The 72,089-nt window shown below is 37.7% G+C and overlaps 1 pseudogene; it reads right to left on the reverse strand.

Moving 5' to 3' along the window:
- Positions 1 to 11,389: 11,389 nt before the first annotated feature.
- LOC101435263 (importin-5-like) lies at positions 11,390 to 51,115 on the reverse strand (annotated as a pseudogene).
- Between the last annotated feature and the right edge of the window lie 20,974 nt (positions 51,116 to 72,089).

Consider the following 72,089-nt stretch of genomic DNA (forward strand, 5'->3'; position numbering starts at 1 on the left):
TTATACTGCCCTCTGTGTAGATATTAAATTTAGGGCAAAGCAATAAGTATGTTACCCAAAATTAACTTCTGAAGAATTTCATACATTATGACCTTGATTATTTTGCTTTCTCAATTTTTGACATCACAGTCATTTTCAAAAAACTCTTCATTTGTTACTGAGGTAGTTAGCTGAGAAAATAAAAGCAGATAATTCATTAGATTGTGGTAAAAATAAATTGATCTGTAAAATTTCATCCTAGACCTATTATATAAAATAAATATAACAGTTCTAGTTTGAGTTATTCTTAAATGCACCCATGTTGAGAATTTCTTTTCATATTGCAAAATGCCTCAGTCTAGTTGGGCTTTATTTTCAACTTAAGGGGGTGAAGATGGTCAACCACCACAACAGGGAACCGAGAGTGCCTACAACTCCAAGCAGGAGAATCGCATCCATCAACGATGTGGGACTAAGCCCCCTCTCTATATAGAGGTGGAGTAGAGGTGGCGTGGACATCACCAACCCAGGGTCCACAGGATGGAGAAATAAAATATGGATTAGAGTGGACTTACCGGTATTCTACTATAGAACTATTGTGACTAGTAATGGAGGAAACTGTAGCATTGATGTGGAGAAAGTGGCCCTGGTAGTTGCTGAGGGCAGGGAGAGGGAAGAAGAGATGGGATGTGGAAGCATTTTCGAGACTTGGATTTGTCCTAAATGATATTGCAGGTACAGATGCTGGACATTATATATCCTGCCATAACCCACTGAATGGACTGGGGGAGAGTGTAAACTACAATGTGAACTATAATCCATGCAGTGCAGCAGTGCTCCAAGATGTTTTCACCAAATGCAATGGATGTGCCACAATGATGAAAGAGGGTGTTGATGGGGGAGGAGTGGTTGGGGTGGGGTGTGGTATACGTGAGAACCTCTTATATTTTTTAATGTAACATTTTTTGTGATCTATGTATCTTCAAAAAAAAATACAATAAAAAATATAGCTTAAAAAAAATCACATGGAAGTTCATAAGCTATGCTGAGACAGTTTCAAAAGTTTTAGGCTCTACATTGTGCTTTCTCATTATAAACATTTACCAGTATTCCAAAACCAGAGAACATTACATCTCCAGGACAGAGTAAAAGAATTTCTGGATCCAGAGTGTCTGCTAAGTGCATATGGAAGTCATGCATTAAATTACAATAATTTTCTTTCAGTTAAAATAACATTTATACTCAAGCTGATTCTGAACATCTTCCTTCAGTAATAGTGACCTCATATCACTTATAAGATACCTGCATACCTCAGAAGGATGAGAGGAATGTAACAAAATTATAGAGCTTGGAGACCCAGCTATTTCATTTTGCAAGTGAGAAAACTTTAGCTCACTCAAGATTTCAACTGAATTTGAATTTTCAAGAACTTAAATAGGTCAGTGGCTCTCAGGGTGTGGCCCCTGGCCCAGCAATGTTAGTATCACCTGGGAATTTGTAGGCACATCAAATTCTCAGACTCACCCCAGAAATTGTGGGATTGTACCTGGCAATATGCACAAGTTCTCCAGGTGATTATAATGCATGGTAAGGGTTCAGAACTACTGAAACAAATCATACATACTCTGTGAAAATATTAATATTTAAAAATATACAGTGCTAGCCAGAGTAAAAATATTGATTTTACTTGTTCATGTTAGAATTATATTGGTATTATTATCATTTTCTTAGCAAGTAGGGGAAAACATACCAAGTTAAGGTCATTTAAAATTAATTAGGTAGCAATGGGACTAGATCACATGGTACCTCAAAATTTATGCTTGATAAATATATATTCCTTCTTCTGTATAGACAATGATAATAGGGATGAAATAGTGAGTGGTTTTAAGGAATACCTAGAAATTAAAATCAGCAGCAATAAGCAATTGATGCAAGAGGAGTGAGGAGAAGGATGCCAATGACTAGGTGAATGAAGAGTTTAGGGAAGGAAGTGAAGGGACATTTTGTGTTCTGGGCTTTGCTTATGGGGAGTGGAGTTTGAGAGATGCCTGGCAGGCATCACAGTGGAGAGCTCTAATAGGTGATCTCCTTTCCACTGCCCTAGTTCAAGCTCATGTGGACTCTCATCTGGACCAGTGAGTTGTCTCTTCCTGCTGCCCACCTTTGTCCCATCTGATAAAGTGTGTTACCTGTGCATGCTCTCAGATTGATTTCTCTAAAGCACAAACCTAAAGATGTCATCACCTCCTGCTCAAAGTCCCTCCCAACCTGCAAGTACTTCAGGCCCACATCTAAGACCCTCTACAGAGTTGGCCTTTTCCATCTCCTAGCCATAGCCCCTGCAATGCTGTCATGTGAGCACATCCACGCTAAGGAAGTGATGATAACTCAAATACATTTCCCTCTTATATGCATGCTGCAGAAGATAATCACTGGGAACAGCAATCACTGTTGAAAATTCAAAGCCCTAGAGCCAGCAAGGATGAGGAAAGAAAGCGACAGTCAATCCCTGGCTGAGCGAGCTGCTCAAAACAAGCCTTCTTGGAAGGTGCTGGTGCTCTGCTGATATTCGGTGGTGCTGTGCAAGCCTGGCTGGAGGATGGACTGCTGTTGGCAACCTCAGTTGTGCTGCAGTCCCTGGAGGGCTTACACCCTGGTGTAAGCTGAAAAGTTGTCCTGAGTCCTATGCCAACGGTCTGGACCATTTGTTTTAAAACTCACAGGCAGTAATCTGTGCTGTTCTGCCCCCTACCATGCAGTGCTTTTATGAGGAATCATGACCAGGACATTATTTTGACAAAACAGTTCTTTTGAGCAGATGCGTATAAATGGACGGTGTGCAGAGACGGCGACTTCCTGGGTCAGAGGGGGCTGTAGTGGTTGCAGAGGAAGTTAAAAGGAAAGAAAATAGTCAGTTGGGCCTGTTAGTGTTGAGTTCAGATAACATATTAGAATTGAATTTTCTCTATCCATAGTACATGCACACCGGGCAGTAGCTAGTGGATAGTTTTGACCAAAGAATCAATCAATTTAGGATTACCACTCATTTATTTTTCAGGTAAAACTTGTTGAGTACCTCTCTGTGTCAGAGGCAGCTAGCCACTAAGATGCAAAGGTGATTAAGACATGGCCCTTTTCTCCAGGAGAGAAAATAGATAAGTAGATCATAATTTGGTGTAATAAATGTGAAAGTAGTTTCTGTAGAGAATGTCATAAAAGCATGGGACCAAAAGGAAATTAACTGCATGGGGAAATTAGAAAAGGGTTCACAGGAAGCCAGAATTTTATCCTGGTGCTATGCTTCAGTATAATGAAAGATAATAGGAGGTGGGTTGGGATAAGTGAAGGGTAGGAAAAAACATAAAGTTGTTCCAGTTTTAGAGAACAGCATGAAGAAAGGAAGGGGGGTAAGAGCGCACATAAGATTTTAGGGACAGAAATTAGTTTTCAGATTCAAATAGAACCTGCTCTGTCTTTGTTGGAGTGGGGATTCTGGTTGGCTTTTTTGTCTTTTTCTTTAATATCAGCGTGAAATACCTGCATGGTGTGAAAAATCTTCCAAATCAGGCTCTCATCTTATCTAGTCTTATTTCTCTCCTCATTCAGTTCTGCAAATGCCGAATGGAGACCCGAGCTGCCCTTCCCACGCAAAGGCCTGCGTCTCGCTCCTTCTGCGTCTCACTCCTTCTTTCACACCTCAGGGCCCTTGCTCTGCTGCTCTGGGTGCCCCTCCTTGCCCCAAGTTTTGAACTCTTGTCTCTCCAAAAAGCACATTCCTATCATTCAGCCAGTGATTGCTTCCTTTAAATACAGGCTTATTGTAGAATTGGTGACATGTTGGGGATTGTTTTCATTTGGGAGCCACTTTAGACTGTGGGTTTCTGAATGGCCTAGAGGAGTGCCTAGAGGAGACTGTTATTGCATTATAAATACCAGGCATAGTGAGGCCCGGTGGGACTCTTGAGTAGATCCAACTCCTTTAACAACCATTATGAAACATTGTTTTAAAAGCATAAATAATAAAACGTACACATGCAGGGATTCACAGAACAGGCAGAGCGTCAAACCAAACCAAGTACACATGTAATTAATATGATAAAGACAAATTTAATTTTTATTCAAATTTATTTTTGAATAAGTATACATTCACAAGGTTAAAAAATATATTAAAAGCTATGCAGCAAAAAAGCCTTACTCCCTTTCCTGTTCTTTCCATTCTGTTTTCTCTTTGATGCCTATGGTGACCATTTTTTATTGTTTTATATATGTATTTGTCCAGTACATCTTTATGTCCATACAGGAAAATATAAAAACCTGCATATGTATTTTAGATTTCCCCCTTTCTTACATAAAATATAGCATAATATACACAGTGATCTGAGCTTCATTATTTTATTGGTAATATAGCCAATGATTTGTTTTCTATATCAATTTATAAGGAGGGTGTCATTCTTTTCTCTTTTTAAAATAAACATAATCTAGTGTTTGGATGTATCCAATTTTTAAACTACTCTGTTATCTATAGATATTTGGGTAATTTTAAATCTCTTGCTCTAAAAACCACAACACTGAGTAATCATGTACATATTTCATATCATGTGTGTCCTGATACATTTATAGGATAAATTTTCTGGGGTGGGATTGCTGGGTCAAAGGGTAAATGCAGTTGAAATTTCCATGGACCATGCTTAGCTACCAACCTCAGGGGTTGTGCAAATTGATATGATGGTAGGCTCATAATTACCCCCAAAGATGCCCATGTCCTAATCCAAGGAATCCATGAATATGTTACATTATATGTCAAAAAAGAGTTTACAGCTTTGATTAAATTAAAGATCTTGAGATGGAGAGATTATCCTGTAGTATCCATGTAAATCCATTGTGGTCCCAAGGGTCCATATAAGAAGGATAGGAAGAGGAGAAAAGGGGGGAGGAGAGAGAGAGAGAGAATTGATTGTAACATTCTTTGTAACATGCTGTTCTGCATTGCTGAAGACAAAGGTAGGACCAAGAGTCAGGGAGGCAGGTAGTCTCCAGAACCAGGAAAACACACGGAAGCAGATTCTTCCTAGAGCTCCCAGGAGGGATGCAGCCCTATCGCGACCTTGAGTTTAGCCACCCATACTGATTCGGGACTTCTGACCTCCAGAGCGATGAGATAATAAACTGTGTTGTTTTAAGTCTCAAAGTTTGTGTTAATTTGTTTCAGTAGCCAAAGGAAACTGATACAGGTACATTTACCTATTTCACCATAGCCTCACCAGTTGGGTATACAGTCAAATTCTGGAGTTCTGCTAATTTTTATGAGAAAGCAATATCAGTAGGTTTTTCATTTCCGTTATTACGAATGCATTTGACAATCATTTTATATGTTTAACATTCATTTGCATGTTTTTCTTGTAAACTGTCTGTGTCCTTTTTCATTTTTATTGGGCTATTATTGATCTTCTATTTCTTGAATTCTAGAAGACCTTTATTATATTAATCTTTTGTGATATTAAGTGTTCCCAGTTTATAATCGGTCTTTTGTTTTGCTGATGGTATTTTATAATATAATTTTTAAAAGTTTACATTGTCAATATTTTTATTAAGATGTAATTCATACAGCATGAAATGTACCCTTTTAATGTATATGATTCAGTGGTTTATAATATATTAACAAGGTTATGCAGCCATCACCATTATCTAGTTCCACAACACTTTCATCACCACCAAAAGAAACTATTAGCAGTTGCTTCACACCCTGCCCTCTCTCCAGCACCTGGCAAACACTAATCTATTTTCTGTCTCTATGGATTTGCCTATTCTGGACATTTTATATAAATAGAATCATGCCATATGCAGATTTTTGAGCCTGATTTCTTTTGCCTACCATGACGTTTTCAAGTTTCACTAATGAAGTTGCAAGTATCAATGATTTTTCCCCTTTCTAAGCATTATGGAAAATGTGGAAACACTATACAAAAGGTGCTTTGTCCATAAATGGCAATATGGACAAAGCACATTTTGTTTAGGTATTCATCGGTTGATAGACGTTTGAGCTATTTCTGGGTTTTTGCTATTAGGAACAATGCTGCAGTAAACGTTGTGTATAGTATTTTGTGCATATGAACATATATATTTTCAGTGTCTTGGTCACATACCTAGGAGTAAAACTGAAGGGTTGTATGATAATTCTATGTTTAAATTTTTAAGGAACTTCCAAATCATTTTCAAAAATAACTGAATCATTTTACATTCCCATTAGCAGTGTATTAGGATTCCAATTTCTCCTCATCCTGGCCAGCACTAATTATTTTCCTTTTTTAAGAACTTAGCCATTGTCCCGGCCAGCGGGACGATCAACGGGAGCTCCGGATCCTAGGAGGGAAAGAATGGTATGGGACAAGAGAGACACAAGGAATGACAGCAAGACAGTATTCTGATCAAGCTGCAAAACTTTATTGAGGGGACTGAGCATATATCTCTAGGGAGGAGTGGGGGTGGTGGGTAAGGATAGGTGGCGGTCTGGGATTGGCCGCTGCTGTTGCTAGGGCAGGAGGCAGATTTGAGGTAAGAACTTTTGGCGGGAACTGGTTCTGTAAAGAAGGGGGGAGGGTGACCTAAGCTATTGTTGTATCAGCTTGGGCGGCCATGTTACCGGCATTGCTGAAAGGTAGATTCTATGCATGCTGCCTTAATCGCCCGCAACAAGCCACCTTGATGGGGATGAAGAGGATATCTCTTTATGGTTTTGATTTGCATTTCCCTAACAACAAATGATTATGAACATCTTCTCATGTTATTGGTAATTTGTATATCTTTTTTGAAGAAATGCCTATTCAAATACTTTGCCCATTTTTATTTGGATTATTTGTCACTTAATTGTTGATTTGAAAGTGTTCTTTATATATTCTGCATATAGACTTTTTATCAGATATATGATTTGCAATTATTTTCTTCCATTAAGTTGTACTTTCACTTTGTTTCTGTATTTGAAGCACAAGTGTCTTATATTTTATGAAATTTAATTTCTCTATTTTTTTCTTTGACTGATTATGCCTTTGACATCAAGACTAAGAAACCATTGACTAATCAAGGTCATAAGCACTTATGCCTATATTTCTTCTAAGAGTTTTGTAGTTTTAGTTCTTACATTTAGAACTTAGATCCATTTTGAGTTAATTTTTGTATATAGTATAGGAGGTAGGGGTCCAAATTCAAGTTTTTGCATGTGGATATGACTTGTCCAAGAACCACTTATTGAAAAGACTATTGTTAAGCCATTGAATCATCTTGGCATTCTTGCAGAAAAGCAATTGATTGTAAGTGTACTTTTCTGGACGCTTATTTCTATTCCATTGATCATAATGTCTACTGTTATGTGAGTGCCACAGTTTTGATTAATCTAGTTTTGAAATCAGGAAGTGTGTGCCCTCCAACTTTGTTCTTCTTTATAAGATTGTTAGTGCTACTTTGTGTATTTTGCATTTGACATGAATTTTAGAATCAATATCAATTTCTGTAAAAAAACGTACATATGGAATTTTCATAGGATTACACTGAATCTGAAAGATAATTTCATGATTATTTCCATTTTAATAGTATGTTTCAATCTTGAGCATGGTGTTTATTTCCATTTATTTAAGGTTAATTTCTTTCCAAGGTGTTTTGTAGTCTTCAGTGTACAAGACTTGCACTTCTTTTGCTAAAGTCATTACCAAGTATTTTATTTTTATGCTATTGTAAATAGAAATGTTCCATTATTTGCATTTTTTAATTTTGCATTACTAGTGTATAGAAATGCAATTGATTGTTGTATATTGATCAAGATATAGCAATCCTGATGAACTTATTTTGTCAAGTTGTGTTTATGTGTGTATGTGTGTATGTCTTAGAATTTTATATATACAAGAGCATATCATCCACAAATAGAATTTTACTTCTTCCTTTGCCAACTCAATGCCTTTTGTTTCATTTTCTGGCCTAACTTCCCTGGCTGGAACCTCTAATAAAATATTGACAAGAAATTGTGAAAGAGGAAATCCTTATCTTTTTGCTGATTAAAAGGGGAAAGCTTTCAGTTTGTACCATTAGATAGTATGATGTTATGGGTTTCTCATAGGTTCCTTTACCTTCCTAGTATATTGAGTGTTTTTTAACATGAAAGTATATTGGCTATTTTCAGAGGCTTTGTCTTCATCTATGTGGATGATCATAAGATGTTTTTCTGTATTCTATTAATATGGTACATATTACAATTTATTTCTGTATATTGAACCAATGTTACATTCCTTGGATATATCACACTTACTCATAGGATATAATCCTTTTAATATACTGCTGTGTTTGGTTTGTGGTATCTTGTTGGAGAAATTTATGTCTGTGTTCACAAGGGATATTAGTCCATAGTTTATTTCCTTGTGATTTCTTTCTCTGATTGCATTATTAGGATAATTCTGGACTCAGAATTGAGAAGTATTCCTTCCTTCTCTATTTTCGAAAGGGTACATTAAATATTATTCTCCAGGACAGAATCAGTCTAGAATCACTATTGAATTTAGTTATTACATTTTTTATAGTTACCTTAATCTGAAACATTTTCTAAGCCTTTGTCTTTTAAGACAGACCTATAACCCTCTCCTTTAAAGGAAAATCACTTACTATTGTAGTGCCTCACTCCTTTATAATTAGTGAAGAGGTTTTCCCCTTGATAAATGCTACCCTAAAAGTGTGCTTAGTCATACTAATGAAAAAGAACAGATCAACAGATCTTTCAACATATTTTCATTGGCTTGCAAGTGTTCACTCTGAAGTATTCATAATCTGTCAGTGAAGCCATTTCATCCTGACCCTTTTTTCTAGCATGTGTTGTTTTTTATTTTAATTACTAAAAAATTGCTTTATTTCTTATAAATTGATTCAGATTTTCTATTTCTTCTTGAGTCAGTTTCTTTAGTTTGTATCTTTTAGGAATTTGTCCATTTCATTAAGGCATCTACTTTGTTAACATGCAATTGTAAATATTATGCCCTCTAATACTTTTAATTTCTAGAAGATCAGTAGTAATTTTACCCTTTCATTCATGATTTAGTGATTAGAGTCTTTTCTCATGTTTTCCTGATTGGTCTACCTAAAGTCTGATAATTTTGGTTTCTTTTCAAAGAAACTGAAATCACTTATGAGATCAATTTAAAAATATTGTTATAATATGCACTATGAGAAAAAATTATCATGAGTAAAGTGAGAATACAAAGACTATTGAGGATCAATTTTTCATTTATTTGTTTATTCAGTGTCATGAGGGACTGGGAAAGAAACTAATTTTTATATTCTGAGTGTGTCCATGGATGGTGAACATATTAGTTCTGTAATGTAGAAATACTTACAGGGACATGGAAATGGTTATCTAAAACACGCCTCTCTTTTACACTTGAGGTAGATATATGACTTCCCTTCCTGTCATTGATACATTTATATTTCCTTTCATTTGTAGTGTCCTGGGATGGAAGTGCATTGGGAGTTATTGCTGAAGGCACATGCACCCTTAGGTGTTGTAAAGAGAGGCAAAGCAGGCACCAGATTGCAAATGCAGTACAAAGCTATATAAAAGACCAAATCGAGTGATTATGGCATGCTGCGTAAAGGATTGAAGAGAAAATCCCATCTGAAGGTTAGTGACCTGAAGACTGTATAGAAAGGGCGCAATTTAAGGCTTTTGAAAGGAAGGTTAAACATGAGCTTAACCAATTTAACTTCAGAACCAAAGAAAATGAGGGTAATGTTGCTACATTTTCTAAAGGGTTTGATGAATACTATTTTTCTCTTTTTTATGTGAAAGAAAATTTCAAACCGTAAAGAGCAGCTTCAATATCTCTACAGGATACTGTTGTACTTAGAAGCAGAGCTAAAAATGACTGTTGGAAAAACAGTAAAGTTATTGCAAAAGCTCAAAAGTGGGAAATAAATAGACCAAAAACTATTCTTCTGAAAATATCTTTAGGTGTTTTTGAAGGAATTAGGATCTGGGTGGAAATTTCTCAGCACAGATACTGAGAAGTTTTTTAATGACAGTTATGCTATTCAACAGTGATCCTAGACATGCTGTGAAGATAAACTCCCTGGCCCATAAAAGATGCAACCCTCCTTGTGCTATAAGCTTTTTTGATGATATTACACTATAGGCCAACTGCTATGTTCAGAGCTTAGTAGCTCAAATATGAATGCTATTTAAATTACATATTAAAAAGCAATCATTACAATAAAGGAAGATGTTATAAACAATTCTTTGGATGTTGCTTATGTTGTATTCAACTCAATTTCCTGCTGGTTTCTGGTTTCAGGACAATTTCCTAGAGGCTACAAGTTTTTAGCACTTTGCAGATACCATTTTTTTGGATAAGGGGAGAAATGGAGGAGAAAAATCGTACTTATTACAAGAGCAATCATGAGTGCTTAGCTGTAATTGAAAACCCTAGCATGAAACAAGACTCTATGATTGCATCAAAGTATGGTAAGATTTATGTGTTGTTGAGGCTATTGGTTAAGTCCTGGATGCAACATCATGACATATTTCACTGTCTTATAAATTATATGATATACCACATGAGATTTTTGTCAGCACAATTTTTAAAAAAATCTATTGACCATAATGCCAGAAATGTCACATGAGGCAAAAAGTCATCCACAAAAAAATAATGATTACGTATTTCTAAAATGATCCAGTAGTTTTTGGTTGAACAGAAATGCTGTGTTGCTTCCCATCCATTCCTGTCTTCACTTTTAAAACAGATAAATATGTCAATTTCATTCTTTCTCCCCTCTGCTGCAGCAACTAGAATAATTGCTTATTTTATGCATTCCACTTCCTGTGTTCCCCAAAATAAAAGTCCTTATCTTCTTTCAATGCATAATAATAGATTAGAGTATTTTATATCTGTCACATACTGTAAATATTATTTACAAGTCAGAATAAGCAGTATGCTGGTCCCTTACCTTTGTAACACCGAGATATGGCAGTACTTTATAAAACAGAACACTGTTTTTTTTATTATCTAGCCACTTTTGTCCATCATATACTGTGTGATCTTGACAAGTCTTTTAACATCATTATGCCTGAATTTTCTTATCTGTAAAGGGAGACTGTTTAACCATCTGTAAGCATCCTTGAAGTCCTAATTTTTTAATTTCAATTTTAATTTGTTTTATTCAATTGCTTATCAAAGGAGTCGCAATTGAATATTAGGTTTCTGATTTTTTTGTATTATAATAATATTTTAATTGCCATCAGTGAAATATTACAAAACAGTTCTTAGCAAAATCAATAAGTACCATAAATCTATTGGTTAGTTGTCATGTTTTTGTTCTGTTTTAAACAAAACGGTAAAGGTTTATTTGGAGTTAGTTTTCTAGTGGGTGATATTAATGCCCCTCAAACAGAATTCAGGAGCTCCTCTACAGATGCCTGTCACTTGGGACTGAGCTGTGTTATCCACTCAGTCCACAACCCTCCAGAAGTCTGTACTTGGTGAGCAACATTGGCCAGACATTTGGCACAAGTACCTTCATGTTTAATCCCCTGATGCATTTCTCCTTCTGCAATTATACGGAATATTTTGAGCAGATTGGTATTGTTTGGACCTTTCAATTAGGTCATACAGATCAGTGAAAGTCTGAACAGCTGCTTCTTTGTCTTCATAAAGAGGATGCCAAGATAACCAGTGTGGTAGGACTTCTTCAACATTTACAAAGCCAGGTTTGAAATTCATAAACTTCCCTACTGCTGAAATGCAGTTCTCTGTGGTACTGACATATTTTGGTTATCTGTGGGCTGAATAACTCTTACCAACAGTGGAAGTGGTTCTGTACAAAAAGGATGATATTATCTCCACCATACTGTGCATTGACACTTAGGCCATAGGCAGCGGCTTGTCTGACTTCTGGGCTATTGTCACATGCATACTGGAGCATTGGCCTTAAGAAATATTATGCATATTTAAATGAGGCTGGACTACAGTGTCCTCTAACATCATCAAAAACACACAGTCCCCAGTGTCTGTCTGGCCATGGTCTATGTGGACAAATTAGGTTGACAATTAATGGAAGAAACTGTTCCAATCACAGTAACACTTCTTCCTTCTAGCTACTGAATATTGAATGGTAAACTGTCTGACACTTTGGCCAGAAAATGCACATCATTATCATCTTCATCTTGTAGTGACGCTTCAACCTGTTCATCATAGTCTTCACCTTGTCTTTGAACTTGTAGCAATTCTTGATTTTTAAAATGTCCTTGAAATTTTGCTTTCAATATACCTCCCAGCTCTTCAAAATGCTCATTAATGAAGTACCCATTCCCCATTACTTCAATGCACTTTGTAAAAGAATGCAATATTTCAGAGTGAACATCTGAATCTGTTTCTGTGCCAATGGCCTTGATTAAAGTGTCACACATAAAATATCACATCTGTGTGCGATACTCAGGACCATGAACTCTCACACATTCCATGAGAAGAGGCATAGATTCTGTTGCTGCCACTAGAACACCATCATGGAAATCAAATTTCAATAAAGAGACCATCAGTTTGACAACTTAGTCAGTGTATTCCACAAAGCCTTCCTTTACCACCTTAGCATAGCAAAACATCTGGTAAGCAGTTGACTTTTCTCCCAGGTCTGAATTTTTTAAAATTCTCACTCCCCTCTTGCAGCTTGCTTGTTGTCTGCTCTCTGTGGCCATTTACTGTATGCTCTTCTGTGTTTCTACGTGTCTCCCTTTTTGTTGCGTCACCTTGTTGAGTGAGCTCTCTGCAGGGCTTGTGGGCTGGTGGCTCTCCGTGGCATGCGGGTGAGCCTGCCTTCAAAAGGAGGTCCTGGAACATGAACTCAGGACCTCCCATATGGCAGATGGGAGTGCAACAGATTGAGCCACAGCCACTTCCCAGGCCTGCATTTTTAATACCAAAACTTTGCTGATTTCCGTGATTCACAAATTCCCAACAATCATTATCACTCATGCTCTCCATGTCTTGGGAAAGAACCACTTCAAGTTTAATGGAAGCTGTCTTCATTAAAGGCCCCATCACTACTGGAAAAATATTCCTGGAATTCTTTTCCAAGGATTTCGTACATTCTGGCCCATGCTAAGATCATGAAAGAGATCTGAGAACCATCATCTTCCATATCACTGAAGTATGTCTGAGTCTTCAGTAATAGCTGCATCACCTCTGATGCATCTTGCATTAATCTTTCTTTCCCAACAGCCAGACCAATGAGTCTGACGCATTCAATAGTTTTTCCTCTCAGAAATTTGAGTTCCTTTTGACCTGCATTCTCAAATATGTGCTTTAGTAATATCATAAATAAATCATAACAGGGCACAAATTTTTCTTCTGCAGTATCTGCAACCAATGCAATGGATGTCACAACTTGTTCCAAAAATTAATTTGATGCCTTTCTGAATCAACTCTTGCGGTTTCAGTACCATGATGGAATTCAAATGTTTCACCAAATTATCTAAATATGGAACTAGTAGCAACTTGGCACAGTCTTCTGTAAAATTAACGAGCACAGCAGCTGCATGGATCTGTACCTGTTGATTGCCTTGTTCTTCCAGTGTCTGCAACAGAGTTGCTATCACCATCTTATGGAATTTCTTTTGGAAAACAGATGGAAAATCTGTAGCCATCTGTCCCATGACATTACAGGCTGCATACTAACTTACTCTTGGATGAAGATCCTGAGGAAAAAGCAAAACAAAATTTACTACCTCATGTAGAATCCTTACCATTTGCTGGTGGCATCCTTCATCAATGGCAGATAAAACAATCAATCCTGCATACTGATATTTCCAGTCATGATTCTGAAGCATTTGCATAATGTGTTCCTTGATCATTGGTAGGCTGAGCTTTCCAACAAGTCCACAAGCCATGCGGTCTAAAGTACTTTCACCAGCAAATACATTGCTGTCAAAATCATTATCTAGTTCCATCAGCATTTGCCCAATCTTCATCCTCTTCCAGATCAACCATCATTGCTAACATCTGAGGAATAGACTGCACAATAATATTGGTATGTTTTCTTAACATAGAGGCTGCTATCTCAGAAAGATGAGATTACTTTGTCACAAGGTGGTGTTGCATATAATTGAGGCTAGCGTCTCCACATAACTTTAGACTTTGCTGCAAGATAGCTTCTAAATGAAAATGCAAATACTTTGGAACAGTATCTGCAATCTTGACCAGAGACTTTAGGACTGAATCATCGTTCTTTTCACACAAATCATTTGCAGCCTGTAAAAATCTGGGTAATAAGTCTGAAAAATGTTTGAACAGAGCAATATTATATTCATTTGCAAGTATGAATGCAGCTGTATCCCTAGCAGATAATGTCCTGATTGATGGATGTTGCTGGTCTTGCATATACTGAACTTACATCTGTTTGATGAGTTGTCCTGGGTGGTACTGCAGGGACAGTTACTGGACATTGTATGGCCTCCCATGGCCCACTGGGTGGACTGGGAGAGAGCATAAACTATAACGTGGACCATTGACCCTGTGGTGCAGCAGTGCTCAGAGATGCATTCACTAAGTGCAATGAATGTTCCATGAGGATGGAGGAGGTTGTGGTTATGGGAGGAGTGGGGTGAGGGAGGTGGGGGGGTCTATGGGGGTCTCATATTTTTTTAATGTACCATTAAAAAAATAAAGAAAAATAAATAGTGCTGCTGATTCCCAAAAATTCCAGGAAAGTTCCAGAAAATGTGAAGGTAAGCTTCCTGCAGTCCTACGTTTTGAGAACTGACTAAATCAAAAAGGACCTTCGAAGCTTCAGGCCACTGATGGTTGCCATCCTTAACTATTAATATTAAATTCCTGGCCAGCTCTGCAGCAATATCACAAATTTTTTCCCCCATGTTACATTGTGTTTCCATTTGAATAATCTTTAGTAGTTCACTCTTGATGGCAGTCTGAACATCAGAAGGAAGAGTTACTTGATATAGATGTGGAGTGGACACGGCCATTCTAGGGTCCACGGGATGGAGGAATAGAGAATGGATTAGAGTGGACTTACTGATATGCTATTCATGAACTATTGTGATTAGTAATCGAAGAAAATGTGACATTGGTGTGGAGAAAGTGACCATGGTGGCTGCTGGGGGTAGGGAGTGGGAGGGCATTTTTGGGGGTTGGAGTTGTCCTGGGTGGTGCTGCTGGGACAGTTACCGGACATTGTGTGTCCTCCCATGGCCCACTGGGTGGACTGTGGGAGAGTGTGGGCGACGGTGTGGACCATTGACCATGAGGTGCAGCAGTGCTCAGAGATGTATTCACCAAGTGCAATAAATGTCTCATGATGATGGAGGAGGTTGTTGTTGTGGGGGGAGGAGTGGGGTGAGGGGGTGGGGGGTATATGGAGACCTCATATTTTTTTAATGTAACATCAAAAAAATAGAGGAAAAAAGGAAGAGAGATAGACTTCATCAAATGTAGAGGACAAAAGACATCTTAGAAGAACTACAGCCATTTGTCTAACCTCCTCAGTGGTCATTATTTCTGATGGCTTGTAAGAGGAATGTGATCTTTGACTGGCCTGGGATATTCCCATAGGTTTCCTCTCCCTGTTTCCAGACCACATTGCCTGGGCTGAGTGGGTTTCCCAGGAGCAGGTAGAACTGTTGCTGCTCCCCTGTGGTCCCGCCAATGAACGAGGGGTGAGGAAGAGAAGGAGGCAGAGAAAATGGAAGCCTTGAGTGCCCTGGGGGCGCGCTGACGGGAGGGGGCGGGCCAAGGGCTGAGGGGTGGGGCGAGGGGGCGGGGCGAGGGGCGGGGCGAGGGGCAGTGAGATGGTTAGTTTTTATTTTGGAGAGATAATAAGTAGTAAAGAGGAAAGAAAGATGAGTAATTTTGATATGCAGATATAGTTTTGGAATACAGTTGCCATTTTTGTCTGTTGACATTACAAATAAGGAGGAAGTGAGGAAATTAAGAAACCTCTTTCACCACGCTGAATGACTGAGTTCTTTTTATGGGAGACGTGACATTATAATGGTTCAAAGCACATCTTTCATTTGACTAGATGAAATTCCTCTGTTCCTTTATCCTCTTTTTTTTAAAAGATGTTTCTCTATAAGAGATGATAGAGAATAGGAGAGTGAACTCTAATGCTAAGTTGCAAAGAGTCCTTCGACCACAACAGTAAGAGCACTTGCAAGTCTATCAGCTAGGGTCCCGTAATCCATGCTTAGTGCACCACTTTTGGATTTAGGTTAATTGCATTGGCTCGGAGACTTAAGTGACTTAGGAAGTAAAAATTCACAGAATGGGAAATTCACCTTCTTCCCTAAGACATGCCTCAGCAGCACTGACTGATGAATTGCAACATATCACAGTATTTTTTAAAAACATATTTAAGAATTGATGCTAATAGACTTTAAAATGTAGCTGACAGAAATTTATTGTAAAATGAGCCTTCATTTATGTAACCCACATTCCACCTCTTTTTGCAAATCGACTTATTGGCAGTCCTTGTCCATTAGAAAGAAATGGGTCATTTGTTGGGGAAAACAAAAGCAAGCAAACAAAAAATATCAAATTCACATTCACAAATATATGCCAGGGGAAGACACGTGGAAACGCGAACAACTTCAGTTTTCAGAAGTTTGACTTGCCCATTCCACTGCAGAACTCAACATGCCTAACTGACTCTCCTCGCTTACAGCAAAGCTTAAAAAGTTATTGGTATTCCCTGCTTCCAATTCCCCTCCTCTTCTTCTATCTAAAATTCAGTCAAATAAAGCTTTAACTCCACCAAAATTACTCCTATCAACCTACATACTTTTTTAGCATAATGACTAATTCTCTGTTCTTATCTTATTTAGACTGAACCATATGAAACTGAGGATATTTTACTATCTAAGAACTATAGTAGTGACAATTCCACATAGTTTAATTTTGCTTAATGAATAAGAAACATCTGATTTAGTTGTGTGTCTCTCTTCCTTAAACTTTTTCACTACTTGGCTGCCAAAGCACCACATTCTCCTGATTTTTTTCTTACCTCACAGACTTTCTTCTCAGTCTTTCTTTGTCAATTTCTCTTACTCTTTCAAAATTCTAATCACTGTTCACTAAGACTCAAATGTTGGATGTCTTCTGTACTCTATTTGTACAGGATCCCTCAGTGATTTCATCCAACCTAATGACTTTTTTTTTCCAAAAGACTTTCAGTGTCTCTATACTGATGACTTCCATAAAGTTGAGGTCTGAACATTCAACTGCATACTTAATGGATCTATTTGGATTTTAATACATAATTCAATTAAATATGTCAGAAACTATACTTCTGACATTGTCTTCCTGCCAAGATGCTAAACCTGTTATTTTTTCCTACCAGGTTTTTTCCGCCTGTTAATAACAATTCCATCTTTCCTGTTTTTCAAGTCAAAATGCTTGAAATCAGAGAACCAGCAAAATGGTGGCAGAGTAAGGAGCTCCTAGAGCCAGCTCCTGCTACAGGGCAGTTAGCAAACACCCAGAGCTCTCTGGAGCTAGCTGAAGCACCCGTTTGGGGACTCCAGGGGACCAGAAGAACATCCTACCACATTCTTGAAGGAGTCAAAGGAGGAGACTGTCCATCTGCAAGAAGACTCCTGAGTAGAGGCTCCACGCCCTGGAGGACTGTGCCCATCCTCCACTGGAGGCACAAGCCACCTCGGGAGCTGTTCCATGGTTGAAATTGAAAACACTTCCCCAAAACAGGGAGGAAGAGATGGTTGGGCACCAACTTCAGCTACTGAGGAATAAATTCAGCAGGCTACAGTGTAATCCTGAGAACAGCTAAAGTTTGAACCTGTCCAAGTCAGAAAGAGACCAGGTACCACCATCTTAACTCCACGTCTGGCACGAGGGGAAGCGGGGTGGACTGAACATCCCAGTGCTGGTAGGAACTAGCTTCTTTCCATCCAGACCAGATTGCAGCTCTAGCCTAGGCCCCAGTGCCACTTCCAGCAGGAAGGAAACTGCGGGGACCTGGGTCAGCCTCTCTGGGAAATTACCAGCCAAGCTGCGGAGGCTGGTAATTGTCCTACTCTTGCTGCATGAGCTGTCCCAGGAGCACTTCTGTGGCTGGAATTGGAAGCTCCATTTCCCAGAAACAGGGGAGGAAGAGATGGTTGGCTGCTGATTTAGGCTACTAATTGGTATACTTGGCTGGCTAAGATATATCTCTGGGAACAGATGGGGTATGAACCAGCCCAAGTCAGAAAGAGGCCACCATTTTGACTCCACCACCAGCCTGAGGGAAGCCAGCCTGACTGAAACTCTCAGTGTCAGCAGGAACCAATTTCTTTCACTCAGATCAGCCTGGAGTCTAGCCTAGGCTTCAGCCCCACCTCCGGCAGGGAGGAGGCTGAGGAGCCCTGCACCAGCCTATAGAGGTAACTTCAGGGAACTTTGGGTGGCATAGACTGAAAATCAGAAGTCTGCAAGGGCAACTGTGGTCATCTTGGACCTGAACTACATAGATTGCTGCCCATACCTGCAGCTCTATCCCCGCCCCAGGCAGGGGAGAAGGGATGTGACCCTTCATCAGTCTATCTGGGAAATCACAGTTTAGGCCAGCACTTGGATTATTCCACACAGTTGTGACTCTGTCCCTACACCTGGCAAAGGAGAATGCTGGAAGAAGCTTCATTGGTCCCTGGCGCAATGAAGGCAACTTGAACCTCCACAGCTTATAGCACCAACTACAAACTTGGCTTCTACTGCACAACCAGCAAAGGAGAAAGGATAGGGAATGCTAAACAAAAGAAAAGTCTGCACCCAGAATAAATACTCTAGTAACCCAGAAGCAAAGACATCAACAAAAAATTACAATCCACACCAAGAAACAGGAAGGTATGGCCCAGTTAAAGGAACAAGATAAGCCTCCAGATGACATAAAGGAGTTGAAACAACTGATCATAAATGTTCAAACAAATCTCCTTAATAAATTCAATGAGATGGCTAAATAGATTAAAGATATTAAGAAGACATTGAATGAGCACAAAGAAGAATTTGAAAGCATACATAGATAAATAGCAGATCTTATGGGAATGAAAGGTGCAATCAATGAAATTAAAAAACACTGGAATCATAATAGCAGATTTGAGGAGGCAGAAGAAAGGATTGGTGAGATTGAAGAAATGACCTCTGAAAGTGAACATACAAAAAAAAGAGATGATAAACAGAATGGAAAAAAATTGAACAAGATCTCAGGGAATTAAATGAGAGCAAAAGGCATGCAAACATACAAGTCATGGGTGTCCCAGAAGGAGAAGAGAAGGGAAAAGAGGCAGAAGGAATATCTGAAGAAATAAGGTAGAAAATGTCCCAAATCTATTTAAGGACATAGATATCCCTCTCCAAGAAGCGCAATGTACTCCCATCTGAAAAAATCCAAATAGACAAACTCCAAAACATACTCCTCAGAATGTCAAATACCAAAGACAAAGAGAGAATTCTGAGAGCAGCAAGAGAAAAACAATGTATAACATATAAGGGATATCCAATATGATTAAGTGCTGATTTATCACCAGAAACCATCGAGGCAAGAAGACAGTGGTCTAATATATTTAATATACAACTAGAGAAAAACTTCCTGCTAAGAATCTTATATCCAGTGAGACTGTCTTTAAAAAATGAGTGTGAAATTAGAGTATTCACAGATAAACAGAAACGAGAGAATTTCTAAACAAGAGACCAGATTTTCAGGAAATACTAAAGGATGTGCTAGAGTCTGAAGAGAAAAGACAGGAGAGAGGGACCTGTAAAAGAGTCTAGAAATGAAGATTATATCAATAAAAGTAACTAAAAGTGTCAAAAGAGTGGTGAAAATAAAATATGACAAACAAAATTCAAATAGGAATAAACTTAACCAATGATGTAAAGCACTTGTATTCAGAAAACTGCAACTCAATGATAAAAAAAATTTTTAAAAAAGCCCTAAATAACTGGAAGAACATTCCATGCTCATGGATTGAAAGACTAAGTGTCATTAAGATGTCAATTCTACTCAAATTGAAATACAGATTTAATGCAATCCCGATAACAATTCTACCAGCATTAAGGAAAAAATTGAAAACAAATTCATTAAATTCATTTGGAAGGGTAAGGAGTCCTGAATAGCCAGAAACATCATTAAAAGGAAAAATGAACCCTCATCTCCAGAATTTAAATAATAATACCTATCTATAGTGGTGAAAACAGCATGGCATTGGCCTAAAGACAGACACAATAGACCAATGGAACTGAAATGATGGTTCAGAAACAGACCCTCACAGGTATGGTCAAGTGATTTTTGACTAGCCTCTCAAACCACACAGCTCAGGCAGAACAAACCATTCAACAAATGGTACTGAAGGAATTGGATATCCATAGCTGAAAGAATGAAAGAGGACCCCTATCTCACATCTTATCCAAAAATTAACTCAAAATGGAACAAAAGAACTAAAAATAAAAGCAAGAACCATAGAATTTCTAGAAGAAATTATTGGACAATATCTTCAAGACCTTGTGGTAGGTGGTGAATTCTTAAAGGATAAAAGAAGAGGACTGAGTGGACTACTGATGTAGAAGTAGAAGTTTTAATTAGCTTTACTGTAAAAGTGTGGAAATGTATAGAGTGGATGGTAACACACAGTGAGAACAGCTTGTTTATAAATGGGGATGTGACTGAAAATGTTGTCTATTCATGCACATGCCAATTGACAGAATGCTAGGCAATAATCAAGGAACTGGATAGCACAGTAAACCAAGAGGTGAATTGGAATTGTGGTTAATAGTACATATGCAAGAGTGTCCTTTTTAGCCAGAGCAAATGTATATCACTACTGCAGGGTGTTGGAAATATGGAGAAGCATGAGAAAAATACAGCTGGAGTCACCTATGGATAGTGGTTAGTAGTAATATAATATTCTTGCATCTATGTGAAAGATGTATGTGCTGATACTGAGTCAGTATGGAAAACATGAGCCAAATGTACAGTATGGACATAGTAGCAATCATATGATATTATTTTTTCTGTAGTGAATGACACACCACATTTTTGTGCGTTGATGGAGTATTGTTTGGGAATTCTGCACATGTGCATGATTGTTCTGTAAGTTTACAACTTCTAACATAAAAAATATATATTTAAAAAATAATAACAGGGTGAGTTGGAAAACCACACCAAATGTATGATAAGGTCTATGATTAGTAGTAAGATTTTGACAATATTCCTTCGTAAATTGTAACAAATGTGTCACGACAATGCAAGGTGTTGGTGGAGGGTTCATGTATGGAACCCCTATATGATGTTATGCATGTTTGTTTTGTAAACTCACAATTTTACTGTACACTTAATTGTTTATTCATATTCATATGTAAATGATATAAAGATAATAAAAGGATTGGTTGGAGGAAAAGTTTTTTTTAGTAATAATATTTTGACAGTGCTTTTTAATCATTAGTTAAAAAAGGTTTAACAACAATGCAAGTTCTTGGTGGTAGGGTGAGTTATGAGAGACCTGTATGGCGTTATATATGTTTGTCTTGTAAGTTCACAACTATTATGGTTTATGTATGCTTATGTATGAGTGATATACTTCAATAGATTTAAAAAACAAATTAAATTTAACTTTTAAAAATTTATATCTATATAGATATATGTTTAATTAGTTTCCAGCTCTACAAAATGGTGCTAATGGAAATACCACATGCTGACAGGGCTGTTTTATTAGCAAATGGGAAATAAATGCTTTTTTATTTAAAAAAAAATGCTTGAAATCATACATCACCTCCATGACTCCTCTCTTCTCTTATAGTTCACATTTATTTCATCATCAAATACCATAGACTATACCTTGAAATTATATGCAAAATATGATTACTCTTTATCACCTCCCCTGCTTCTACCCTTGCCCTAGTTACTATTATATATCTCCTGGATTATTATAGTCACCCTAATTGTTATCCTTTTTTTAAAAAGATTTATTTATTTTATTTTTCTCCCCTATCCCCCCCTCCCACCCTGGTTGTCTGTTCTGTGTCCATTTGCTGCATCTTCTTTGTCTGCTTCTGTTGTTGTCAGCGGCACGGGAATCTGTGTTTCTTTTTGTTGCGTCATCTTGTTGTGTCAGCTCTCCGTGTGTGCAGCGCCATTCCTGGGCAGGCTGCACTTTGTTTGGTGCTGGGCGGCTCTCCTTACGGGGCGCACTCCTTGTGTGTGGGGCTCCCCTACGTACGCAGGGACACCACAGCGTGGCAGGGCACTCCTTACGCGCATCAGCACTGCGCATGGGCCAGCTCCACACGAGTCAAGGAGACCCGGGGTTTGAACTGTGGACCTCCCATGTGGTTCCTAACCACTGGGCCAAGTCCGCTGCCCCTAACTGTTATCCTTTATCCACCTTTTCTCCCTTTATTTTCTCTCTACACGGTGGGCAAAGTGACCATATTTCATCATAAATCAGATCATCTCTGTTCAGAGTCCTTTAAGGGCTCTTTGTCTCCATTCTTTAAAAGCCTTAAATTTCTGTGAAGCAGTCATGACTCAAATGGTTAAGCAGTCCAAACTACCAAATACTCAGCTCTTATTTTTTTCTGTATGCCACTACAAGAGTTGTGGTAGTTTGAAGCTGTATGGACCCCACAAAAATATGTTTTCAAACCTAATCCGTTCCTGTGTGCGCAAACCCATTGTAAGTAGAAACTTTTGATGAGGTTATTTCAGCTAGGGTGTGGCCCAGTGCAATCAGGATGGATCTTACTCTTATTACTGGAGTTCTTTATAAATGGAATGAATCCAGACAGGAGAGAGAGGAAGCCAGAGGGAGCGGCCAGAAGCTGAACTTCAGTGGAACCTGGAAGAGAATGGAGAAACCAGGAGATGCCAATGTGTGCCTTGGCCATGTGACTAACTAAGGACCAAGAATTGCCAGCAGCCAGCCTTGGGAAACTACTGTCTTAGGGAAGAAAGTCTTTATTTTGACTTTTTCCCAGCCTTAAACAGTGAGGGAATAAACGCCCATTGTTTAATGCAGCTCATTCCATGGTCTTTGCTTGAGCAGCCTAGGAAACTGAAACGAGGAGATGTTGTTACAGCCCTACCTCACTCCTTCAGCATTCCTGTTGCAGTCCATGCCTCCATCCTGCTATGAGCTCCTGCAGCTCTCTGCCTAAAGACTCATTTCAGTCCCCACTTGACCAGAAGTGGTGTGTAGTCAGTGCTCCCATGAGCACCCAGTCCAGGACAGGTGGAGTTAGAGAATAAATATTCCTGCTTTCTCCCCTTCATGGTGAATAACTCTGTGATGGTTAAGTTCTTGAGTCAACTTAGCCAGGTTATGGTGTGCAGTTGTTTGATCAAGCAAGCACCGGCATGACTGTTACTCTGAGGGTATTTCATGGATTTAAACCATCAGTAAATTGACTGCTGAGGAGATTGTCTTCAGCAATGAGAGAAATCTCATCCAATCAGTTGAAGGCCTCAAAGGGAGAACTGATGATTTCAGCAGTCAGAAGGGAGAATTTCCTCCTCTTCTCCAGCCAGCCAGCTTCTCCTAGGGAATTCATGGAAACCTTCATCAGAGTTCTCAGCTTGCAACCTGTCCTACAGAATTCTGATTTGTCCCCACAGCCATGTGAGCCAATTCTTGTAATAAATCTCATAATATTTGTTCTGATTCTCTGGAGAATCCTGACTAATACACACTCCAATTTATCTTCTATAGTATCTCCTAGCAGTCCCCAGTGGAACACAGTCTCATATTTCCACAGCAGAAACCTGCTTGATAGACTCATTACTGACCTCTGGCACTCCATCTTACTCCTCCACTTTTCTATGGGTATTTCCTGAGAATATCTCCCAAATAAGCTACTTCACTAAAACTCTTTTCTCAGGATCTTCTTCTTGGGAACTCCAGTCTAGGACATAGCCAAGAGCTCCTGGTTCTTTAAGGGAGAGGTGATTTTTTCTTTTATTTGTTAAGTTTTATTGTACAGATATATCTCTAATGACTAAAACAGAGTGTGGCTTATAGTAGAGATGCCATAAATATTTATTGAATCAATAAAACTGTGTTGTAGAGCTTGCCTGGATTCTACTCTGTGTACAGGCAGTCATCTAATTTACAAATAACCTCTTCAAACTAAAAGACATTTTCTCCCTGCCTCAAAAGCTAGTCATGCTGATATGTAAGTTGTGAAAAATGGGGAGATTTTGTAGAATCAGTACATAAAGAAATTGATTTAAAAAAAGAAAGAAAGTTATTTTTCAAACAGGGATTACTACTACAGTGATTTTCAAACTTAGTTGTATATTAGAATCAACTTACAGTACTTTACAAAATTCTGATTTTTGCACCCAAGTGTCCCTGAGTTCTAATTCAGTATTTCTAGAATAAGGCCCATAAATATGCATTTTAGTTGCTTTCTTGATGATTGTGATAATCAGTCAAGTTAGGAACCACTTTCTTAGTTAAGGAATGCAACTCTAAGCAATCAAGTATTTATGCAAAAATATGATATTTCAGAATAGAAACTTCTCAAGTATTCCCAGTTGTATTTAAACAAGAGACAAAAACAGCATTTTAAAAAACACTGGCACTTAAAATGTCTATGGAAGTAATTGTTTCATTATATGAAATATTTATTATCCTTCTATCAAGTTGTAATCATTTATATTTACTTTGACATAGGAAAGAGAAAGAAGAACTAATAAACATATGTATGAAGGAAAACTGTTAACATGCATATGCTTTAAGACATTGATTATCCATACAAATGCTGAAGAGGAAAACCTTCATTAAAATCATTTTTGAAGAGTCTACAGGCTGTATTTTTTAATATCTTGGATTATGGAGAATTCCTATAACCTACCTTCCAAGTAAAAATGAAAGGATAAAACAATCATCAAATGCACATTTATACATATTACATATGAACCACATGTTTTCTGCACTAGTTAAATTGTTTTTAAACCATATGGTTTTAATACTAGTATAACTGATAATTTACTTGTCTCTTGTTGGTCTGGAATAAGAAAAGGAAGATGAGAGAGTTAACTTCTTCTTCTCTTGAATTCTCCAGTGTAATTATCCAAGACACAAAACAAGGGAAGTGGATTAGACCTATCTGTCATTGGACTCAATTTAATGGACTTACAGAGGCACAAAGACTTTACTCCTTTTTTGGGTCACCTGCTTGTCACATTAAAGAAAACAAACAAACAAGAATCCTAAGAAAAGCAAGTCCCAGGCAGCCCCTGTACTGACATGTGGATAAAGCTGTGGTTTGAATCCTAATTATAAAAAGATAATCAGTAAATTGATTCTAAGGAGTTTCTCTAATGAGGCATATGGGTCATTCTCTAGTATCAAATACCAGTTGTTGCCCAGTACAAGAAACTTTTCAGGTCTTTCTAAGACTACATATTCTTATGCAATAGAGTGTCCACAAGATTACACAAGTTAAAGAAGGATGCTTCTGTCCTATTTATATATATGTATATAAATAAAAGTACAGTTTGACAGGTCTTTTGAGAAATCATAAGGAATTTTCATTCATTTTATGTATTTCACATAGTGAAGTTTTGCAAGGAGAGCAGATAGCATTGTCACAGATAATAACGTGAACAAGGAAGTGAAAAGGGTCCACTTTGAGGTTCTGCAGAAAATAACACACTTCTGGAAATTTTACTCTCTTTCCAACTGCTGGGATCAGGTATAATGGAAAGAATACTGGACAGTGCCTAACTCAGCTAGCCTGGGTTAGGCTCTCTACTTTTGCTATAAACTACATGTCTGTAGTTAGTTTACTTATCTATCTTACATTCATTCATACATTTATTCATCAAATATGTCACAAATACTAGGTGCTGTTTTAGCTGTTGTATTTATAAATGGGGAAGACGTGTTCTAGATTTTAGTCTTTTTTTTAAAAGTCTACAAATAAAAACACTATAATAGCGTATGTCTACTACCACAATACAATGCACCATTAGGATTCTTTCAGTAGGGAAAAACAGAAGTCCAGCTTAAAGTGGGTTAAGTAATAAAGAGAATTTATTGTTTCTCATAAATTGTGATGATAAAACCATGACTGCATTCAGATGAATAAATATCATTAAAACTCAGTGGTTTTTTCTCTTCACTTTGCAGTTTTGGTTTTCCCTCTGATGGATACAAGCTCAGTTAAGATTGCTGTCATCAGCAACACGTCTGTATCATATGCCATAAAAATATGTAGAAAGATTCTCTCCTCAGCAGCTCTAAAAAATCTCCATAATCTGGTTTGATTTGCTATACTTTAGTAGTGCATCCCCTACGAAGCAATCACGGAGGCTAGAGAGATACAATATTCTGATTGCCCAGTCCAGGGTCTCATTTCCACTCTTGAGAGTAGAGAATGACAAATACTGTATGATATCACCGATATGAAGTTATTAGAATAAACGAATTCTCAGATTCAGAAACAAGAATAAGGTTACCAGGTGTCAGGGTGGATAGGAAATCAGAAGGTGAGGCTTAATTGGTGCAGAGTTTCTGTTTGGGGGGATGGAAAATTTTGGTAATGGATGGTGGTGATAGCACATTATGAACATAATTAACACCAGTGATTATATATGTGAAGGCGATTAAATGGAGAAATTTTAAGTTGTATATATTACTAGAATAAAAATTTTTATAAACCATAGGACGGAACAAAACAAAGAGTGAATCCTAATGTAAACTATGGACTATAGTTAATATAATTATCATAATATTATTTCATCAATTATAAGAAAGGTATCATACTAATGGAAAGGGTTAATAGGGAAACTGTACATGAGTGTGTGTGCAGGAATTCTGTATTTTCTATGTGATGTTTCTGTAAATGAACAAGTTCTTTAATAAAAAATGTTTTTAAAAACCCCTCTAATGTCTCAGCAAAAAGGAGCCCATAGATATATGACTACTAAATGCAATCACATATTCTAGATAGGATTCTGGAGTAAAAAAAGCATATTATGTAAAACCTAAGGACTTCAGTTAATAATAATATATATTTTATCAATATTGGTTCATTATTTTTAACAAATGAATCTTTTTAAACAAGATTTTATAGTGGACACCGTGCAAGGAATATAGATACTCCATATGATCCTCAAAATTTTCTGTAAATCTTAAACATGAAAAAATTAAAGTTCATTTGAAAACATTGTCTAGATTAGTCCTCTAAAACTCCTCCAATTAGTATAAAATAAAAGTTTTAGTGGATTACAGAATGACTGTATTACTGCCTGTCATTTGAAGTGAAGTTCACATTCAATACTTGGTTTCGCAGGAAGCAAGTTACAGAGAACAGTATAAAGAAAATGAAGAATACTAGGAATATAAAATGAACTTGATAACTCTATTTTAGAGAATTTAAAGAAAGAGAAATGAAATGTAGGAAAGCCCTAATTTTATGGCTTAAGTAGCAACAGAGAAGCAGAAAAAAATTATGATTGTGATAAAAACAAAACAAAACACTTTTTTACCTGGAAACCATGTAACTTTTGTAGCCTAATATAAAAATTTGAATTTGTTAATTGGCAAGTCACAATGTCAGCTGAATTTGTAGGCTCACCAAAAGTTTATTTGAAAAGTTTATAAGGTACTTTTCAGAAAAGAATGGAGTACATGGACTGGAATTCAGACGTGGAAAGAATCAGGGAAGTTAAAATGGGGATTTTGACTTATGGAAGTGGATTAGGAAGTTATTAAATCAAGGAGGAAGAAATATAGTTATGCATTGATGTTAATTTGTAAATGTAGGGTTTTATATCATTATGCTAGTTGAAGAGGCTGGAGTGATTTTTTTTTTGGTTGTTTGTATATTTGTTTCTGTTGTGTTGTTTATTTATTGATTGACTTATTACATTCAGTTGAGCTAAAATGTACATATAAGTACAAACCTTGAGTTTACATCCTGATCAATTTTGCACCTATATTCACTTGTATAACCCAGATCAATATATATTAACAGCCCCCTAGAAATCTCCCTTAAACATTTCCCAGTCACCCATTATTATGACTTCATTGCCAGAGAGAAGATTTACCTGCTTTTGAATTTAATCTGTAGGCATAAAATCAGATCAGTGAGGGCACAGAAGACCTGAATAACACTAACAACCAAATTGAGCCAATTGGTATTTGTAGAACATTCCACCAAATAATATTAAAATATTCATTCTTTTCAAGGACATCTGAAGCATTCATCAAGATAGACCATATCCTATGTGATAAAACAACTACGAATATGTTTAAAATATTTGAAATCACATATAACATATTTTCTGACCATAATTGTATTACACTGGAAACCAATAACAAAAAGATATCTGGAAACTCCTCATCCACTAGGAAATTTTTTAAAAAATGCTTAAAATAACACTTTATTCAAAGAGAAATCACAAGGGAAATTAGCACGTATTGTATATTGGATGATAATAAATAAATTTAAAATAAATCATTAAAATTTGTGTGATGTAGAAAAAAGAGTGCTTAGAAAGAAATTTATAACATCAAAAGCTTATATTGGAAAAGAGTATAAAAATAAAGATCTAAACTTCCTCCTTGTGAAACTTTAAAGTAAATGCTGGTAGTTTTTAAAAAATTGTGAAATTGGGCATTCATATGCAAAAGAAAAGAATGACCTTGGATTCTGTGGTAGGCAGGATTCTGGTCTGTGATCTTTGCCCCCTGCTGCTATTCTGATCAGTAGGCTTTGTTATATGGCAAAAGATAATTAACACTGTAGCCATCTACAATGATTGCTAATCACCTGAATTTAAGAAAGGGGAATTACATGAATTACCTGAGTGGGCCCAGTGTGATCACAGGGGTTATCCTTAATAGAGGGAGAGAAAGTCAAGAGAGCCAGAGAGATGGCTTGAAGAAATGCGCAGGAACCATTCGAAGCAGGGGACAGATGCGGCTGAAGATGATGACTTGGAAGATGAGGGGAGGTCCCCATGAGGCAAGAAAGGCAGGCGGCCTTACGATGTGGAACAGCCTTCCAGTGACAGCAAGGAAAGAGTCCTCCAACTACAAGAGACAAAATTCTGCCAAGAACCTGAATGAGCAAGGACATTGATTCACCCCAATTTCTGGTAATTTTTGCATTGGCAAACAAAAACAGCCACATACTTCAAAGAAAACATTTCAAATCATATCTGATAAAACATTTTCTGGATTATGTGAAGAACTCTCGAAACTCAATGAGAAACAATGTAATAAACAAATGCAAAATGAACAGAAACCTTATGAAAGGAGAGAAATGAATGGCACATAAGCACATGAAAAAATGTACATTATCATTAGTCATTAAAGAAATGCAAATTAGAACCACAATGTGATGGAACCTATGTATCTATTAGAATGGTCAAAATATGTATTTTTAAAATCTCTGTACATATTTTGTTAGACTTAAAAATAAGTATTTTGGTTTTATGTTAATGCTACTATAAATGGTATTTTTATATTTCAAAGCCAAATTGTTATTGTTCACTGCTGATTTATAGGAAAGAAATTGAGTTTTTATATTATCCGTGCATCTTTCAACCTTACTATATGAGCTTATTATTTCTAGAGGTTTTGTTGTTGTTCATTCTTTGCAATTTTCTTCCTGAATAATCATACAAAGACAGTTTTACTTCTTCCTTCAAAATCTTTACATCTTCCATTGCCTCATTTTGTGTTACTGCTCTAGCTACAGTAGAATGTCTAGTTACAGTAGAATGTTGATTAGAAATTGTGAGAGAAGACATCCTTGCCTTGTTTACGAACTTAGGAAAGCACATTATTTCTCATTCTCTGAAACTGACTTTTTATATAATCTAAAAATTACTCTCTGGCATTCAAAAACATTGATTAAGTCTCTTATAGCATGAGCATGATCTTTTCTAGTAATTGCATGTGCCACAGAATATTCCCAATCTACTGCATAACAGCTTCACTATGTTAGACAATACATTTCACTGTCATTGTACATTTAATTCTTTGAGCTTATAAAGAACTTGTGATTTATTTTAATTAAAGATTGAGCACAAGTAAACTAATCACCCACCAAAGAAATAATTTCTTATATTGCAGCCCCCAAAAACACAATAAACTTGCCTCTCATTCTAGAGAATGAGAGCTAATTTTTCTGAAGGTAACTACTGTAAATGACAGTGGTTTTAATTATTAAAATTTTTCATTGATTTTAAAACTTGTTCTTTTCAATTGCTGTTCATTTTTTGTGTTTTTCTTATAGCGTTTACAATGCAACTTGCTTCCCATCATTTATATTTATGAAAACATGAAAAAATATATATGAACTATGACATGTAGTACATTTAAACTGAACTAACATTTTACAACTTTATGTAAGGGATGTGCTCACCAGGTTTGCCTATCCTATGCACCCACTACTTACTGCTAAGAAAGGGCTTCTCATGCCAGTTTTATTCCATTTAAACTCTTGGCTTTATATTTGTGTTCATTCCGTTACATGTGTGTTCTGCCTGTGCTTTGGGGTTATCATCCTTCCATTTTGTGGGATACATAATCTTCAGATCGTCTCAACGCTAAATAGATATCCCATTGTGAAGGCACATCCAACTCTTAGAGCTCCTGCAGAACAGTATCAAATACCTTTCTTGATTGCAGCTTAATTATTTTATTTTTATGCCACTAGATCGACAAAAATCACATACCTCCACATAATCTGAAAAGTGGAACTTGGCTCTTTTCTTCTCAGAGCTAAATATCTTCATAGGTTTTACATACCATTATTATTAGGACTTTCAATATCTTCACCTACTTCGGGAAGATTGTATATATATGGAATTATCAATGCAGTTTTCAAACCCAGTTTCTCTTTTTCAAACCCAGTGATGTGATTTACATCAATCCCTCATCTGAACTGTAAAAACTTCATATGAGAATTTCCAACAATCGACTCTTCCCCACTTTCTTTTATCCTCCTTCCCACCATCCCCATTTTCCTCCATCAGCGCTGCCAAATTTATTTTTAAAATAAATGTGTGTCCATTTTATGCTCCTGTATTAAAACATTGTTAGATCCGCATTTGAATGAAATCCAAGTCTGGATGGAATGTATTAATAACATCTTCCTATCTGGCCCAAATTTCTTCTCTGTGTCCACCTTTTTAAGCATCTCTCCTTCACTTACTTGCAGTCACATTGAAAACTTTTCTGGTTTCCATAACACGATATGGCTTTTAAAACGATCTACTTACTGGGAAAAATAAACAAACAAACAAAGCACTTAACTGAAATAAACCACTATTGATCTTTTTGGGAAATCCACAGCTATCCTTCAAGACCCAAACCAAATATCACCTTATTATACAAACTCATCATGATCCTCCATGGAAATTTAACTTCTATTTCCTCTGTGCTTCCACAATATTTTCACCCTTTATTTATCAGATTTATTGTGTCATATCTCAATTAGATGTGTTTATATCTCTTTTCCCTTATTCATTATATGTGCTTCCAAGGCAAAGACTCTGCTTTATTTACAGGGCTATTTATATAGTACATCCTCACTAAGGGTTGAATGAATAAATATTTTCCAACTTGTTTAAAATACAGCCAAACTTCTTTTACCTTGTAATAGAGATTTACATGGTGCATGCCTTTCCAATTATATCATTTTGTAGCTTTCCTCCTCTATGAGTTTAGAAATCTGACTCCTAATTTATCATAAATCTTCATGAGCATATTTCCCTTTGCCAATAATTAAATAAAAACATAAAGATATCTATTAGAACAACACTTTACATCCTCTGTGAGTGGCTTAGTGGAAAGGCTTTAATGGTGGAATATTTTTTTGAAATACTCGCTTAAGCAAGTTCAAAAATTATTTTTCCTAATAAACATACATTTGTACAGATAGTTTCATGACAGTATTTATGAGAAACATATAATATACAAAATTCTCAAAATATCTATTTCTATAACATAGTATTCAAAAATTAAAATTTGATCTTAAAATAGTACTTGCATCTTGGGAAAAAGAAATGCAGTTTGCAACTGAATTGTAAAGAATTGGACAGAATATCAAATAAAGTTTCAATGAAGAAATTTGGGAATGTGTGTCACTACATTAAGGCATAAAAACTAATAGAGTTTATGAACAATAAAAAGTGGAGAAGTATCATTGACTTCTAAGCAAAGAGCTTAATGATGCCATGAATGCAAGGCTTTGGTTCTAAGATTCCTAAAAAATAGCCACCTAAGCACTGGGATTTATTACTCTCCATGGCTAACTAGCTTGTTTCTGAGCAAATGTTTTTTTTTTTTTCCTTTCTGCCAATGCAATCCTGTTTATTAGCCACTAAGTTACAATTTTACAAAACTGGAATTTTATTAGTGCAATTTGGCAAAGCTGGAATTACCTATGACAGATAATTCATTTGAGGCATATAATTGCATTATCTAGCATTTGGAAATCACAAAGTTATGGAAATTGCACACCATCTTTCTGATAAGTAGGAAGCTAAGTGAACTGAACTCCTGAAAGGAGCCTTAGACATTTACGACTCAGTTCAAGGCAGTGGTTTCTAGACTTTTATATTCCATCAATTACTTAGACATTTCACGGTATCAACTGAAAAATAGGTGCAGGAGCCTGACGAATGGAGACACAAATAGTCACTTTCATTACTGATAAAACGGTAACACTGGAGAATGTGGCTTTACTTTTACTGACTCAAGTGGTTTGATAACCCTTTATCCTTAAATTAGAGAGACTGACGTGTTCAACCAGGGGCAGTATTAGCCACAGGCTTTGAGAACCACAGTTCTTTGAAAAGCTGTCCTTACAGAATTGCAACAAGGAGGAATTATGTGCAGCGTGTGTTTCTTGAGATAAGTGGATCCACAAAGACAGAGCTAAAGAGGCATGCCCAGTTTCTTCTCCCAATCTCAAAACTAAGGCAGTGTTCCCCTGTGGTGGAAAGAGTGAAGAGGTCGAGAAAGGCCAGAAGGGCTGCTCTGCGGAAGTTCTTTCTACATGGAAGCCAGAGGCGTGAAAGAATGATTACTGCAGGCTAGCCCTACTTTCTTGTTCCAAAATAAAGATCCTGGAAAGAACACAACAATCTACTATTGACATGGCCTCATGATGTTTGTGGGAGGGGACCTTATTTTGATTGCTACCTTGCTCTGAGTCCTCTCCAGATTCTGCATATCTGTCCCTTTTTAGACCTAGTCATGGATGCCATGCTGTCATCTACCGCTCACATCTGAGCCACTCTCAGCCCACTCTCTGGCTTTCCCTGGAGTTATAGGTTAAATTTAATCCAATACTTCTCAAACCATCTATGAGGAAGGATGAGATTTTTTTTCATCCCCATTTATGGCCGATGATTAGTTGTGTGAAATGCACATGAAATGAATTACCAGATAAAAAAGATGGTGGCTGTCATGATCAATTTCAGTTTGCTCTAAAAGTTTCTAAACACTCTCAATTTCTTTCTTTTCTGGTTTCATGTTCCATTTTTAGATCTCAGACCTCATTTTAAGTACCACTGGCCTAAGCCATGCATCGTTACCTAGCATTTGGTCCGCTTGCTCATTTACGGCTTCTGTCATTGCTCATTGTCACAGCAGTCCCATGGCAGGTACTTCTCTCCATGACAGTCAACCACCTTCCATTAATATAGCCTGTGCATAAATTCAAACTTATTTTATAGCCAAATGTGCCTAGAAAGCCAATTGGGAAGTATAAACTCTGTAGGCTCTGGATATTCAGGGAGGATGCAAGCCAAATGTGTCAAGATTACCTGGAATGTAGGGAGCTCATGCTGAAAGCTTACCTGGAATGTGGGGGATATGTGTTAACTCAAGCTCACCTGGAGGGCATACTACCTAATACTCCATAAAACACTTGAAGAAACTAACAAAAAGTCCTTTTACATACAAGCACCGTTTGACTCCCCGCTCTTATTTCCTCTGTATAAAAGGGACCCAAAAATTCTATTCGGGGCTCAGTTTTTATCAGGACAAGAGTCCGCTGAGTCTGGCCAGCAGAAATCATCTTCCTTCTCAGAATTCTCTCATCCTGGCCCTCGATACTACGTACACGCGACTTCGCCCTGCTGCTACACCATGACCCTCCCCGACAGCACGTGGACATGACGGCATTTCACCTGCACAGAAGCTGAGATGACTCAGCAGCCCTTCTCGCCCTTTCTCTCCCCCTATTTTGACAGCTTCCTCAAATATTCCTAAAGGCTGCCATAGCTGCCTGCAAGTCTTCTTCAAGGAGTCTTGAATTTTTCCCTCTCCATCACTAGATGGGCAAGGAGTTAACTTCATTGCTCAGAATTTCCTCAAGTTTAGTGAGGTTATTTTTCACTCATTCCACATAAGGAATTTCAGACTGTTGGATACGTTCATTCTTTGCCTTCCTGCTCCATTATTTTTTTCTGATTTCTTCTCTGTCGAAGCCCTGATGGATTTCTTCTTCTCTTCCGACATGAAGCCAACCTTCTCCGCTGCCCAGTCTGCTTCTTTCTTCCGTGGGTGCCATTGTCATGGGCAGGGAACACCCTCACACTCCCTGTGGCACCACTCTTTAGGGAAGAGCACTATGGAGGTCCTCGTGCTAAGGAAACACAAATCAAATGACGTTCAAGAAAGGTGTAGCATGGATTGAAGCATATCTGTAGTGATGTCAACATTCATATTAAAAAGATAATAAAAGTCAAGCATGCCTTGGAGTTTCTTTATGCAAAAATCAAGCAAATACAAATGCACTTTAAAAATTTTTTTCCACCTTTTTCTACTACCTGTGAGGTATGTCAGCAGGGAAAAGGAAGAAAGCAGAAAAAGACAGAAGGAAAAGCAGGTGGGCACAGAGATACCAAGGAGGAAAGTGGAGCTGGATAGATAAATGGATGTCCCAGGAGATGGTGGCAGAAACTGAAGGGACAGAGAGGGTGGTTGAAATTAAGAACTCTTAATTTTAGGAGGAGAGAACAATTCTCTGTTACATGAGCCACAGATATTTGTTTCCCAGGTTGACATTATCTTTTAATTTTGCTTACAGTGTTTTGTTGCATTCAAAAGTTGTGTGTATTAATGAGATAAAAGCTAGACAAAATTTCCTTTTGTGGTTTTCAGGTTTTGATTCATTTAGAAAAGTTTTCTCATTCTCCCAAATTAAAGTAATGTGCCCACATTGTTTTGGTGCTTTCTAGTACTTAAATAATCTAGTTTTTAGTTTTATACTCCAATGTATGATCCGTGTAGGATTTATTCTGGGGTATCTGCTAACTTACTGATCTGGATCACACAGGTTCCAGTCAGAGGACAAAGAAGAAAAAAATCACTTGGCTTTTTATTATTTAAAGCTTAATTAGAAAATTGGTTACACAGGGTTGACAAACTATAACAATAAAAGGAACATTGAGGTTGCAGACAATTATTGCAGAAGCCGCTACAATCATGAGCCTACAATACTAAGAGAAGATTCTGGGTGTGGTATCAGGCCCTAGGACAGGGTTCCAACCCTTTTGGTTCCATGGACTCCTTTGGTGAAATGAATACTACTGCAATTTATTTATTGCATACATTCATAAATGATAGAAATGCTGGATTTCAGTTAGAAGTCAGAGAAAATAAAGATAAGTTGATTTTTTTCCATTCAAACTCACAGACCCCCTGAAATCTTTCCCTGGAGCCCACTGGAGTCCGGGGACCCCTGGTTAAGAGCCCCTGCCCTAGGACTTGGAGGACAGGCTCTGAACATCTGGAATCCAGACCAGCTGTGGCTGGTCCCCCTGAGAGGGCTCCGCGAGGCTGCCTCTGAGAACGTGAAGAGCCGTGGGAGGCTGGTCCCCGTTGCCAGGGAAAGAGCGGTGCTAGCAGGAACAGCCAGAAAAACACACGAAAGAAAGGGAGCCCCTTTCCCTTGCTCCTGCCTGCCAGGCTCTGTCTCGCATCCTCAACGATAGGACCTAACATGACGTCAGCAATTGTGCATAGATGCTGTTTAGGGTCCCAGGCCCAGCATTTCAGAGCAGAGCGTACAAGAGAGAAACTGAGGCCGAGAGACAATTGGAACAGAGGATCCAGCTCTCTTTGGTCAAGAGATCTACCACATGGTCCAATCCAATTTACTGGGAAGGCCATCTGCCTTCACATATTTCTGAGATGCTACCTTCATCATATACTAAAATCTTATGAATATTTAATTATATTTCTGGACTATTTATATTGTTCTGCTAGATATTTTTAATGTGTTACTATCAAACTGTTTTTATTATGGAGACTGTATAAAGATCAAAATCTCTGTGCTTATTAGCATCCTTTTCTTATTTTATATATTTAATCTATTAAATTGCCTACTAAATATTTCAACCTAGATGTCTCACAAAGATCCTCAATCTTTAGAAGTTCAAAGGTAAATCTAAATAAAATGTGATCATCTTTAACTCAACCCCTTTTAATCCTAGACATTCTTCCTCTGATTTATTATCTTAGTGAAAGATACAACCTTCTTTAGTGGAACAAAATGCGAAAGTGGGATCATCCTACTCTCCTCCGTTGTTCTCAGTTAGGCTCAATCATGCGCCATATCCTGTAGATCTCTCTCTTAAATAGCTTCTAAATACCTTCCCAGTGCCACTGCTGTTCAGGTACTGCATGAACTACAAAAATTTTCTATCTGGCCTTCATACCACCCCTGCTGCTTTCTCAAATTCAGTCCTCTACAAAATCTCCAGACTGACCATTAGAAACTAGAAATCTGATCATGTCTGCTTTGCATACAATCCATCAGTGTCCTACAACTGCCTTCAGGATAAGGTTTTATACCCTTGGTATAATTTATAGTTTTTCATTCCTGGTCCCTGATCACATTTGTAGACTGATTACTCATCATTTATCATACATGTCCATGATTCCCATGAACTGGTTTTCTTCTTCCATTTATGATTATCTTCTTTATGGTATCATTTTTGTACCTCTCATCTCAAACAGGTTAATGCCATCTTCTCTTTAAGACTAGGTTGAGTTAACACAACCATCTGTATATACCCACAGTTTCCAACACTGTACTGAGCAAATGAAAAACATTTTTGATAAAATGGTCAGATATTTGGGACTGTGTAGGACAACAGCTAGAGTAACTGATAGGTTAAAAATTTGTTTCCTAGATTATTTCCTAGATATTGTGATCATGTTTAATTTGAGTTATCATTATTTTACTAAGAATGCAATTCAAATGATTCCAATCAACATTAAATTTCCAAGGACTTCAGTGGACAATGAAGAAACTAAATTTTTAAAGGTCCTGTTTGGGGATAATAACAGATCCTTGAGGTGTCAATGACCAAATGGAGAGGAGTACAGGTAAGTTCAGCCCCCCTCAAAACAAATATAGACACCTATTTATTTAACTTATGGTCAACATGTTTTTGGAAAGTGGAGACAACTAGATGCAGATAGTCATTCAGGTTATAAATGTAAATGAAAGTCTCAGGACAAGTAAGGACTCTTGGTTCTGTGTTTCCTTCCCATAACATTGTGGTGGGTTAATTAGTGATGCTGCCTGTAACGGGTTGAGTTGTGCCCTGTAAAATTCATGTCCACCCAGATTCTCAGGAATTGACCTTCTCTCGAAATAGGGTATTTGCAGATACGATTAGATAAGGAGCCTAAAATTTAGGTAGGCCCTACGTTCAATACTGGTGTCATCATAAGAGAAGACAGGGAGAAACACAGGAAAAGACCACGTGAAGATGGCAGCGGAGATTGGAGGTATGCTACCACAATCCAAGGAATGACTCTTGCCCAGAGCTCCCAGAATGAGTAAGGCTCTCCTGGCATCTCCCTTTTGGGCTTTTAGCCTGTAGAAGGATGAGAAAATACATTTATATATTTTAAAACCACCCAGTTTGTGGTAATTTGTTATGAGAGCCCTAGAAAACAAAATTATACCACAGAACAGTGAAGTTGTGGTCCTGAATACCACATGTCCATTAACCTGGTATGATTAATTTAAGAAAATCAATCTGAAAAGAAAAGGGTTTAAGTCTGCATTGATAGGATATTGTTCAAGGACAACAACTATTTGTAACAGAATCTTAAAATTTTCCCATAGGGCTCGTAGATGAATGGTAATTTTATCCCAGCAGACTAGAGCCAAGAGCCAATTAGATTACTAATTGGATCAATGTAAATAGTCAACCCCATAGGGTTTGGCAAAATATAAAAAGAAAATTAGAAACTTGAATCGATTACTCCTCAAATTAAGTATTATGTTCGTGCTCCCTCACCTTAATTAATGAGTTGACAATTATGAATAATAATTGCTTATGTAAAAATAAGAGTATATCTTGTTGTAAGCTATATGATGTATATACATATATAATATGTAGAATGAAGAGGAGCGATACTCAACATATTTAACACTCATTCTGATGGGCACAGACCAATTAGAAGAAGTTGATATTGATCACTGGATAATAAAGCAACCTAACAGACAAGATGTTACTTCATTAATGAATGAATCCTGGGAATGTTGAGGAACAAACAGAGAGCCACAAAAAGATCGGTGCAGTAGTATGGAAACATTTTAATATTTTAAAGACAAGTACAACCAACCCGACTATGAGCTGAATGTGTAGAGTTAAATTACAGATAATTTCCATTGAGACTATCATGAATATGGATTAAAAACATACCATCGTTAATATAGTGAGTTAAACCATATATTTGTAAACTTTCTTACAGCTTATTTTTTTATTTATTTTTATTTAAATAATTAATTGAGAAGTTGTAAGTTTACAGAAAAATCATGTAAAAATAAAGTGTTCCCATATACCCCCCTTCCGTTATTAATATTTTGTATTAGTATGGTACTTCTGTTACATGTGATGAAAGAATATTATATTTGTACTATTAACTGTAGTGCATAATTTACATTAAGGGTTATTTTTTCCGATATACCTCCCTACTATTAATATCTTTCTTTAGGGTGGTATAGTTGTTATAATTCATGAAAGAATGTTTTTATAATTGTACTACTAACATCATTAACATCATTTAAAATAGAGTTCACTGTGTTGTACAGTCCTATGTTTTATCTTTTAATCTTTATTCTAGCAATATATATGACCTAAAATTTCCCCTTTTATCCACATTCACGTATATAATTCAGTGCTGTTAATTAAATTCCAAAGTTGTGCTTCCATCAATACCCTACATTTTCTAAAGTTTACTATCAGCTCAAACAGAAATTCTGTACAAATTAAAGCTTTAAAATCCCATTTCCTATTCCCAGCTGAGTATCTGGTAACCTATATTCTAGATTCCGATTCTATGAATTTGCTTATTCTAATTATTTCATATCAGTAAGATCATATAATATGTTTCTTTGTGTCTGGCTTATTTCACGCACCATAATGTCTTCAAGAGTAATTCATGTTGTCACATGAACCAGAACTTCCTTTAAAAAATTTTTTTAATTGCCTTTTTTTTAAAGATACGTAGATCAAAAAAATGTTACATTAAAAAATATAAGAGGTAACAATATACCCCACCCCCCACCCCACTCCTCCTACATCAACAACCTCTTACATTATTGTGACACATTCATTGCATTCAGTGAATACATTTCAGAGCACTGCTGCCCACATGGATAATAGTTTACATTATAGTTTACACTCTCCCCCAGTACATTCAGTGGGTTATAGCAAGATATATAATGTCCAGCATCTGTCCCTGCAATATCATTTAGGACAGCTCCAAGTCCCAAAATTGCCCCACATCGCATCTCTTCTTTCCTCACCCTGCCCTCAGCAACAACCATGGCCACTTTCTCTACATCAATACTATAGTTTCTCCCACTACTAGTCACAATGGTTCTATAGTAGAATACCAGTAAGTCTGCTCTAATCCATATTTTATTCCTCCATCCTGTGGGTATTCCTTTGTACATATATACCACATACATCAGTTGATGGACACTTGAGTTGTTTCTGTCTTTTAGCAATTATGAATAATGGTGCTGTGAATGTCAGTGTGAAAATATCTATTTGAGTTCCTACTTTCAATTATTTTAGATATATACTAGTAAAAGAATTGCTGGGTTAGATGGTAATTCTCTACTTACCTTTCTGAGGACCTACCAAGGCATCTTCCACAGTGGCTGCCTCATTTTACATTCCCACAAGCAAATGAATGAGTGTTCCTATTTCTCCATGTCCTCTCCAACATTTATAACTTTCAGTTTTTTCAATAGTAGCCATTCTAGTGTGTGTGAAAAGATATATCATTGTGGTATTGATATGCATTTCCTTAAATAGATACTATGTTGAGCATCTTTACAAGTGATTTTTAGCCATTTGTATAACCTCTTTGAAAAATGCCTATTCAAGTCTTTTGGCCATTTTTTAATTGGCTTGTTTGTATTTTTATTGTTGAGTTGAAGGATTCCTTTATATATTCTGGATATTAAACTCTTATCAATATGTGATTTCTAATTTTTTTCCCATTGAATAGGATGTTCCTAATAAAGTCCTTTCGTGTGCAACAGCTTGTAATTTTGATGAGGTCCCATTTATCTATTTTTTTCTTTTGTTGCTTGTACTTTGGGTGTAAAGTCTAAGAAACAATTTCCTAACACGAGATCCTGAGGATACTTTTCAACATTTTCTTCTAGGGGTTTTATATTCCAAGTATTTAGGTATTTGATCCATTTTGAGTTTTTTTTTTTTTTTTGTATGATTGGAGATTGGAGGCCTCCTTCGTTCTTTTTGCATGTGGACATCCAGTTCTCTCAGAACTATTTGCTGAAGAGACCATTCTTTCCCAATTGGGTAGACTTGGCATCCTTGTCAAAAATCAGTTGATCTATTTCTGAGCTCTCACTTTGATTCCAATAGTCTCTATGCCTATCCTTGTGCCTGAACAATGCTGTTTTGACCAACATATTTTTGTAATAAGCTTTCAATTCAGACAGTGGAGTCCTGCAACTTCACTCTTCTTTTTGAAAGGTTTTGGCTATTCAGGGCCCCTTATCCTTCCAAATAAATTTGATAATTGGATTATACACTTCTGCAAAGAAGATTGTTGTAATTTTGATTTGGATTGCATTGAATCTGTAAATTATATTGGGTAAACTTGACATTTTAATACTCTTTAGTCTCCCAATCCAGGAGAATGGAATATCCTTCCATTTATTTAGATCTTCTTTGATTTCTTATAGAAAAGTCTTATAGTTTTCTATCTGTAAGTCCTTTCCATCCTTGGTTAAATGGATACCTAGATATCTGATACTTTTAGTTGCTATAATAAGTGGAATTTTTTCCTTGATTTCCTCCACAGATTGCTCATTACTGATGTATAGTAAATAGCACTATGTATTTTTTCATGTTAATATTGTATCCCACCACATGGCTGACTTTTTTTATAGGTTCTAGTAGTTTTACTGTAGATTTTTGGAGACTTTCTATATATAGAATCATGTCATCTGTAAACAGTGAAAGTTTTACTTTATTTTTTACAAAGTGGATACATTTTCTTTCTTTTTCATCCTAAATGCTCTGACTAGAACTTCCAGCACAATGTTGAATAACAGTAGTGGCAGTAGGCATACTTGTCTAGTTCCAGAACTTAGAGGGAAAGCTTTCAGTCCTCAGCATGTGAGTATGATGTTAGCTCTGGGTTTTCAGTATATGCCATATATCACAATGAGGACATTTCCTTCTAGTCTCAGTTTCTCTAAGCTTTTTTTTTCCCCATCAAGAAAGGATGCTGAATTTTGTCAAATGTACTTCTGTGTCAGTTGAGATGATCATGTGGTATCTTCTCTTAATGTTATTAATGTGGTATATTAAATTGATATTCTTATGTTGAACCACACTTGATAATTCCTTTAATGTGCTATTGGATTCAATTTGCTAGTTTTTTGAGGATATTTGAATCTATATCTATCTATATATTAAGATTTATTTATGTATTTATTTTATTTTATTTCCCCTTCCTCCCGCCCTGCTGTTTTTGCTGTCTGTAACCATTCACTGTGTAATCTTCTGTATCTGTTTCTCTTTTTGGTCTTCTCTTCTCATCTTTTCTCCTCTAGGATTTACCAGGATTTGATCCTGGTGAACTCTGATGTGGAGGGAGATTGACTGTTAGTTGTGCTGTCACCTCAGTTCCTGGTTTCTGCTGTGTTTCACCTTGACTCTCCCCTTTGTCTCTCTTTTGTCGTGTTATCATCTTGCTGTGTGACTTACTTGCACTGGCACTGGTTCACTGCATGGGGACTCTCACTGCATGGGCACTCAGCTTGTAGGCACTGGCTCACCATGAGGGCATTGGCTCACATGTAGGCCTGTTTTCTCTTCTTTTTTTACCAGGAGACCCCAGAGATTGAACTCACATCCTACCATATGGTAGGCGGAAGCCCTCCCCCTTGAGCCACATCCACTTTCCTGCATCTATATTAATAAGAGTAATTTGTCTGTAATTTTCTTATCTTGTATTATCTTTATCTGGTTTTGATAATAGGGTGATGTTAGTCTGATATAATGAGTTGGGTAGTGTTCTCTCCTGTTCAATATTTAGAAGAATTTGACAGGATTTCCATTCTTTCTTCTTGGAATGATTGGTAGAATTCACCTGTGAAGTCTTCTGGTCCTGGGTCTTTGTTGGGAGGTTTTTGATGACAGATTCCATCTCTTTACTTGTAATTGGTTTGTTGAAGTCTTCTATTTCTCCTATATTCTGTGTAGTTTGCTTGTGTGTTTTGAGGAATGTGTCCATTTCAATTAGGTTTTCTATTTTATCCCTTGTGATCCTCTTTGCTTTCTATGGAGTCAGTAGAAATGGTGCCTGTATTAGTCAGGGTTCCTATGGAAACAGAACCAAAAGGAATTATCTGTAAATACTATGCATTTTTATATGATTGTCTCACATGATAGTGGGGGTGCACAAGTCCAAGTTCTGTAGAGCAGGCCACCAGTCAGGAACTCCAAAGAAGGTCCTCTGGGAATTCCCCAGGAAGAGTTGGCTGGCTGAAGGAGAAATTAAATTCTCTTGCTTCTGCCTGCTGAAATTATTACTTCTTCTTAGACCTTCAACTGATTGGATGAGATATCTCTCATTGCTGAAGGTAATCTCCTAAGTAGATTATAGATGCAATCAGTCATAGATGTAATCAGCTTACTAATGATTTAAGTCCAGGAAATGTACTGACAATAACAATTAGGCCAGTGCTTGCTTGACTAAACAGCTGGGCAGTATTAACTGATCAAGTTGACAAATGAACCTTTCCTTTCTGGTGGTATTTATTTGCAACTTCTCTGTTTTTTTCTTTGCCAGTCTAGCTCAGGGTTTGTCAATTTTATTGATTACTCATAAAAGAAAGTTTTTGTTTAATGCTCTCTGTATTTTTATTCTCAATTTCATTCATTTCTACTCTAATCTTTGTTATTATTTTCCTTCTGCTTGCTTTGGGTTTATTTTCTTGTTCCTCCAGATATGTGTAAGGTCTTTTATCTCTCTTCTTTTTAATGCAGGCATTTAGTGCTATAAATTTCCCTCTCTCCACTGCCTTTGCTGCATCCCATATGTTTTGATGTGTTATGTTCTTGTTTTCATTCATGTTTACTGATTTTTCTTGTAATTTCTTCTTGACCCACTGATTCTTTAAGAGTGTGTTATTTAACTTTCATATATTTGTGGATTTTCTAGTTCTCTCCCTGTTATTGATTTCAGCTTCATTCCATTATGGTCATACAACGTGCTTTTTATAATTTTAATCTTTTAAAATTTATTGAGACTTTAACCCACCATGTGGTCTATCCTGGAGAATGATCCACGTATACTTGAGAAGAATGTATATACTGTTTTTGGAAGCAATGTTCTATTTGTGTCTGTTATGTATAGTTCGTTTATCATATTATTCAAGTTCTTTGTTTCCTTATTGATCTTCTGTCTAGTTGACCTATTATTGATATGAGTGGTGTGTTGAACTCTCCAACTACTATCATAGAGATGTCTATTTAGCCCTTCAGTTTTGCCAGTGTTTGCCTCATGTATTTTGGGGCACTGTGGTTATGTGCATAAATATTTATGATTGTTTTGCCATCTTGGTGGATTGCTACTTTTATTAATATGTGTTTTCTTTGTCTCTTGCAACACCTTTTGACTTAGAGTCTATTTTGTCCAATATTTGTAAAGCTACCCCTTTTTTAAATTCCTATTTGCATGGAATATTTTTCCATCCCTTAACTTTCAATCTATTTATGTCTTTGGGTCTAAGGTAAGTCTCTTGTAAACAAGATATAGTTGGACCAGGCTTTTTAATCCATTCTGCCAATCTGCTTCTTTTGATCAGGGAGTTTAATCTTTTAACTTTCAGTGTTATTACTATAAAAGCAGTACTTACTTCAGGCATTCTGTCCTTTGGTATTTATATGTTATATCATTTTTCGTCTCTCTTTTCCTGTATTACAACTTCATTTTCTATATAGTTGATCTTTTATGGTATGTCTGACTGATTCCATTCACGTTTTTGTTTCTGTATATTTAAAAAATTACTTTCTTTGTGCTTACCATGTTGTGTGTATTACATAATCTACATCTATAACCTACTAAATTGAAAAGATAGCATCTTATATTCAATAGCATGCATTCTGTCTGCCCCCATATGCCACTTTTCCCTCTCTTTATGTTTACTTTTGTCCCCCATTACCATGTGTCCATTATCATGAAATAAGCCTTTTCTTGTTTGATTGTGTACAGACTCTTACAGTAAATAAAGAGTAGAATTCTACATTGAGTATAAAATTACTACTTACTATTAGATTTTGCATTCACCCTTTTAGTTATATTTACTAACTGAAGATATTTATTTCTTCACACTACTCAAAGATTCTCTCTTCTCTCTTTTCCTTTCAACCTGCAAAAATCCCTTTAGTAATTCTTGTAGGGCAGGCCTTTGGTACCAGGAGTGGGGTGCTGTGATTGTAAATACCAAAAACTGGGGAAATAGTTCTTTAAATGGGTAAGAAGTAGATGTTGGAAGAATTGTGAAACACTCAACAGAAAAGGCCTATATTTATTTGAAAAGACTGTTGGTAGGAATATGGACTCTAAGGGCATTTCTGGTGAGACCTAGATAGAACTGATGAATTTGTCATTGCCAACTGGAAGAAAAGTATACCTTATTTTAAAGTGACAGAGATTTTTAAATAATGGTGTTCTGGTGTTAAATGGAAGACAGAATTTGAAAATGACAAGCTTGGATATTTAGCTAAGGTGGTTTCCAAACTAAATATTGAAAGTGTGGCCTGGATTCTCCTTGAAGCATATAGCAAAATGTGAGAGAAAGAGGATAAGCTGAGAACTGAACTCCTGGGATAAAGAAAACAGAAATTGTTGGTCTGCGAATTTCTGAGCTTCCAGAAAATGAATCCCCAGAGAATTGTGCCCCTTATGAGGATTTAACTGGACTTGGAACCAACCACTCTTTTCAGCTTCAGTCACAAAAGGCCATGCTGTTACCAAGAAAGGATCTGTGGGAAGTCTTACAGTCTGAAGGCTTGGAGCCCTGTTTACGGAATGCAAAACCAAATGAGATTTTGCAATGTCTGTATGAATGGAAACACTGCCAGCCTGAACTAAAAGGGACAGATTGAAGGAAAAAAGATCTTCAAAGAAGCTGAGGTCTAGACTGAAGACATCTTCTTGGGCCCAGAGAGCAAACCACCCACGTGCATGGAAAGTACAAGTGCTTCCCAGAACTTGGAGAAGACAGGCCTTCTGCCCATTGTTTAGGAAGACTGTTGCTGCCCAAGGTTTCAAAAAGGGTGGAAAGCATTCCTATATATTTAGGGAGAGTTTGGCTGTCACCCCCGGGTTGAGCCTGTGCCCTGGCAATTGGGGAGAGTCTGGTCATCCACCCCATGACGACGGAGCAGAAAACATGCCTGTTGGGCAAGTCCTTGGAAAGGGTGGGACTGCCATTTCATTGGGCCCCAAGGAAAAGAAACCATGGTCCTATATTTGACTCTCAGACCTTGAAATCTAATGGAGTGTGCCCTGAGGGTTTATGGAAGTGTTTGGGATCTATGACCCCTGTTTTCCTTCAAATTTCTCCCCATGGCAATGGGAATATTTATGCTGTGACTCTCCCTTTGTAGATAACTTGTTTTTTTAAGTTTCACAAATCCACAACTAGAGGGGAATTTTTGTGTCAGGAGAGACCACAAGCCTGTAACTGATTTTGATGAGATTTTGTACTTAATACTGTTACTGAAATGATTTAAGGCATTTTGAAATATTGTGATAGAATTCATGTATTTTGCATATGAAAAGAACATGCATTTTGGGGGTCCGGAGGGTAAAATGTCACAGTTTGAAGCTTTTCTAGACCCCAGAAAATCATGTCCTTAAGGTTAATATATTCCTGTGCATGTAAATCTATTGTAGATGGGATATTTTCATTAAATTACTTTTTTAAATGTGCCTATGATTAGATTGTGTGGCCCAGGGCAGGTCTTAATCCTCTTACTGGTGTCCTTTAGAAGTGGAAGAATAAAAATCTACAGATACAGAACAAAGCTGCAGAGAAAGAGAGGAACCTAGAAACTGAAAGAGGAAGATACCAGAAGCCAGAAGGTGAAAGCAAGATGGCCTGGAGGAGACAAAAGAGAGCAAGACTGGCAGTGTCGCCATTGTGCCCTGCCACATCTCGCTGAATCAGAAACACCAGCAGCCAGTCCTCAGGAAGGAAAGCATTGCCTGAGGAAGCCTTGATTTAGAAATTTTCACAGACTCAGAAGTGTACACCTATTAGGTAATAAATCCACATTTTAAAAAGCCAACCCATTTCTGCTATATTGCATTGGCAGCCATTAGCAAACTAAATCATAGCTGTGATTCTTCCCTGGTTCTCTGGAGACTTGGGTCTCTGTGCTTGGATATGAGAGGGCTAGCTACTGTGAGGAGCTCTGTAGTCTTCATCCAAGGTAGGAGGGACCCAAGCCATGGGGAACCGAGGGAGAATGAGGGGTCTAGACTGTTGGGTCCAGGATGGAAATTTCCTACCTAATTTTGGAGATTACTTTTCCTTTTCTTTGATTCAGCCTATGTGGGGTCTTTTTCCAGTTTCTGTCATCCTCTGGAGTTCTAATCAAGTGGTATTTGTCTTTTTATTTGTTGATCCTGAGGTAGATTTTTCCAGGGGATGCCTTACATTTCCTGTTGATGACATCACCCTATACTGTATATTTTGTAACATTAAAATTACAGTGACTTGCTAAGTAATGAAATACGGCTTATGATTCCCATGTTAGAGTTGGAGAACTAGGCTCAGGGAGGCGAAATGATTTGCTTGACGTAACAAGTTTTGACTTAATGTTTTAAAGAATGACTACAGTCATAGCCAGCAGCCATTCTGCATGTGCCCTGTGGGGAAGTCTGTTAACTGTCCCTTGGTGAATCAGCTAAACCTCAAAGATGGCCTCATTTAGTAAAATTACCATTGCACCAGAAATCAGAAAATCAAGACCTAGCCCTCACTGGTGTCACACATTACCTGTTTTACTGAGATTAAATCTTTTCATCTTCTTGAAACTAAACTCCATGTTTTACTAGGGTGATTTTAATAGATTTTTTGTCACTGTGGATGCCTTCCAATTTGTGATAAACCCACGACAGGTGGAGGGTGTTTTATCTCCTGTAAAAGCCAACTCTCCCAACCCCTGGCACTTAGGGTACAGGCCAGTCAGATGGTCCTTCCAAAAGTTTAAATTTTGAGGACTTGACACAAAGGCATTGGGTTCTGTATTTTTAGTGACTGTACAGCACAACTGTGAATCTGGTGACATGATGGTTGGTGCCACATGCAGCAGTGTTTAGAACCATAAGCCAGATAACAAATATTCAGGTTGAAAGCTGTGGACTGTGCTGTGGCAGCATCCTAAGGTGAATTTTTTAATGGCAAGAATAGGCCTCCCCTAGTTTCACTAAAGTCGCTTTTTCATCTTTTCACTGATTTCATGATTTACGATTTACTTATCATTTCACACAACTTTTTCCCCCTTAAGTTAAACAGAGGTACTCCTTATTGGAAGCTACAAAGAATGGTGACTAATATAAAGGAATCAGTATCAGGAGGTGTTGTGGACACCAGATTTCAGGAAAATGGTCAAACCTGGAATTGGCTATCTGGTCCACTTGGAGATGAGGACAGTGGTAATTCAGTTATCCCTAAGTGAGTCAGCCTTAAGTATGCAATTATTAAGCGGCCAATGAAATTATTGATCACAAACACCAGAATGAATTTGAAGCTTCAAAGGAGAGCAGTCCTTAAGAAGCCTGAAGAAAATAAGGATGGTGGTGGTGGGGTATGAGTGGGGTTATAATTCTGGTGGTATTTATATAGCTTAGAAGGAATAACAATCCCATATTCCTAGATGCTTGGCATATGGAGATTGAAATCTATGGACTTTCTAAGATTGCATCATCACATTGTGTGAAGGCATCTTTTCCTTGTAGGATCCTCCTTGCCAGCATTATCTACATGCCAGTTACAGAGCTGGTGGGGGAGAAAGAAGGATATAAAAATGATAATCTGAATGACCAATCTGATGCTACACTTTATAAACGTCATCTCATCTCACCCTAAAACCATCACAGGCAATGATTATGCCCCTTTACAAATGAAGAAACTGAAGGTCACAGAAGAAAGTCCCTTGTGCAAAGCCACATGGCTAATAAGCAGTAAGAGAAGTAGGGTAGTTCAGGAGCCAGCCTCTTTAAAGGACTGGCCTGAGGAAGCAAGAGTGCTGGCCCCTGGGCCAGCTCAGCCATGTGAGTGATTCTGGGCCTCTGGCCCTTAGTTTCCCCATCTATACAATGAGAACTTTGAAAGAGAGCATCTCTTCCCTAGGATTATAAACATTTTGAGTGCACCTCTGTTTGACAATGTGAAGGGTTAGGAGATAGATATTATGTGGCCCATACTCTAAGGGGGGAGAGCAAGGTCACTCCCATTTGTTAAGTGCCTGTTGCTTGTGGGATTCATTACATTCACAATGGCATTTAAGCCTAGCTGCAAACTCCCAAATCCTTGCTATTTATCTTGTGTTTTTTTCCACTACTCTGCAATGTTCCCATAGAAAAGTGGGAGTTTGATATTATTGGTGAATTCCAAACACAGATACTGGATTATGTTTGTGAACTGGTCTGTACCTGGGCATGATTAAATTATAATTAGGGCTTTGATTGGACCATATCCGTAGGGTGTTGTGTCCCTGCTTCTTGATGGGTAGGAAGTCATAGATAAAAGACATGGCACAGGACAAAGCTGGAGTTTTGATGTTGGAGCTTTGCTGTTGGAGTTAGTTTTGAGCTGGAGCCCAAGAAGTGAAAACACTGAAGAACACAGAGGAACACGGACAGCTTCTTAGACATAGCAGAAGCCCCGGAGAGAGATACAGAGCTGTTTGACTAAAAGTCTACAGCTGGCCTTGTGGAGATAACAGAGCAACTGAACCCAGAGAGAAGCAAGCCCTGGGATGAGAGGAACCCAGGAAGCCTGAACCCTGGCAGATGTTGGCAGCCATCTTGCTCCAACATATGGCAAAAGACTTGAGTGAGGTAAGTAACTTAAGCTTTATGACCTGGTAACTGTAAACTTCTACCCCAAATAAATACCCTTTATGAAAGCCTACTGATTTCTGGTATTTTGCATCAGCACCCCTTTGGCTGACTAATACAAAGAGGAACAGGATGTATGTGAAGCATAGTGTTTAGCTCCATTAACTTGGGAGTTAGAAAGATTTGGGTTCCCCTCCTGGTTCCACTATTGTCTAGCATGGACAAGTCACTTTCCCTCTCTGAACTGCAAGAGTATCATCCATCTGGAACTACTATGAGGTTGATAGCTGCCTCGTTAAACATTCCCATTTCTCTTATTGCCATTGGCTTCACCACCTTGTGAGAAATTCTCTTCTGAGTTCATCTGCCTCCTGCCTATGACAGCATATCCCTGTGCAGGTCTGTTAGGGTGTTTGACCCAAGGTCAGATAGTGTGTGCACAGCTAATGAGCTTGGATGCTGGATCCTGCCTTGCACAGCTGTGGCAGTCTTCCCAGTCTCCTCACCATGCTTCTACATGCCCTGGCCTGCCTGGAACTGCTCCCCAAACCAAACTTCACCTGCACTTGTGTTCTCCATCCCCAGGCGAGATCATCTGCCCAGCCTATGCCACCTTGATGTCTTCTGTAGAATGGCCACACTGGGCCTTGGTTGGAAGAGGCAGGTAGGAGCTGACTCATTGCCCACTGACGTGGGTTTACGGGAGGCCTCTCCCTCAGATTGGCTTCCCTATGGGACCCAATACCCTCCAGCCAGGCAGGAACAACTTCCTCCTGTGAAGTTGGGGCCCTGGCCCTGGGCTATCCAAACACTGAGAACAGCCCCATTACCAGGTCCAGAAGTTTGCCCCCAGTGGAGAGGTTTTATCCCTGTGTTACCATCTGGTCCTCTCAACAGCTGAGGAGAAAGATGGGAAGGGAAAGGTCAGAATCGTTCCTACTACTTTACATTTGAGGAAATTGAGAGCTAGAGAAGTGAAGTGATTTTCCAAACCATACAAGCATCTAGTGCAAGAGCTGGGATTTTGACCCAAGTTTCTAATTCTGGCTCAACAACACATCATCTAATGACTGACACCTGAGTTCCCTCCCTATCAAAAAGTTTAGGCAGAGGCTCACCATATTTTTGGGATCATAGAGGTTCTGGAATTTGTCTCCCTTCCAATATTTGATTATGATCAGAGCAGGACTGACTGTGGCATGGAGGATAAGTGGCAATAATTTAAGCTTAACAGGTGGTATTTCCAATTATGGGTGTGATACTACAACTGCCTCTTCACTGAGCAAATTGATGTGATCTCTGCAGTGCTATGTAGTTATTTTCTTGGCATTTTTTCCCTCCATCAGAATTATAAAGACCATCAAAGCAAGCCATTCTTTAATTCTTTGCAATCTTACCCACAATTTTATCCACAGAGATCGTAACCACTACATTATTCTGGGGCATTGTTTGATAGGATGGCATAGATTTGTCAGGCATTCTGGAAAGCAGAAAATAGGTTAGTGTTTGAGTAAAACTTATCCGGACTGTAAGAATGAACTGCTACATAAATAAGAGGTTGTCTAGCAGTCCATGGGTGGTCAGTGGAGTAGACAGAGGCTCTGGGTTGCCCACTCAAGTCCTGCCATCAGTCAGGCTTTCTCATCCTCAGATGCTGAGTTGACAGCATTTAAGAGCCCACAGGTGCGACCTGTTCTGAGAATCACCCTCAGAAGTTGGAAGTCTCGCTTGGCAGAGGCTTTGATTGAGGCATTTGAGAGTTGCCTGAGGTTATGCCCACCTCGCTGTGGCCCACATCCAATGACTGATGGATGCGGAGGTCCAAAACGATGGCCCCCCTGTCCTTCGGTAGCACAGTTCTGAGGCGCCGTTTCTGCTCTAGGCTGATGGTAAACCTCCCCTGAGCCCACACCTTTGGATCCTGCTTTCCGCATTTCCTCCATAAATCACTTGCACAAGGATCTCCATCTCAGGCTCTGCTTCAGGGGAATCTGACCTAAGATGGCATGTGAGGACATCACTTACAAAGTAAGTAACACGTCAGTATTTAATCCTACTTATATGTTGGCAGTGTTCTATTTGCTAAGCCACAACTGTGGTTTAGTTACTTTGGAAAAATTTTCTTCAAAATGGCTTAAAGGAAAAAGGGTTTTAGATAAATCTTTAAAATTCCATATAATACTTTTAGTACATAATTAAAAATACTTTTACTTATATTACCTTATTTGACCCTCCCAGCTTCTCCGAAAGGCTAGAAAGGTAAATATTACTACATACATTTTATGGATGAGAAAATTTAGAAATTAAGGTCCTGAAAGTTTGTTTCTTGTCTAAGACTACATATAAGGTTGATGTCAGAGTAGTGATAAATAAGGTTTTCGTTTTCTAAGCAAAGTGTTCTTCATTTTATATGTGGCTGCTGTTCAGATTATCATTTACTCTATAATATCTTGTTACCCAGGATGTCTTAGTGTAAAAAAAAAGAAGAAAAAAGAATTACACTGTTACTTTAGGTCTATTTATGTAGACACATAACCAGTAGGTAGATATCTTGACTGTACATCATAATGTAAGTATATATGCAATTATATTGTAACACAAATGGCAAAATTCATTATCTGAATGAAAAACAGAGAATGTTTTCATGCCACTGAGGTTATCAGCTACCCTCTTTCAAATTCATGTCTTCTTACAAAGTGTATCTCGCCAAAGTCTCTCTGGGATGGAAAACACATGCCTTCCAATCTTCATACCAGTACTTTAGTAAAAAGCTGATAAATTCGAGCATTCACAGACAATTATATAATAACCTAAGGAAGAGAGGAGTGAGCTAATTAATTCTCCATTGATTTTTCCTTTTGAGATAAAAATCTTCAATTTTAAATCAATGGAAATGAGAATGCCTCTTCTGGTAGATATGATTCTAAAGAGGAAGGAAAGAAAGGAAAACACATTTGTTCATCCATTTTTTTTCAACCATTAATTTGTTGGAGAATGTCAATGTTCAAGAAATTATATTTCTTATGATTAAAAATCACTGGTTCTCCATTTTTTTAAACCTAAAAAAAGTTATCGTGGAATATATTTTCTGGAAAATTAAGCATTTATTCTTCAGCTTCCTATGAAGCTAGCCGTCTTGCTGTCCCATAACTAGGATATGAGGGCTGCAGAGTGTTTGGGCTTTCATCTCTCTGGGCCCCTATGAAATTGGCAAGCACAGGAGGGAACCAGAGGCAGAGGTGCTGAGGGGTTCTCGCTGGACAGCTGGTCCCCTAGGCAGATGCCTTGTGACTCCTTCTGCCTGACCTGTCACTATCAATTTAACAGCGCTTTCTGTGTGAAGCATCGAAATAGTTATTAAAGTGCTTGTCAACCTTACCTGGCTGCGCCTGGCTTACAGGAGCTGTGGGCCACAGCCACATCAAGTAAGTCCAAGTTCAGCATTTATTTCTAACGGTCTTGGCTAACATTGGCACGTTCAATCATTTCTGGGAGCAGAAACTTTGCCTCAGGTGCCTGGATGTTGAGGCTATTCTAGCAAACATAACATATGAATCTCCATGTTCTCTTTGAAAACATTAAGATTAGGATAGTGGACCAGTAATATCCACCACCATACATGGTTAGGGAAAGCTGTTTCACTAAATTATTTCTAAGTTTTAGTTTGCCAAAGAAACCTTGTATTAGTTAAAGACAAAAGACAACACACATTTCAGGGAATGATATTTTAGATTTATTTACATAAAAATATATGGAACACTGCCATCAGTAGTCCATCTGCTTATTAATTATTCATTTGGGGGATTCAATTCGTAGCATCTATCGTATATCAGAATGTTGATAATTTTAATATTAACCTTCCAGTACATTGTTTATATTTCATATATTGGTTTTGTTTTTTTGTTGAGGCACTACTGCTCTTTCAGCAACAAATCAATCTGGAATGGAGGCCAACTCCTGTCACGTAGGTTGGGTACTGGGTCGGCGCCTCATCTGAAGACGTGGGCTTGCCTCAGGGCTACTGCTGATGTTGTCCAGGAGGAGAATAAGAAGGGAGCCTTAAACAGGAAGCAGCTGTGTAGAAATGTGTGAACCATTGCCTCCCTCACCCCCTCACTTGCCATGAATTTAACTCTGGAGTGGGGGCAGTGGTGAGTGGGGGAGGTGGTCACAGGCTAGGAGAGCTAGCTGTGGAGTAAGGAGAAGGGTTAGATGACCTCAGCCCCTGCTGAAGGACTCAAGAACACACTCTGGCTCTCAGGGCAAACGCCTCCTCCTGCCCTTGTGTTCTCGGGAGCAGAACTGGGAGTCAGTTCCTGCAGTGCTGGACCCGCCCTCTGTGGACCTTCCAGGCCAGCGGCTGCTCCATGGGACCTTCACGACCATGCCCCCAGCAGCGGCTCTTTACTCAACGTTGCTCCCATGCCCACCCCCAAAGCCACAAGCCTTATCAGAATTCTCCCTAGGAAAACACAGGTTTCTCTAATCTCTCTGTCATGTATCCCCTTCCCATAAAACCAGCCTGAAGCGGAGAGGGAAGAGAGAACAAGGCTCACCCCGCACCGGGATGTCTGCTGAACGCAGGCGCCTCATTGTGCTTTAACGTGGACTTAGTGGAAAATAGTTAGAGTTATGAGTCAGTCCACCAGATAGTTTTAAAATTAGAAATAGCGTTTTTGGCAGCTGAAATTTTCCAAAAATATGCTCAGGTCTCAACACTAAAACAATTACTCTTTGTGAAGAATTCAATGACAATATTCCGTTTTCTATTCTTTATCATTACATTTGCTTTATTTTTCTGTTTAATGTGTTATTTTGAAGCAATAGCTTTTGTTAATTTTATCTGGTAATACTTTATTTTAGAACACAATATCCTTAAATCTGTATTATTCATATTTGACTTTTTATGTGATTTTTATGTTTATCAATGTTAAATGCATTGTTTTCACGTCACTGATTTTTTGTGAAATTACAAATACTATTCTAAATGAAATTATGGTCAGAAATACAGCACTGAAATATTAATATCCTAATAAGCAGCAAGACACTAGGAAAGTCAACTGGCCTCTTTCAGCTTGAGGCTTTCCATCAGTGGCTGAGGATTTAAACAGCCACCTTTGCAGACTTTTTGTAAGACACAATTTTAAAAGCTCTGCAGTGTGCAGGGAGCATAAAGAATGTATAATGTAAGTTAACTATTTTTATTAAAATTCAATTAGCATATGAGGACTCAGAAATTGAACCTAAGAAGGAAGGAAATAACTGCTAAAAGCATACCAAGTACAGGCACTTCAAGTGCTAGTTTATTTAACTCCCCAAACAATTCTATGCAATAGACACAATTACTAATTACTTTATAAATGAGAATACCAGGGTCAGGGAGATAAAGTAACTCATTCCTTGAACATGTTCTTCCTAAACTCATTCTTTTTCCATAATTTGGCAATGATGAGCTACTCCTATCCCAGCTTTGTGAAGAGCTCTTAAAAAGATGAAAACTATGTGTGTATCAGCTTGTCCATTGTACATATTTGGATGATTTGGGCTGCCCAGCATCCACTCCCCTTACTAATTACAGCCTCTATTTCCTTTTGAGAAAGCCCCCTCTCCCATTAGAGTTAGAAGAAACATAAATCCAGAATCCAATTCTCAGGATGTGGGAACAGACAGATTCACCCCTGGTCAGGGGACAGTTATGTGGCCTACACTCTGACAATTCTGGGACTTTTGATCTTGAGACAGGGGTACAAATTCAGTTAAAATTGGTTCACAATTTCAGCAGTGGCAACAGTGGCTGCAGTACAAGCTGCAGCTGCTTGCTTTTCCTAATTCTTGCACACTAGTCTCCAGCTGAGTCTGTGCTCACCCTCTAGTTATCCACCGTTTTTCCTGACGTAGCCAGTCTGTTTCTCTTTTTGCAGTCAAGAACCTACCCAAGGCACCCATAACACTATTGCTTGTGTATTTCTATTCCTAGATTTTAAGAGCAAAACTTCAGAGCCAAACAACATGAGTTGAAATGCCAGCTTCACTGATGACTGATTTCTTCATCTAAATCTACCTCATATGGTTGTTTTAAGAATTATAGCAGTTAATATTTGTAAGGTTCTTAGAATGGTCTGGCTCAAAGTATGCTTTATGTATATGTTTGCTATTATGATTAATGTCCCTATTGTGGAAAATGTTTTAACAATAAATTTTAGACTCCTAAGAAACACTTTTAACATTCTTCTGGTTCCCATTCACCTCTTCCAAAAATCAGATGTCTCCCAGTTGAAGGAAGTACAAGTGAAGGCTAAGCCCCTATCTAGCTGAATGATCGGTTGAGGGACAGTGCACCAATCTCACAAATGTGGAATTACTTCTTGGCCGTTTTCCAGTCCCACTGCCAATTACATAGTTGAAATACTATAAATCTGGTACCTCCACACCACCCCCTTAGAGCAACATGCACTTTGCAGTGGCTATTTTTGGCTGTGTTCGTGAACAAACCTGGTGTCTGTAATTCCTGCTTTGTAGGGCTTCTAGCTCATCATCTCCACTGGGCAGATTCTTCTGTGCGGGAACTTTCAGTGGATTCCATAGCAGTGAACAAATTATGTTTGTACCCTGCTCTCTGCCCTGGCTGTCAAGAATAAGAACCGTCTGACTTTACCATGACCTTGCTGGGTTTTAAAGTTCCCAGACAGAAAATTACTCAGTACTGTATTTGCAACTTCAGCCTTGGGCCTGATGTTCTATGCCCTGTGGGGTGGGCATTATTTGTGTGTTTTGGATCAGCAGCCAGATGTAGAATTAGCTTCACAGATTGCAGAGCATGAATCCTATTTTCTTCCTTTTTCATTCTTTTATATGCAACTTCTCCCCACCACTTGCTCATGGTTAATAGTGGTTTCCATTTTTCCCCCCTTTTCTCTTTCATTTCCCTCATCTCCTTCGTTCCTCTTGCTTGGATTTCCTTGGATTTCACGTTTTTCCCAGAAGTGCTTTGCAGGTATAAAACATATTTAGTATTAGGAAAGTAGGATGCTCTAAGTTTTCTTTTCAAATTATCAATAACTTCATTCATAAAACTCTCCTTCAGAAATTCCAAAATGCATCTCTTGAGACTTTAAGGTAGATCTTAAATGACAAAATGACAGGCAAAGGAAAACAAAGGGAGAGTAATCCAGCTCCCGATTCAACCCAGCTGAGCTGAGTGTCAGTAAAAGCACCCAGCAAATTTCAGAGCACAGAAAAAGATTTCAGTACAAATTTTTTAAAGAAAAAATAGTGACCATGTCTTTCTTCTTTTTCTCAGGAAAACATGAGAAGGCAGATTATCGAAAGAAGTCACCTAACTCTTCTAGTATTTGTTCTCTTACATTGTATATAGAAAATATTATATTACCATTGTTGGTAATAACAGACAAAAGATGAGATACCTACCAAGTGAAAATAACAATTGAGATTGAACAAAGCAAATGATAAATATTTACAGTATTTATGAACAACAATTTCTTCCTTCATGTTGAAATAGCATTTCAGTGGAGAGGGAAATTGCAAAATGAAGATCATTTGGCTACAAGGAAGTCATTTATCATTGTAGTTAAGAACCAAGACTGTCAAGCTTGATAAGTGAAATGTCCATTGATATAACTCTGATCACTGATGCAAAACTTCAATATATAATGCCTAATTAGGTGAGCTCAATGAATTAATTTCTATGTACAGTGTTTGTGTTTAATAGAATGCACAGTGGGATTTCTTAAGCCTCTATAGATTATTTCAGATTATTCATGGACTTCCTGTTGTAAAGCAAATATCCAAAGGAAAATCATTAAGGATTGAGTACTTGGGCAAATTGAACTTTGCCCTGTGAAAGATGGTGTTATGTGTGCTATAAATCTTCCAGAGATACTGCATTTGAAAGCGTTTCAGGAGATAAAAAGGAAACATGCTATGGGATAAAACTTTTATTTCGTTTCAAGCAGTGACCTTTAGAGTGAATTTTAAACATGACCATGGCTTTCTGTGACTGCTCAGTGTTGCATACAGATGCTTTTCCACGCGTCATTTTCTGAAAAAAGACAGAGAAGGAATATTCAGTGTTCACACATAAACATGGACCATATGGTTTAAATCCTAATGGAATAAATTAGCAGTGATTACTGGCATTTTTTTAAGAACAGGTTTTTTATGACTTAGGTCTACCCAGTGCAAACCCAAGTGTCACATATAAGACTGGTTGATCTTTCAATAACCTGGTCTATATTTTAAATGGCATCCTTTCTTAAATATAGATTTCCACTCAACAATCCCAGAAAAACTGCTCTGATGCCTAAGTAGGCAATCCAAGGAGAAAAGAAAGCATGTAGCTATTCCCATTCACTTTATAACATGAATTTAATTTCTTATCTTTAAAGCAATTCATTTGAGGCATGAGTACACTCAGGATAAAAAGTTATATTTGTGAACCTAATGAGGTTTAGTGATTATCCATCCTTATAAACAAAATACCAATAAAAGCCAACTTAAATGCTGCTATTACTCGGGAAGAGATCATTGATATCTAATGACAGTAAAGTCAAAGTTCAAGTCCCAGGCATTATTGAAAATCTAAGGCAAATTATTTATTTGATGACATGCAGTTCAACTTGAAATTCAGCTGTCTCTGAGGATTTCAGGGGTAAATGGCCGTTCAGAATATGCAAATTATATATAAGGTATTTGACTTCATATCTATCACATTTCATAAAATATCTTATTGATCAGATATGCTGTGGGCTTCTATTAATATTGAGCAAATATATTATGGATTTTGTCAAATTCTATTTTAATGTTGAATCATGTAATCAATTTAGTTTCTATGTATTTGAAGGGTCAGTTGATTAGCACCAAGAAATTAGTGACATTTCACTATAATGAGCAATATGTGTGGAAGCAGAGTAGTAATTTGGAAAAATTCAGAATACCTGAGTTTAAATCCAGGTACTATCCTTTAGAAACTTTACTGGATGCTAGCCATTTACTCTGAGACCCTGGTCCGCATTTTTAAATGAGAAACATAGTATTTCCTACCATACAGTGTTGTTAAGATTAAATAAGGCAGTGGACTTGGCCCAGTGGTTAGGGCGTCCGTCTACCACATGGGAGGTCCGCGGTTCAAACCCCGGGCCTCCTTGACCCGTGTGGAGCTGGCCCATGCGCAGTGCTGATGCGCGCAAGGAGTGCCCTGCCATGCAGGGGAGCCCCCCGCATAGGGGAGCCCCACGTGCAAGGAGTGCGCCCCGTAAGGAGAGCCGCCCAGCGCGAAAGAAAGTGCAGCCACACCCATGGAGAGCTGGCACAACACGGAGAAGACGTTACAACAACAAAAAAGAAACACAGATTCCCATGCCGCTGACAACAACAGAAGTGGACAAAGAAGATGCAGCAAATAGACACAGAGAACAGACAACTGGGGTGGGGGGGAAGGGGAGAGAAATAAATAAATACATAAATAAATCTTTAAAATATAAAAAAGATTAAATAAGACTATACATGTGAAATATAGGATTAAATAATATTGTATATGTGAGCTATAGATTGTCAGGCATATAGATGATTCTTAAAATTTAACTTATTTGAATTTCTTTGGAACTATCACTCATAATGAAATCCAAATGATCAAGTTTCCTTGAGACTATAATCCACAGTTATATTAGAAATATAAGATCCATCTGCCCCTTTTGCCAACCAAATGAGTTTATCCAAATCAACAACTCCTTAATTTGATTAGAAAAATATATATTTTGCTTACGGAAAAGAATATATTATCCTACCTATGATCTTGGTGAATTCTAGTTAAACAGCTCTGAGGCAGTGTTTTCTTTCACTAGGAAAAATTTTGCTATGCACAGATCTCAAACTTAGGCAAAAAAATGGTCTCTTTTAAATGGAACTCAAAATTATCAAGTCAATGCAAGAAAAGTACACAGAGAAAAGGCAATTTGGATGAGATTGCAAGAAAAATCAATGAAGTCTATCCAAACCTAGCTCCTAGAGATAATGGTATAGCTATCATACTGAATCATTTGGCTCTTTCTTTATTGACTCATTGGGCTGAGTTTGTTCTTTGCTACTCTGCTGGCAGAAAGTTCACATTTTTCAGACCACCAGTCATGATTCCAATATGGTTAAATATGAAGTGTTATTGCCTTGCTCTATAGCAACCGAGGCCCTAACCAAACAATGAGAAAACCCTCCTGCAACCTCAGTAGCAAAACCTAATATGACCAAATCTCACTCTCTTAGGAGTACAACTTGGGGCCCTCAAGTCAAGAGAAACCCACAAAGACCTCTCCAAGAATTCCCTGTTCTGTGCCAACGGCCAAAACTAAGAGTCACAGGTCCTGTGTGGATGCCTTAGGAAATAGGAAAGACCAACACAAGCAGTAGAAATAAGCTGTAGCAAGAAATACCAATCCTATTGATAAAGTGCAGTGTAATTTAATCATTTGCGAGTTTAATAGTACTCAGATACACTGTTACTTATGCAATCTATTTCTATTCAGTCATCACATCTCATTGATACTGATGAGCATAAAACAATCCATGTTTTCGGAGTTATTATCTAGCTAGATAAAACTGTAGTTAGGAAAAGCTAAACTCTTAGTAGAAAATGTAGAGGCAAATCTTCCTAATTGGAACTTGACAATGGATTCTTATACACCAAATGCATGAGCAACAAAAGAAAAAGATAAGCTGAATTTCAGCAAAATTACAAAAAACTTGAGCTTTAAAGGACACCACTGGAAAATGAAAAACCACTCATGGAATGGGAAAGACTTTTTGCAGATGATACATCTGACAAAAGTTAGATATATCACTTGCAAAAATTTAAAAAAATTTAAAAGGCCTTTATCCAGAACATAAAGAACTCTTATGACTCAACAAAAAGACAAACTAATTTTAAAATGGACAAAGTAATTGAATAGATATTTCTCCAAAGAAAATATACAAATGGCCAATAGGCAAGTGAAATTATGCTAATATCATTTGTCATTAAGGAAATGCAAATCAAAACTACAATGGGATACCACCTCACATCTACTAGGAAGGCTATTTTCCAAAAAAATAAAAAATGAAAGGAAAATAGCAAGATTTGGTGAGAATGGGAAGAAAGTGGAAACCTTGGTGCAGATGCTATGGCAAGTAGTTTGGTGGTTACTCAAAAAGTTAAACATAGAATTAGTATGTGACCCAGCCATTACAATCCTAGGTTTATACATGAAAGAACTGAAAACAGACTCAAACATGTTCAAAGAAGCACTATTTACAATAGCTGAAAAATGCAAACAATCCAAATGTCCATTAAGGAATAAATGGGTAAACAAATTGTGAAGTATTCATACAGTGGGATATTATTTGGCCTGAAAAGGTAATGAAGTAGTGATACTTACTTCAACTGGGATGAACCTTGAAAATATTATACAAAGTGAAAGAAGCAACACAAAAGATGAAGTATGATTCCATTTATATGAAATATTCAGAATATCTAAATCCACAGAGACAGAACACAGATTAGTGGTTGCCTAGCACTGGGAGGAGGGAATAGGAGTGACTGCTTAGTAGGTATGGATTGCTTTCCTTTGGGAGTGGAGAAAAATTTTGAAACTAGATAGAGGTGATGGTTTTAAAACATTGTGAATGTACTAAAATTCACTGACTTGTTCACTTTAAAATGGTTAATTTTATACTAAGGGAATTTCAGCTCAATTTTTAAAAAGCCTATACAATTGGAAAAGTCATGAAGTCATTTATACATTCATTTAAAAAAATTGAATGCTTAAACATTGCCAGTCAGTCACGACAATAAAAAAGCCAGGACAGTATTTTGTTGTAGAAGCAGATATTTGATACAGAAACCGGAAGTGATCTCCCTACTGTATTTCGATGTCAGAACTAGCTCTAAATAGGATCTGTATAATTAAAAATATATGAGGAAAGTACAAAGTGTTAGGTAAACAAATTCAATGACTATGTGGAAGAAGAGTGAAGGGTAATGCTAATTTAACGTAGCTTCTGTGTATTGAATGATATATTACTGGCTAACATTTATCGACTACTAGGTCCCAGGCTTTGTTTTAGGCACTTTTACAGGAAGTAATTTACTTAATGTACATGACAATCTATTGAGGCAAATGTTGTTTTTATTCCTCTTTTAACCATAGAGGAATCTAAGGAATGAACATGTGAAATAACTTCTCTAGGTTAAACAGCTATTAGCAACCAAGCTGGGCTTTGGATGGTGGGAACTGGGCACCAGCCCTCAGTCAGCACCATAGTTTTCCTGCCTGCCTTTCAAGTAAGTACAGTGTTTACGAAAGGGTTCCTTTTTCATTGAACTCAAAACACTCTTTACCCTATGGGGAGAAGGTACTGCTCCATCTGGCTTGTTGCTCAGTTCCCTTTGGTGGTTAATTTTAGTCCGTACCATCAGGCTTCCTCAGCAGTGACCACGGCTCACACCGTAAAGGAGATATATGATTCTAATTTGGAGCTAAACCTTTTATTACTTCAGGTCATTTGTCTTCATAAGACCTTATTTCTGTGAAAGTGGAGGAAGTTGAGAGAGAGAGATGCAGTAGCAGGGGAATGTAGAGAGGAAAAAGGAGGTGGAGAAAAACACAGAAAAACGAACAGATGTTTGAGCTGTGAAATGGCCAGATCATCTATTCAGTGGTAGAAACTTTTAAGAAAACGACAGCAAGAACTTTATCTACCTTCTTTTCCCTTTATAACAATTATATATAAAAAATGCACAAAATATAAAATAATAAACAACTATGGTATGCACACACACTCGCATCAGTATAATTGTACCTTGAAAGAGCTTCTTTACACCTCTCTTTCCTCTCGAGTTCCATTTCCTTAGCATGAGAAAGACAGTAAGGTATGGCAGACTTCAGTGACCAACTCCAAAAGAAACCACGTGATCAGGAAGACAAGCCACGCCAACAGAAATCTGCAGCACTTAAGGAGGCTTGGATGGCTTAGCAGTCCCTGATTCTGTCCAGATTTCAGATATTCCTGGAAAAGGTTATTTTCTCTCTTTTAAGCCACATTGTTGCAGATTGACAGGAGCCTGCTAAAACTTCTAGACCTCACTCTTTACCAAAGTGTCACAATAAGCACTAATTAATATATATCACAGGTAACCTTACTTAGTCACAAAACACTGCCTTCAGTTACTCATCCACTGCTTCCTAAAGTCTTTTGCTCCCCTTTCCTTACCTTTCAACTATTGATTAAGAAGCAGGGGAAGGGAAACGGACTTTGGCCCAGTGGTTAGGGCGTCCGTCTACCACATGGGAGGTCCGCGGTTCAAACCCCGGGCCTCCTTGACCCGTGTGGAGCTGGCCATGCGCAGCGCTGATGCGCGCAAGGAGTGCCCTGCTACACAGGGGTGTCCTCCGCGAGCCCCACGCGCAAGGAGTGCGCCTGTGAGGAAAGCCACCCAGCGTGAAAAGAAAGAGCAGCCTGCCCAGGAATGGCGCCGCCCACACTTCCCGTGCCTCTGACGACAACAGAAGCGGACAAAGAAACAAAGAAACAAGACGCAGCAAATAGACACCAAGAACAGACAACCAGGGGAGGGGGGGGAATTAAATAAATAAATAAATCTTTAAAAAAAAAAAGAAGGAGGGGAAGGTGGGCAGAGCTAGTTTATTTTATCTGTTCAAATAACCATAATTTTCTCCAATGCCATGCCATTTTAACTCAAACCACCTACTGTATGAAAGTCTCCAAATAACTATTCCCAGCGTAAAATTTGCTTAGAAGCAATATTTCACAAGTGTCTTAAGAATCAGAAAAGAGTAGTTAATGGACTCTGGGAATGGGGGAGGCAATAAAGTAGTGCTTTGAAGTCCTTGCAAGTGGATGAACATGTGTATGTAAATGACGCATCAAAGTTAATAATAGCGCAAACATTTTCACAGAAGCTTTGTAAAAGAGCGGGCACACTGCAAAATACAGTCACTGTAAGCTTATGTGAGAGCCTGGAAAACAGGATATGAAAGTGCTTGTTTTTCTAACTGACAAACAAAACAAGGCAAGTCCCAATTTCAACATGAGAACATGATGAATTCCATAGGCCAATCCCAGCTATGTTGTTGAAAATTAATTTTACCAAAACAGCCATTCTAAGTATCTGTAAATAGCCTCCTGGGCATTCAACAGCGAAGAAACCCTTATTCAAGAAAATCTACAAAATCTTGGAAGTGTGAGTCCGTGGTGTTTGCAGGTCCCATGGCTCCTTCCCACTTTTCAACTCCATGAGATATAGATTCCACTCTATACTGATACTGACAAACCTGCTCCAGCTGCCTTTGCTGGGGCTAAGCTGATGTAAGTGTGAAAGAGAAGTGGGGTGTTTCTCTACCACAGAGCGCCCTGTCGTGGGATGGAAGGTCTCCCTCTGGGGGGTACTGCTAAGAACACTGGAGCCACAACCACCCTCACCCTGCCATGGGGTGGGGATTCCATGGGGAAGGGGGCAAGCTGAGGAGACCTCGATGCTGCTCCCTGTCAGCACTGGCTCCTGAGAGGGGTGACCACTCAGAGAATAGCAGGCCACCGTCCCTGCACCCAGAACCAGAGGCACGTCTCAGATAGTTTTCCCAGGGCAAGAAACGGGCCTTTCTGTATTTGCAACAGATGGTGGAAAAGTTCAAGTCTAAGGACATTCCCTAAATCAGTGCAAGTCGTGATGAAAAGCTACTGGGAGAAGATGGATAGGCTCATTGGACACAGAGGTTGAACATCAGGGCAGCTGCTTTGCTGAAACAATAGGGAAAGAGAGAGCTTGGAAGTGCCCTCCTGGGGTCTGAACAAATGGCTTCTTATGTATAACAAGAAAAGAAAAAACAGGTAAATTGGATTTCGTCAAAATTTAAAACTCCTGTGCATTCAAGGACTCTTGGAAAAGTGTCAAAGGGAAAAGACAACCCACAGAATGAAGAAAATAATTAAATGACATATCTAGATCACTTGAACAAACTCTTACCTCATTGAGACCTCAATTAAAACCAAGCAAAGGACCGCATTTCTCCAAATAAGTTATGCAAATGGCCAATAAGCACTTTAAAAAGAGAAAAAGTTACTCAACATCATTAGTCATCAAGGAATTTAAATCAAAACCACAATGAGGTACTACTTCACACTCACTAGTATGGCCATAATCAAATAATAAGATAATAACAATTCTTGGCCAGGATGTGGAGAAATAGAAAACTTCATACACTGTTGACAGGGATATAAAATATTACAGCCATTTTGGAAAACAATCTGGCAATTCCTTAAACATAGTTGTACTATGTAACTTTGCAATTCCATTCCCAGCTTTATGCAAAAGAGAATTAAAAACATGTATCCACACCAACACTTGTAGTGATGTGTGTAAGTGTGATGTCTCTTTCACCACTTCAAAAATGCATTACCTAGGGAAGCGGCTATGGCTCACTCGATTGGGCTCCTGTCTACCTTATAGGAGGCCCTGGGTTCGCATTCTGGGGCCTCCTTGTGAAGGCAGGCTGTCCCGTGCCCATGGAGAGTTGACAGCCCTCATCTGCAAGGAACTGATGTAACAAGATGATGCAACGAAGGGAAATAAGCAAACACAGAAGAACGTGCAGCAAATGGACACAGAGAACAGACAGCAAGCAAGCTACAAGGGCAGGGGTGGGGCAGAATAAAAGAAATGCGTTACCTGGACAGTGTCTTTCTCCCTTCCTGCTCTCTGGGAAATGGTGATGTTGGGAGAAACCTGGTAGCAATGTGAAGACTGAAGGTGCTGCCTGCTGACCCCTGGACCTCGAGGTCATCCCTTCAAGGAGACTTTGTTTTTTTACAGAAAATTGGATGCATTCTACCCACTACAGATCACTTCTCACTGAGGTTTCCCATGCTTGCCCTAATTACAGTTGAGACCACATCACCTCCATTCAAACTCCATGCACCCATTTCTTGTCTTATTCTCTTTCTATCAACATGTGAAACATATTCCAGGACAATGGAATAGCTTATATCAGGGGTTGGCAAACTGTGGCCCATGGGACATATCTGTCCTACAGTTGTTTTTTAGAAATAAATTTCTATTGGAATAGAAATACCCATTCTTTTGCATACTGTCTGTGGCTGCTTTGGCACTGCATTGGCAAAGTGGAGTAGTAGTCGAGTAGTTACAACAGAGATCATATAGCTTGCAATGCAAATATTTTACTACTTGGTTCCTTACAGGAAAACGTTTGCTACTCCTGACTTACGTGATGATCACCAGGTGAAAGGAACTTAAGAAGGTCGGTGAGAATAGAGGCAAGAACCAGATAATGGAAAGTCTTAAAGGGTGGGTTAAGTGGTTAGATTTTAGTCTACTTGTAATTGGCATCATTCAAGGACTTATGTAGTAGAGTGACTTAGCTCTACTAAGTGTTGTTTTTTTAAGAACAGAATTGTCATTTATTGAACACATGCTGTGTGCCAGGTGCTGATCAAAGCAATGTGTTTTCAAATTGAATATTCCAAGGTAACCTGAGGTAGTGGTCCGGAAAGGTTTTATTGCTTACATATTTTTAACAAATCAATTTTATTGATACATATTAATAAAGCATAAACCCATTCAAAGTATATAGTCAGTGGTATTTGGTGTGATCACATATTTGTGCATCCATCACCCCAGTCATACAAAAGGCACTTTCAGTATTCCAACAATAATAATAGTAAGCAAAAAGCAAACAAAACTCATCACTCTCATTTCTCTATGCTTCCCCTGCCATACATAGCTTCTATTCTTTTTCTTCTCTCTAGTATATTTGTATTTATACATTGTAAAAAGTCTTATATATGCAGTATCACCCATATTTCCATTTTAAATAAGGTTTTACTATCATATAGAGACCCATGCTATGGTTTGTAGCTTTCCTTCTAGTAATATACATGCCCTTAGACTTTTCCTTTCAACCACTGTAATACCACCATATAATAACTCTCCTACTTACGAACACCGCGATATGCTTTACCCATTTCTATTCATTTCCAAAGATTTACAACCTTCTTACCAAATCCGCATAGATTAGCCCTTAGCTTTCCATTCTCTACCATCCTTCTATTTTCTGGTGCTGTATATTCTATTTATTAACTCCATGGGTTTATACAAATTATATTTAGTTAACAAGAGTATAATACAGCATTTGTCCTTTTCTGTCTGTCTTATTTTACTCAATATAAGCTCCTCCAGATTCATCCATGTTGTCATGTGATTCAATACTTCATTTCTTCTTACCACTGCATAATATTTCATTGTGTATATACATCACAATTTGTTTATCCATTCATCACTTGGTGGACACTTGGCCTGTTTCCATCTTTTGGCAATTTGTGAATAGCACTGCTATGAACATTGGTGTGCAGATGTCTGTCTGTGTCACTGCTCTTAGTTCTTCTGGGTATATATTTAGTAATGATATTGCAGGGTCATGTGGCAAGTCTATATTCAACTTCCTTAGAAAATGCCAAACAGTCCTCTACAGTGGCTATACCATTCTATATTGCTAGCAAAAGTGAATAAGCATTCCTATCTCTCCACATGCTCTCCATTACTTACAGTTTTCTGACTTTTTAATAGTGACCAGTCTAATCGGTGTGAAAAGATATCACACTGCAGTTTAGATTTGCATTTCCCTAATTGCTAATAATGTTACCATTTGGACAATTGTATTTCCAAGCCTTTTGTCCATTTTTAATAGGGTAATTTGTCTTTTTATTGTTGAGTTGCAAGATCTCTTTGTATATCATAGATATTAAACCCTTATCGGATATGTGATTGCCAAATATATTATCCCATTGACTCGACTGTCTTTTTACCCTTTTGACAAAGTCCTTTGAGGTGCAAAAGTGTTTAATTTTAAAGAGGTCCCATTTACCTATTTTTTCTTTTGTTGCTGGTTCTTTGGGTGTAAGGTTTATGAAACTACCATCCACCATAAGATACTGAAAATGTTTTCCTATATTTTCTTCTATGAGTTTTATTATTGTTGCTTTTATATCTAGGTCCTTGATCCATTTTGAGTTAATTTTTGTATAAAATGTGAGATACAGTTCTTTCTTCATTTTGAATGTGGATATCCAGTTCTTTCTGCACCATTTGATGAAGAGATTGTTCTGACCCAAAAGGGAGGGCTTAAGAGCCTTGTCAAAAATCACTTGACTATAGATGTGAGGGTCAATTTCTGAGTTCCGATTGGCTCCATTGGTCAAGGTGACTGCCTTTATGCCAGTGCCATGCTGTTTTTTAGCACTGTAGCTAAGTAATATGCTTTAAAATCAGAAATTGAGAGTCCTCCAACTTTGTTCTTCTTTTTTAAGATCCTTTTGGCTATTTATTAGAATTGCATTGAATCTGTAAATCTGTTTGGGTAAAACTGACATTTTAATGATATTTAGTCTTCCAATCTATGAACACAGAATGTCCTTTCATTTATTTAAGTCTTCTTCTGTGTCTTTTAGCAATGTTTTGTACTTTTCTGAACATAGGTCCTTGATATCCTTGGTTAACTTTATACTTAAATATTTCATGGTTTTACTTTTTCAAATGGAATTTTTTTCTGATTTCTTCATCAGATTGCTTATCAATAGTGTGTAAAAACGGTATTGATTTTTGCATATTAATCTTGTATCCCACCACTTTGCTGAACTTGTCTGTTATTACTAGTAGCTTTGTTGTTGATTTTTCAGGAGAGTCTAGATATAGAATCATATCATCAATGAAGAGTGAAAGTTTTACCTCTTCCTCTCCTAATTGGGTGCCTTTTATTTCTTTCTCTAGTCTAGTTGCTCTTGCTAGAATCTCTAGCACAATTTAAATAACAGTGGTGACAGTGGGCATTCTTGTCTTGTTCCTGATCTCAGCAGGAAAGCTTTCAGTCTTTCACCATTGAGTACAATGCTAGCTGTAGGTTTTTCATATAACTACTTTACCATATTGAGAGAGCTTCCTTCTATTCCTATCTTTTGGAGTGTTTTTATGAAGAAAGGTTGCTGTATTTTGTAAAATGGCCTTTCTGCATCAATTGAGAGGATCATGTGATTTTACTTCTTCATTTTATCAATGAAGTTTATTGTACTAATTGATTTTCTTGGGTTGAACTCTTCTCCAAACCTCTCACCCTTGTTTTTTTTCTTTCAGGCTGCAGCACTCTCTTTAGTATCTCTTGTAATTATGATCTTTTGATAATATATTACATTCATTATTTTTGGTGAAAACTTTGAACTCATCCTCTTTTTTGATGGACAGTTTTGCTGGACACAGAATTCTTGACTGGTAGTTTTTCTCTTTCACTGCCTTAATTATATCATACCACTTCCTTCTCACCTCCATGATTTCTGATAAGAGGTCAACACTTAATTTTATCTATTTACCCTTGCATTTGATAATTTGATTTTTTTTGCTGCTTTCAGAATCTTCTCTTTCTCTCTGATATTTGTCATTCTGAATAGTAGGTGTCTCAGGGTAGGTCTATTTGGATCTATTCTGTTTGTGGTGTGTTCTTGGATATCGGTATTTATTTCTTTCATAAGGGCTGGGAAATTTCAGTCATTATTTCCTCAAATATTGTTTCTGCCCCTTTTCCATTCTCTTCTCATTCTGGGGCAATGATAACATTAATGTTTATGCGTTACAAATTGTCACTCAATTCCCTGAGATTCTGTTTCATTTTTTCCATTTTCTTCTCTTTCTCTTTGCCTGTCTTTTCCAGTTCAGATATTCTGTTTTCAAAATCACTAATTCTGTCTTTGAGCAATTCACATCTACTCTTATGTGCCTCTAATGCATTTTTAATCTCAACCATTATGTCTTTCATTCCCATAAGGTCAGTTACTTTTCTTCTCAGACTTTTAAATTGTTCTTTATTCTCATCCCATGTCCTTTTAAAATCCTTTATTTCTTTAGTCATATTTTCTTTAAATTGTTTGCAGTGATTTAGGGGAGCTGTGTGTTATCTCTATCTTAAATTTTGTATCTTCTCAGGATTTTTGATTAGTTCCTTTGGCTGGGCCATCTTTCCTGTTTCTTAGTATGGCTTGTAATTTTTTGCTAATGTCTAGACATCTGAATTGGTGAAGTTCTCTGAAGTCAGTTTCTCTCTCTTTGTTTTCTTTTTTTCCAACACAGCTTTTCTTTGATATTTGGTTTAACTTATTCTAAGACTTTTTAATTGCTGTCTTTAAGTTATCAAAATCAGGCCTGAGACTCACTAATGGGGTACAGATTTTCTCATAGGGGTAGGATACAGAGAATACCTCAGTTTTTCCCATGCAATTTCCAGATCTGCCAGCAGATGATACTAATCAGCTTACCTTTCTACAGAGGAGTTTCAGTCTGTGCTTTTCTGTGTTCTTGTGTTGGATCTCAGAGTTCAGTTTCAAAGAAGGCTCTGATGGCCAAATTCTCTGAAGAGAAGACTCCTGACTCCCCAACCCCTCCCTTTTCCCTTGAAACAGCTGACAGGGAAGAAGATGTCTTTTCCCCTCTTAGCTGCAGTAAGCCAGGAGTTTTACCCCAGCTTAATATCTTGTCAGTGGGGAAGGGTAGCCCCTCCCACTGCCAGGGGGGCTTGGTTACTCATGTTTGTCATTTCAGCTTCTTTGTCTCTCTGTGCCTCACCCTTCAGAGAGTTATGTAGCGCTGTCCAAGTCTGCTGACCCGCAAAACAGATCCCTTAGACAGTTGTAGGCTCCTTTTCCATTGTTTTTGTGAGAATATTGAGCTTTGTCTGTTAGTCTTTCACCATCTTCCCACAATCCACTACTTGTTTCCAGATTTTAAAAACAGATTTACTGAAGTGTCATCGACATTCAATAAAATGTACATACTAAAATAAAACAATTTGATATGTTTTGACAAGTTTTTACTCATGTATCATCAAAATTAAGAGTTTTTTGTATCCTTTTGCAATCCTTTGTTCCTTCCTTCCTACCCCACCCTACCCCAAGTCAAGCACTGATCTGGTTTTTGTATTACGAATTAGTTTGCAATTTCTAGAATTCTACACAAATTAAATCCTGTAGTATATATTCTTTTTGTTTAACTTTTGCACTCAGCATAATTATTTTGAGATTCATCCATATTGTTTTATGTATCAGTGGCACATTCTTTTATTACTGAGAGGTTTTCTTTTAATGACTATAACACAATATGTTAATCCATTTACCCATCGATGAACACATCTATTCTTTCCAATTTTTTAATATTACAAATAAAGCTGCTATGATTATTCAAGTGCTTCAATGGATAGATGTTTTCATTTCTTTTGGGAAGATACCTAAGTGTGGAATAGCTAGGTTGCTATATTAAATGTATGTTTAACCTTTTAAAAACTGCCAACTTGTTTTCTAAAGAGTTATAGAATTTTTCCTTCCCATTAGCAGTATATGGGAGTTTCAGTTCTTCCCCATACTTCCATCGCACTTGGTAAGGCCAATCTTTTTTAAATTTAGCCATTTTAATAGGTAGGTAATGGTATTGCACCATGGTTTTAATTTGCACTTCCCTAAAAGTGTTGAGGACCTTCTCATGTACATTTTTTTGCCAACTATGCATCTTCTTTGGGGAAGTGTTGGTTCAAATCATTTGCCACCTATTTTTTTATTAGCTTGTTTTACTCTTCTAAAAATTCTTTATGTATTCTATGAATTCTTCATGTATTCTTAATATAATCCTTTATTAATTATGTGACTTACAAATACATTCTCTCAGTCTGTGGTTTATCCTTTCTTTCTCTTAACAGTGCTTTTGAAGAGCATTGGTTCTTAAGTTAGATGAAGTCCAATATACCAATACATTGCTTTAATAGAATGAGCTTTAGGTGTCATAGCTAAGAAATTTTTGCCTAACAAAAGATCACAATGATATTCTGTTATATTTTCTTCTTGGACATTTATCATTTTATATTTGCAAAATGATGTTCATAGTGACATTATTCACAAATGCTAAAAGATGGAAACCACCTCTGTGCCCATCATCAGCTGATGAATGGATAAACAAAATGTGGTAAATGCACACTTATGATGGAATACTATTCAGCTGTAAGGAGAAATGAACTGGGGAAGCATATGACAACATGGAAGAACCTTGAGGACATTAAGCTGAGTGGAATAAGCCAGACACAAAAGGATGAATATAGTATGCTCTCCCTGATCTGAACTAAAAATGATGAGTAGACTGATGGAGTTGGACTATGGAGTGTAGGTTGGTGGGAGACAGAATGTGGGTTGAGAAGGGGCAGCTTTTGCTGGATGTATATAGAATGCTTAATAAGGTCAATTGTAAATATATAGTAATGGATAGAGTTGATGGTACACATAATTGTAACAAACACTATTGATTTGTGGATGTTATTGTGGTTGAAATTGTTAGTCTAGGGAGGTTAAT

The sequence above is a fragment of the Dasypus novemcinctus genome, chromosome 10 (assembly GCF_030445035.2).
Source record: "Dasypus novemcinctus isolate mDasNov1 chromosome 10, mDasNov1.1.hap2, whole genome shotgun sequence".
In the NCBI taxonomy this organism is placed as follows: Eukaryota; Metazoa; Chordata; class Mammalia; order Cingulata; family Dasypodidae; genus Dasypus; species Dasypus novemcinctus.